The 72,089-nt window shown below is 41.3% G+C and overlaps 3 protein-coding genes and 3 pseudogenes across 6 annotated transcripts; 2 read left to right on the forward strand and 4 right to left on the reverse strand.

Moving 5' to 3' along the window:
- Positions 1-8,593: 8,593 nt before the first annotated feature.
- Positions 8,594-9,619, reverse strand: LOC311518232 (trace amine-associated receptor 7a pseudogene; annotated as a pseudogene). Its single transcript has one exon. The product of its transcript is annotated as a trace amine-associated receptor 7a pseudogene (transcript).
- Positions 9,620-28,478: 18,859 nt separating this feature from the next.
- LOC311518689 (trace amine-associated receptor 9-like) lies at positions 28,479-29,507 on the reverse strand (the record flags this gene model as incomplete). The annotated part of the gene is made up of 1 exon (XM_084624688.1): positions 28,479-29,507. One exon carries the CDS (start codon positions 29,505-29,507, stop codon positions 28,479-28,481), a length of 1,029 nt encoding a protein of 342 aa, XP_084480814.1.
- A 6,219-nt stretch (positions 29,508-35,726) lies between these two features.
- Positions 35,727-36,765, reverse strand: LOC311517690 (trace amine-associated receptor 7a-like; the record flags this gene model as incomplete). Its single annotated transcript, XM_084622747.1, has 1 exon — positions 35,727-36,765. The coding sequence occupies one exon, from the start codon at positions 36,763-36,765 to the stop codon at positions 35,737-35,739; it is 1,029 nt and encodes a 342-aa protein (XP_084478873.1). The 3' UTR covers positions 35,727-35,736.
- A 9,454-nt stretch (positions 36,766-46,219) lies between these two features.
- On the forward strand, positions 46,220-47,248 carry LOC311517692 (trace amine-associated receptor 9 pseudogene; annotated as a pseudogene). The gene has a single exon. The product of its transcript is annotated as a trace amine-associated receptor 9 pseudogene (transcript).
- Positions 47,249-60,271: 13,023 nt separating this feature from the next.
- Positions 60,272-61,300, forward strand: LOC311517691 (trace amine-associated receptor 9 pseudogene; annotated as a pseudogene). Its single transcript has one exon. The product of its transcript is annotated as a trace amine-associated receptor 9 pseudogene (transcript).
- An 8,721-nt stretch (positions 61,301-70,021) lies between these two features.
- On the reverse strand, positions 70,022-71,194 carry TAAR5 (trace amine associated receptor 5; the record flags this gene model as incomplete). Its single annotated transcript, XM_084624933.1, has 1 exon — positions 70,022-71,194. The coding sequence occupies one exon, from the start codon at positions 71,192-71,194 to the stop codon at positions 70,022-70,024; it is 1,173 nt and encodes a 390-aa protein (XP_084481059.1).
- Positions 71,195-72,089: the final 895 nt, after the last annotated feature.

Raw genomic sequence — 72,089 nt, forward strand, 5'->3', positions numbered from 1 at the left:
TGTTTTGCGTGTCTGGCATGTAAATTCCTTGCAATGCCGTCTACAGAAGTTCCATGAGAACACCTATTCTCACTTTCTGGTGACATTGTAAATAAGAAGCAGGCAGAAGTGTCTCCCACAAATGTAAACAAAATTGTTTGTCTTAACGATTGGCTCAACAAGAAATAGGACAGAGTGCACTTGTAGGCCATAAAGTTTTACATTGTTTTATTTTTTTTGCGCAGTTATGTAACAACAACAAAAATCTACATTTGTAAGTTACACTTTCATGACAAAGAGATAGCACAACAGTACTTGTATGAAGCAAATTGAAAAATACTATTTCTTTTGTTTATCACTTTTATAGTGCCAATATTTGTAATAAAAATAATAATATAAAGTGAGCACTGTACACTTTGTATTCTGTGTTGAAATAGAAGTCAATATATTTGAAAATGTAGAAAAACATCCAAAATATTTAATAAATTTCAATTACTATTCTATTGTTTAACAGTGCGACTACTCATGATTAATTTTTTAATCACGATTAATTTTTTTTAGTTAATCACGTGAGTTAGCTCTGATTAATCAACAGCCCTAATTTGTACCAATATCTTTCCAGGTACTGGAGTTAGACTGACTGGTCTATATTCCCTGGTCTTTGTTCCCCACTTTAAAGATAGGTACTATGTTTGCCCTTCTCCAGCTTTCTGGGACCTCACTCATCTTCCAGGGGTTCTCACAGATAATTGCGAGTGGTTCTGAGATTGCTTCAGCTACTTCCATAAGTACATAAGATGAACTTAACTTATTTAAATATTTATTAACCTGTTCGTTCCCTGCTTTGGCTTGTTTTCCTTCCCTCTTATTGAGTATCTGGTCACTATTATCCTTTTTAGTGAAGTCTGAAGCAAAATAGGCATTAATTACCTCAGTTTTCTGGGTGTCATCAGTTATTATCTCTCCTTCCCTGCTAAGTAGAAGATCAACACTTTCCTTCATCTTTCTCTCTCTCCTAATTTATTTAAAGACCCTGTCTCATACGTCCCTTGCTAGGTGTAACTCACTTTGTGCCATAGTCTTTCTGATTTTGTCCCTACATGCTTGTACTGTTCTTTCCTCTGTAGTAATTCATCCATATTTCCCCTTTCTGTCAGCTTTCTTTTTGAATTTCAGGTCATTAAAGAGTTCCTAATGGCACTAATAAAGGAAGAGAAGAGCCGATCCTCAGAAGCAGTAACCAAACCCCAGGAGAACAGGGGGAGAAGATCCAACTCCTTTCCCCTGCCAACGACAACTACCAATATTATAGATCTCAGCTGGAAGCAGGTAGAGGAGCCTGACTGCATGCCCTCCCAGCAGGCCCGGCTCTAGGATTTTTGCCACCCCAAGCAAAAAAAATGTTTGTGCCCCTCCCCCCACCTCTGGCTCCGCCCCAGCTCTGCCCCTTCCCAACCCCTTCCCCAAATCCCCGGCCCTGCCTCCTCCCCTGGGCATGCTGCATTTCCCCCACCCTAGCTCACCTCTGCTCCAGCTGTTCCCCTGAACACGCCACCGCTCCGCTTCTCCCCCCTCCCTCTCAGGCGAGGGAGAGGCAGCGTGCTCAGGGGAACAGGTGGAGCGGAGGTGAGCAAGGGTCGGGGGGGAGCACAGGAAGTAACGGGGGAGGGGGTAGAGGAACTGCTCCCCGCTCCAGCTCACCTCCGCTCCAACACCACCGCCTCCCCTGAGTGCGCCGCCGCTCGGCTTCTCCTCCCGCCCTCGCCGGGAAACAAGCCGGGGAGGGAGGGGGAAGAAGTGGAGCGGCGGCGAGCTGGGGGGAGGCGGAGAAGTGGAGCGGCGGCAGCACGCTCAGGGGAGCAGGCAGAGGCGGAGCGGAGGTGAGCTGGGATGGCGGGGGCACATTTCTAGGGGCAGCATGGCCAGCGCTGGAATGCCACCCCTAGAAATGTTCCGCTCAAGCACCTGCTTGTTTTGCTGGTACCGACAGCCGGCCCTGCCTCCCAGAGACCCTCCAGAACAGGAGGGGCCACAGCTTAAGAGAACTCAACTTCTACACACATACATTCTCTTTCCCACAGGGTGAGCAGAGGAACCAAGTCTCCAGTTTTGGGATCTTTCTGTACAGCTGGACTCTGTTCCCTCAGAAAGCACAGGAAAGCAGGCAGAGTACTCACCATTCCAGCCTTGCACTCTTCCTTTCTGTGGAGCTGCGACTCCAGAGTATGAGCCTGGGTACCATACAGGACCAGTCCTGGAGCCTGGTAGTCCTGTCTCTTCAAGATTTAATGACAGTTGTTTCCACCCACTGTCTTCTCTTCCCAGTCATCCTAGGCTTCTAGACAGTTCTGCAATTTTATTATTGTTTCATAGTGGGGATATCAAGAACCTTAAGCTCATCACTGCCTTTTTAATTTTTAGAATAGTTAAAGTGTTCATTCACAGTCTGAAATTAGTCTAATGTTTTTTGTATTAAAAAAAAGAAAAAGAAATAAAGAGAAAAACCCTTCCTAATATATGTTATACTTATGTAAATACAACAGAGTGACATAGATGTTACTTAACCCTGTGAGCTCTTCAGGGCAGAGACTGTTTTTTGTTAGGTGCTACCACAATACAATCATACTAAGAAGACGTTCAAAATCTTAGAAGAAAAAACCAAACTAAAAAACATTAGTTGAAGTTCTGATATCAAAACTCATTCCACATCACTCTTCCATCTCGCTGACTGTTTCAGATCCGGTGCCCTCTCTGCAATTAATTTAAACAATGTGGTAGCGTTTACTCATATTTATTAAAGCATGCCAGAGAGAAGTCATCCCAGAGGTGGAACAAAGTAGATTGGCAGGGCTTAGGTGAGGTCTTTATGCCAGGTATTTGGAATTTAGATGAGCAGGGATAGGTGATTTTTGATATTTTTTTCATAAAGAGTAATAAAAATGGCAGTCCCATGTATCTGTGCTATCATACAGTACATAAATCGTGTATGCATGCTGATTGTGGATTTAATATTTCATTTTGATTAGCAATTATTTTAATGCTGCTATTTGTATTTTCTTTTTCTTACATCTGAAATATTCAGGATAACCCAGTATTACCCACAACAGTGACATTAGCTTGCTCTCCTCTGCTAGCTGAAGATCTTGGGCTTGATTTTGATCTCACATAGGTTTTACACCAATATAACTCTACTAATTTCAGTACAGTCACTCCTGATTTATAGAGACTCATCTGAGATTAGAATCAACCCCTTCTCTCAAAGCAATATACCTACCAGTATTTTGTTTTGCATTTGTATTTATGATCAAAAATGTTGTTTTCAGAGAAGACACTTTCGGAGACAGTTTACTTTGATTCACAGCATATGGACAGCTCTGTCTACATTTCATGTCTTCTAATGGTATTCTGTGATTCCTCTGAAAGCAGAGGTTCCCAAACTGGTGTATGCAAGCTATCAGTGGTCTATGGAGATCTTCCTGGTGGGCACATGGTGCTGACTTCTCCTCCTTATCTTCAGCAGCTATTTTACATTACAAGCCAGATAAAAATTCATTAAATATTTCCCTAATATTATTATTCCTTTTAAGCAATTGTTGTTGTTGCCACAAGGATGTTACAGGATGAGAGGAGACAAAGTACAAAGTGCAAGCTGGTCTCCATATTGGAAGAGAAGATTGAAGGTCTGGAGCAACAGATAACGACCCTGCGTTGCATACGAGAAACTGAGGATTTTCTGGACAAAAGTCAGGATATGCTTCTACGGGCACAAAGCTCTAAAGATTTAGAGCAGGTTGCACAGTGGAGCCAAGAGGCCAGTGAAGAAGCTTGGCAACATGTGACCTCCAGAAGAAGAAGGCGGAATGTCCGGGTTCCAGCAACGCGGACACAAGTAACTAACCGCTTTCATGTTCTCTCCACAGGTACCTTTGTGGAGAGTGGACCAGATGATATGTCTGGGGGGAGAAAGCAGAAGGAGACTCTGCTGGTTGGAAGGCATGAGATGCACTGTCCTGAGATGGGGGGTTCCATGACCACCACTCCCAAGAGAAGGAGGTGGGTGGTGGTGGTCGGGGACTCTCTCCTCCAGGGGACTGAGTCATCTATCTGCCGCCCTGACCGGGAAAACCGAGAAGTCTGCTGCTTGCCAGGGGCTAAGATTCGCGATGTGACGGAGAGAATGCCGAGACTCATCAAGCCCTCGGATCGCTACCCCTTCCTGCTTCTCCTCGTGGGCACCAATGATACTGCCAAGAATGACCTTGAACGGATCACTGCGGACTACGTGGCTCTGGGAAGAAGGATAAAGGAGTTTGAGGCACAAGTGGTGTTCTCGTCCATCCTCCCCGTGGAAGGAAAAGGCCAGGGGCCATCGAATCGTGGAAGTCAACGAATGGCTACGCAGGTGGTGTCGGAGAGAAGGCTTTGGATTCTTTGACCATGGGATGGTGTTCCATGAAGGAGGAGTGCTGGGCAGAGATGGGCTCCATCTTACAAAGAGAGGGAAAAGCATCTTTGCAAGCAGGCTGGCTAACCTAGTGAGGAGGGCTTTAAACTAGGTTCACCAGGGGAAGGAGACCAAAGCCCTGAGGTAAGTGGGAAAGCGGGATACGGGGAGGAAGCACAGGCAGGAACGTCTGTGAGGGGAGGGCTCCTGCCTCATACTGAGAATGAGGGGCGATCAGCAGGTTATCTCAAGTGCTTATATACGAATGCACAAAGCCTTGGAAATAAGGAGGGAGAACTGGAGGTCCTGGTGATGTCAAGGAATTATGACGTGATTGGAATAACAGAGACTTGGTGGGATAACTCACATGACTGGAGTATTGTCATGGGGGTTATAAACTGTTCAGGAAGGACAGGCAGGGCAGAAAAGGTGGGGGAGTAGCACTGTATGTAAGGGAGCAGTATGACTGCTCAGAGCTCCGGTATGAAACTGCAGAAAAACCTGAGTGTCTCTGGATTAAGTTTAGAAGTGTGAGCAACAAGAGTGATGTAGTGGTGGGAGTCTGCTATAGACCACCGGACCAGGGGGATGAGGTGGATGAGGCTTTCTTCCGGCAACTCGCAGAAGCTACTAGATCGCACGCCCTGGTTCTCATGGGTGACTTTTATTTTCCTGATATCTGCTGGGAGAGCAATACAGCGGTGCATAGACAATCCAGGAAGTTTTTGGAAAGTGTAGGGGACAATTTCCTGGTGCAAGTGCTAGACGAGCCAACTGGGGGGGAGCTTTTCTTGACCTGCTGCTCACAAACAGGGAAAAATTAGTAGGGGAAGCAAAAGTGGATGGGAATCTGGGAGGCAGTGACCATGAGTTGGTTGAGTTCAGGATCCTGACACAGGGAAGAAAGGTAAGCAGCAGGATACGGACCCTGGACTTCAGGAAAGAAGTCTTGGACTCCCTCAGGGAGCTGATGGGTAGGATTCCCTGGGGGACTAACATGAAGGGGAAAAGAGTCCAGGAGAGCTGGCTGTATTTCAAGGAATCCCTGTTGAGGTTACAGGGACAAACCATCCCGATGAGTCGAAAGAATAGTAAATATGGCAGGCGACTAGCTTGGCTTAACGGTGAAATCCTAACGGATCTTAAACATAAAAAAGAAGCTCACAAGAAGTGGAAGTTTGGACATATGACCAGGGAAGAGTATAAAAATATTGCTCGGGCATGTAGGAATGAAATCAGGAGGGCCAAATCGCACCTGGAGCTGCAGCTAGCAAGAGATGTCAAGAGTAACAAGAAGGGTTTCTTCAGGTATGTTGGCAACAAGTAGAAAGCCAAGGAAAGTGTGGGCCCCTTACTGAATGAGGGAGGCAACCTAGTGACAGAGGATGTGGAAAAAGCTAATGTGCTCAATGCTTTTTTTGCCTCTGTCTTCACGAACAAGGACAGCTCCCAGACTGCTGCGCTGGGCATCACAACATGGGGAGTAGATGGCCAGCCCTCTGTGGAGAAAGAGGTGGTTAGGGACTATTTAGAAAAGCTGGACGTGCACAAGTCCATGGGGCCGGACGAGTTGCATCTGAGAGTGCTAAAGGAATTGGCGGCTGTGATTGCAGAGCCATTGGCCATTATCTTTGAAAACTCATGGTGAAAGGGGGAAGTCCCAGATGACTGGAAAAAGGTTAATGTAGTGCCAATCTTTAAAAAAGGGAAGAAGGAGGATCCTGGGAACTACAGGCCAGTCAGCCTCACCTCAGTCCCCGGAAAAATCATGGAGCAGGTCCTCAAGGAATCAATCCTGAAGCACTCTGAGGAGAGGAAAGTGATCAGGAACAGTCAGCATGGATTCACCAAGGGAAGGTCATGCCTGACTAATCTAATCACCTTCTATGATGAGATTACTGGTTCTGTGGATGAAGGGAAAGCAGTGGATATATTGTTTCTTGACTTTAGCAAAGCTTTTGACACGGTGTCCCACAGTATTCTTGTCAGCAAGTTAAAGAAGTATGAGCTGGATGAATGCACTATAAGTTGGGTAGAAAGTTGGCTAGATTGTCGGGCTCAACGGGTAGTGATCAATGGCTCCATCTCCAGTTGGCAGCCAATATCAAGTGGAGTGCCCCAAGGGTCGGTCCTGGGGCTGGTTTTCTTCAATATCTTTATTAATGATCTAGAGGATGGCATGGATTGCACCCTCAGCAAGTCTGCAGACACTAAATTGACACTAAATTGGGAGGAGTGGTAGATATGCTGGAGGGCAGGGATAGGATACAGAGGGGCCTAGACAAATTGGAGGATTGGGCCAAAAGAAATCTGATGAGGTTCAATAAGGATAAGTGCAGGGTCCTGCACTTAGGACGGAAGAACCCAATGCACAGCTACAGACTAGGGACCGAATGGCTAGGCAGCAGTTCTGCGGAAAAGGACCTAGGGGTGACAGTGGACGAGAAGCTGGATATGAGTCAGCAGTGTGCCCTTGTTGCCAAGAAGGCCAATGGCATTTTGGGATGTATAAGTAGGGGCATAGCGAGCAGATCGAGGGACGTGATCGTTCCCCTCTATTCGACATTGGTGAGGCCTCATCTGGAGTACTGTGTCCAGTTTTGGGCCCCACGCTACAAGAAGGATGTGGATAAATTGGAGAGAGTCCAGCGAAGGGCAACAAAAATGATTAGGGGTCTGGAACACATGACTTATGAGGAGAGGCTGAGGGAACTGGGATTGTTTAATCTGCAGAAGAGAAGAATGAGGGGGGATTTGATAGCTGCTTTCAACTACCTGAGAGGTGGTTCCAGAGAGGACGGTTCTAGACTATTCTCAGTGGTAGAAGAGGACAGGACAAGGAGTAATGGTCTCAAGTTGCAGTGGGGGAGGTTTAGGTTGGATATTAGGAAAAACTTTTTCACTAGGAGGTTGGTGAAACACTGGAATGCGTTACCTAGGGAGGTAGTAGAATCTCCTTCCTTAGAATTTTTTAAGGTCAAGCTTATCAAAGCCCTGGCTGGGATGATTTAATTGGGGATTGGTCCTGTTTTGAGCAGGGGGTTGGACTAGATGACCTCCTGAGGTCCCTTCCAACCCTGATATTCTATGATTCTATGATTCTATGAGAGGTAGTGGAAAAGGCTGCATGAAGAGGTGTGTCTTTCCCCGCGCCTGAAAAGAGAATGAGTGTTCCATACAGTGTACGGTGTTCTGAAAGTGAACTGGAAAGAGAGTAATGTGCTTTTGAACTGATCAGACCTTGCTGTGCAGGCTGGTCGTGTAAAGTTTCATTGAGCATTCTACAGTATAAAACTCTGTTGAGTGCTTGTTATTGAACACCTTCTTATTGAACACCTTCATTATAGAGCTTAAGTGGTACAGAGGGCCTTGGGTACTGGTGTGAATTTTATCCTCTAATATCAAACATTTGATTTACGCTTCTTTTATCTTCAGTTTTGAACAATAAAATTAGTGATAAATGCATGAAATCATCAACTGAACAGAAGATGTTTCCAAGGCAGTTTTTATTCCTGTGGCTCATCAGAATGATTAACAATAATTTATTATTATATGCATTTATTTATTTATTTGAATTAAAGTAGTGCCTAATGAAATCTCAGCCCCCAGTGTGCTAAGGCCTGTAAAAACATATAGTGGAAGACAGTCCCTGGCCTAAACAGTTTACAAGCTAAATACATGTATTGCAAAACCACTTAAACAAATTTATACCCCATAGTGTTTTTCATAAAATATTAATGTTTATATTACTAATATGGTAATTTATACCATATAGGTTTTAAAGGTATGGAAAAACATTTGTTTTGCAGTATTGTTATCCCTTCCTAACAAACAGAGATGAATTGCACTGAAAAACTAATTTTTGATCTTTCTTTTTTGCCTTTGTTTAATTGTGGAGGGCCTTTCTGTCTTCTCAGTTACACAATTACAACCAGTGGACATTGCTCTATTATTATTTCATAGCATAATTTAGTATTAACAGTATCTGTAAATAAATTGTCTTGATATCATGTGATAAACCAGTTTTTCACAATGATAAAAATTTTACAAAGTATAAAAGCAAGATGACAATATTTCATCCAGCAAAAGAAATACACAGCCAGATTTTATGAAAAGGACAAGGACTGTGAAATGTGAGTTGAGTAGCTTTGTGCAGGAGCGGATAGGTTTTCATTCTGGAAACAAATTCATTGTTGAACAGTCAAGCCGGAGCATTTTACAGCTCAGAATCACTTTCATTGCTTTTCGAAACCAAGGATAAAAGACAGAGTAAATCAAAGGATTAATGGCAGAGCTGGAATAAGTGAACCAAACCATGATGTCAAAGAGAAGGGGTGAAGTTATGAAGTTAAGGAAAGCATCAATTATTACAGTTATAAAAAAGGGTGACCAACATACCAAAAAAGCAATCACAGCTATACCCAGGGTTTTAGCAGCTTTCCTCTCTCTTCTGCTAACTCTGTCACTGTAGTTATCAGGTGACTGAGTGTTGTTGCTTCTCTCTATCATTCTAGCTTGTCGTTTAGCCACAGCAAAGATTTTGCTGTAAAGTGCTATCATTGTAAAAGAAGGTATGAAATAAAGGAGAGAGGTTACAACCACCCATGTTTTGTTGAAGACAAGTTGACAGCTTCCTACACAGGAGAAGGTATTTACTAATTCTTGTATCCCTTTGTCATTAGCCCCAGTGAAGACAACAGAAAAACTGTATACTAAGGAAAATGTCCAGGCAACAGCTATGCACGTGACTGAAACGGGCACTGTGAACTTGAGAGGGTAAATTAAAGGATCAGTAACAGCAACGTAGCGATCAACAGAGATGAAAAACAAGTGAAATATTGATGAATAACAAAAAGATGCATCTAAACAACTGTGGAATCTACAGAATGTTTCCCCAAAATACCAGCATGTTTCGACAGATCTTATACTGCTGAAGGGCAGCACCGTCAGACCCAAACAAAAATCAGCACATGCCAAGGAGACGAGCAAAACATTTGTAGGAGAGTGAAGCTGTTTGAAATAAGCAATTGTAATCATTACCATTAGGTTTCCACCCAGTGTAAGAACTGTCAGAAAACTAAGCACAACATACAAAGTTATGCGGATTCCAGAAGACCACAATGTTTTATAGCAAGATCCATTAATATTCTCAAAGCAATATTGTGCTTCTTCATTCTGAAAAAGCGCTGAAGTCATGTTGTGCTCTTAACTACTCTAAACTTTTTTGTGTTTGCGTTTGTATACTAACATTGATGGCATGAAACTTGTTGGTCAAGCTCTTCAGTTTTTAAATCTTTCTGAAAAAGAGAATTAAAGTTGTTATGAGTGAGAGTACAATCATTCCAATGTGTTGATGATTTCCATAAGTATACTATAACTGTGTACCTAAATAGAAAGTAAATAGAAAGAAATACTATAACTCTGTACCTAAATAGAAAGAAAGAACATAGCAAAATATTTGTAACTACAGCTTTCAATGGCATTTTGAAATAAATAAGTAGCAAAAATACTTTATAATTGAAAAGTTTCTCCTGTGCTATAATATAGAATTTATTTTTACCTATTCATATTTATTTAAATTTCCTCAATGCCTGATCTTTCTATTTAAGTCAATTGCAAAACTCCCATTGACCTTACACTAGTTGGAGGGACTCCTAATGCCTTACCTTTTGAGAAGCTTTTCTTCAGATATAACCCTGGATTAAAATGTGAATAGAAGGCAGGAAGAGACACCTGTTTTCAGTAGTGTTTCATCCTTGGAGTTGTTTTAGCAAAGTTAATGAGAAAGTACTGGCATGCTGTCCTCTCAAAAATGAGGGCTGGGGTGAGGGGAAAAACAGCAAACACAAGTGAAATTTATTGATTATCCCATAAAATGAAATCCCTCTGGTAAAGGGACATACTTAGAGTCTTGAAAAAAAACCCATCATTAAGGAATCTACTGTGATTTATCACAAGACAGTCCTCTAATTAAGCATATACTGTCATGCATATGTTTGAAGTAAGTCTCATTATAAGATCCTTCCTTTATTTTTTGAAAACAAATTTAACTGGCTCCCACAGCAACCAGGTGTTATCTCAGTATTTGTATTCCTGACAAAGCAATTTACAGTAATGACTAGGGAATCTGAGGTCATAGAGAATGGTACCTGTGTTAAAGAAAATCTATCCCACCTTCATTGATCTTGCAGTGGGGTATTTTTATTTCTCTCCCTCTCATATTTTTGGCCATTTTTCTACACTCTGGGCTAAACTCATTCTAGTGCTAAGAATGGAGGAACGATTGAAGCAGATTGTGTCTTCTGTAGTCCAGAGCAGCCCCCAATGCAAATTTGGGCAGCCCTAAATTGCAGTCTAGTTGCCACGGCTTCTATGGCTTTGGAATAGCCAGGGTGCGGAAGTTCCCTGAGTATACCTGGCCAGGCTGCCAATATATCCCCTCCTTCTTCTGGCCTAACCACAGAAGTTCCCCGCCCCATGGGTTTCTGCAAGTGTAAAGTTCGTGGAAGAAGCTCTGATCTTTCCTGGAGGCCACTTGCTAAGGGACTGTGCAAATGCTGGGCTGGTGAGGGCAAAGGAGCTGTGGACCACATATGATTTAGGTCCTATCTTCTTCAATGAGATTGAGTAAGTATAGAAGTATGGTCGAGATGGCGCTTCCATTCCAAACCTATATTCTCTATGGCTTATAGGTTCCTCAGAAATGCAGGTTGATTCTTTAGTGGTGTTCAGGCCCTTAGGCCTGGTCTACATTATGAACTTATGTCGGTAGAATTACATCACTCAGGGATACGAAAATCCACACCCCTGGGCTCCACCGCAGTTAAAGCAATTTCACCCCCACTGTGGCCAGCAGTAGGTCGATGGGAAATTTCTCCGATCAACGTAGCTACTGCCTCTCGGGGAGGTGGATTACCTACACAGGAGAACCCCTCTTGTCTGCGTAGGTAGCGTCTTTTCTGAAGCTTTTCTTTCACCCACCTGCCCCCCGCCAGCAGGGGAACATGCTGTTTTTACCCCCTCTTCCCTCTGCCAGGAGGGGGACGCACTGTTTTTATTCCACCCACACACACCCACACCCACACCTCTGCCCCCAGAGTGGGACAAAGTTGCAAACTCATGCCAGGGTTCAGTAAAGAGCTTAGCTGCTGCTGAATCCTGGCCTGGAATGTCAGCTGCTGGATCTGGAGCCCAAACTGCACTTTGTTCAGAGTTGCGAACATTTCAGAATTACGGACAGCCTCCATTCCTGAGGTGTCCGTAACTCTGAGGTTGTTCTGTACTAGCCAGTGATTCTGTATTTTGTAGTTGTGCATTTTGATTTTTCCTTCCTAAGTGAAGTACTTTCCACTTATCTTTACTAAATTTCATCTTGTTGAATTCAGACAAATTCTCCAATTTGTCAGTCATATTGTATTTTAATACTGTCCTCCCAAACTGCTTTAAATTCCTCCTAGGTTGGTGTCATCACCAAATTTTATAAAAATACCCTCCACTCCCTTTTCAAAGTCATGAATGAAAATGTTAATATTAATGAACCGCGGCCCAATCCTTGCAGGACCCCACTAGATATACCCTCCAAGTCTGACAGCAAAGCATTGATAACTACTCTTTGAGAAGGCCTTTCAACCAGTTGTTCACCTACTGTACAGTAATTTCATATAGACCACATTTCCCTAATTTCTTTAAGAAACTGTCAGGGACTTTGTCAGAAGTCTTACTAAAATCAAGAAATATCATGTACACTGCTTCCCCCTTATCCACTAGGCCAAAGAAGGAAATTAGATTGGTTTTGCATGGTTTGTTCTTGAGAAGTCCATTTTGCCTATTCCTTATCACCTTATTATCCTTTAGGAGCTTCCAAAATGATTGTTTACTAATTTGTACTAGGGCTGTCAAGCAATTTAAAAAGTTATTCTCAATTAATTGCGCAATTATTAGCACCATTAAACAATAATAGAATACCATTTATTTAAATGTGTGGATGTTTTCTACATTTTCAAATATATTTATTTCAATTACTACACAGAATACAAAGTTTACAGTGCTCAATTTATATTTATTTTTATTACAAATATTTCCATTGTAAAAATGATAAAAGAAATAGTATTTTTCAATTCCTCTCATACAAGTACTGTAGTGCAATCTCTTTATCATGAAAGTTGAACTTACAAATGTAGAATTATGTACAAAAATATAACTTCATTAAAAAATAAAACAATGTAAAACTTTAGAGCCTACAAGTCCACTCAGTGCTATGTCACCCAATCGGTCAGAGAAACAAGTTTGGTTACAATTTGCAGGAAATATTCCTGTCCACTTCTTGTTTACAATGTTACCTGAAAATGAGAACAGGTGTTCTCATGGCACTGTTGTAACCAGTATTGCAAGATATTTACATGCCAGATGTGCTAAATATTCATATGTCCCTTCATCTTCAATCACCATTCCATAGGATATGCGTCCATGCTGATGATGGGTTTTGCTCGGTAACGATCCAAAGCAGAGCAGACCTAAGCATGTTCATTTTCATCATCTGAGTCAGATGCCACCGGTAGAAAGCTGATGGTGGTTCGGGTTCTGTAGTTTCCACATCTGAGTGTTGCCCTTTTAAGACTTATGAAAGCATACTCATCACCTCATCTCTCTCTGATTTTGGAAGGCACTTCAGATTCTTAAACCTTGTGTCGGGTGCTGTAGCTATTTTTAGAAATCTCACATTGGTACCTTCTTTGTGTTTTGTCAAATCTTCTGTGAAAGTGTTCTTAAAACAAACATGTGCTGGGTCATCATCTGAGACTGTTATAGCATGAATATATGGCAGAATGCAAATAAAAAAGGGAAGAAGAAGGATCCGGAGAACTACAGGCCAGACAGCTTCACCTCAGGCCCTGGAAAAATCATGGAGCAGGCCCTCAAGGAATCAATTCTGAAGCACTCTGAGGAGAGGAAAGTGATCAGGAACAGTCAGCATGGATTCACAAAGGGCAAGTCATGCTTGACTAACCTAATTGCCTTCTATGATGAGATTACTGGCTGTGTGGATGAGGAGACAACAGTGGATGTGTTATTCCTTGACTTTAGCAAAGTTTTTGATATGGTCTTCCACAGTATTCTTGCCAGCAAGTTAAAGAAGTATGGACTGGATGAATGGACTATAAGGTGGATAGAAAGCTTGCTAGATCATCAGGCTCAAAGGGTAGTGATCAATGGCTCCATCTCCAGTTGGCAGCCAATATCAAGTGGAGTGTCCCAAGGGTCAGTCCTGGGGCTGGTTTTCTTCAATATCTTTATTAATGATCTGGAGGATGGCATGGATTGCACCCTCAGCAAGTCTGCAGATGACACTAAATTGGGAGGAGTGGTAGATATGCTGGAGGGTAGGGATAGGATACAGAGAGCCCTAGACAAATTAGAGGATTGGGCCAAAAGAAATCTGATGAGGTTCAACAAGGACAAGTGCAGAGTCCTGCACTTAGGACAGAAGAATCCCGTGCCCCGCTTCAGACTACGGACCAAATGGCTAGGCAGCAGTTCTGCAAAAAAAACCTATGCGTTACAGTGGACGAGAAGCTGGATATGAGTCAACAGTGTGTCCTTGTTGCCAAGAAGGCCAATGGCATTTTGGGATGTATAAGTAGGGGCATAGCGAGCAGATCAAGGGACATGATCGTTCCCCTCTATTCGGCACTGGTGAGGCCTCATCTGGAGTACTGTGTCCAGTTTTGGGCCCCACACTACAAGAAGGATGTGAAAAAATTGGAAAGAGTCCAGCGGAGGGCAACAAAAATGATTAGGAGGCTGGAGCACGTGACTTATGAGGAGAGGCTGAGGGAACTGGGATTATTTAGTCTGCAGAAGAGAAGAATGAGGGGGGATTTGATAGCTGCTTTCAACTACCTGAAAGGGGGTTCCAAAGAGGATGGATCTAGACTGTTCTCATTGGTAGAAGATGACAGAACAAGGAATAATGGTCTCAAGTTGCAGTGGGGGAGGTCTAGGTTGGATATTAGGAAAAACTTTTTCATTAGGTGGGTGGTGAAGCACAGGAATGCGTTACCTAGGGAGATGATGGAATCTCCTTCCTTAGAAGTTTTTAAAGTCAGGCTTGACAATGCCCTGGCTGGGATGATTTAGCTGGGGATTCGTCCTGCTTTGAGGAGGGGGTTGGACTAGATGACCTCCTGAGGTCCTTTCTAACCCTGATAGTCTATGATTCTATGAAAACAGAAGAGGAGATATACAATTCTCCCCTAAGGAGTTCAGTCACAAATCTAATTAACACATTATTTTTTAACGAGCGTCATCAGCATGGAAGCATGTCTTCTGGAATGGTGACCGAAGCATGAAGGGGCATACGAATGTTTAGCATATCTGGCATGTAAATACCTTGCAACACCAGCTACAAAAGTGCCATGCAAACACCTCTTCTCACTTTCAGGTGACGTAAGTAAGAACCAGGCAGAAGAATCTCCCATAAATGTAAACAAACTTCTTTGTCTAAGTGATTGGCTGAACAAGAAGTAGGACTGAGTGGATTTTTAGGCTCTAAAATTTTACATTGGTTTGTTTTTTAGTGCAATTATGTAACAAAAAAAATCTACATTTGTAAGTTACACTTTCACGATAAAGAGATTGCACTACAGTATTTGTATGTATGTTGAATTGAAAAATACTATTTCTTTTGTTCATCACTTTACACTGGAAAATATTTGTAATAAAAATAATAATATAAAGTGAGCACTGTACACTTTGTATTCTGTGTTGAAATAGAAGTCAATATATTTGAAAATGTAGAAAAACATCCAAAATATTTAATTAATTTTAATTGGTATTTTATTGTTTAACAGTGGGATTAATCAAGATTAACTTTTTAAGCACAATTAATTTTTTTGAGTTAATCACGTGAGTTTGCTGTGATTAATTGACAGCCCTAATTTGTTCTAATATCTTTCCAGGTATCAGACTTAGACTGACTGGTCCATAATTCCCTTGGTCCTCTTTGTTCCCCATTTTAAAGATAGATACTATGTTTGCCCTTCTCCAGTTTTCTGGGACCTCACTCATCTTCCAGGGGTTCTCACAGATAATTAATTGCGAGTGGTTCTGAGATTGCTTCAGCTACTTCCATAAGTACTTAAGATGAACTTGAATACATCAACTTGAATACATCAAGCCAGGGGAGGGAATAGCTCAGTGGTTTGAGCATTGGCTTGCTAAACCTAGGGTTGTGAGTTCAATCCTCGAGGTGGCTGTTTTGGGGGGAGGGATAGCTCAGTGGTTTGAGCATTGGCCTGCTAAACCCAGGGTTGTGGGTTCAATCCTTGAGGGGGCCATTTGGGTCAAAAATTGGGGAAAAGTCCTGCTTTGAGCAGGGGGTTGGACTAGATGACCTCCTGATGTCCCTTCCAACCCTGATATTCTATTATTCTATGATCTAATTTATCTAAATATTCTTTAACCTGTTCATTCCCTACTTTGGCTTGTATTCCTTCCCTCTTGTTGTTAATATTAATTGAGTTGAGTATGTGATCCCTATTAACCTTTTTAGTGAAGCAAAATAAGCATTAAATGCCTCAGTTTTCTGGAGGTCATCAGTTATTATCTCTCCTTCCCTGCTAAGTAGAAGACCAACACTTCTCTTTCTCTTTCTCCTAATGTATTTAAAGAACGCTTAATCTCTTTGGTTGCATTTTTCAAAGGAGCCTAAGGGAGTTAAATGTCCATCTCCCTTTGAAATTCAATTTTCTTATCCATTAAATGAGGATAATAATATCCATTCCATAGGGGTGTAGGAAGACTTAATTCAATAGTATAAGTAAAGAATTTGAACACGCATAGGCTGACAGCAATATATAAGTAAAAAAACTTAATATTTATATTATTGATTTGGTAAATAATGATATCATATAGGTTTTAAAGGGATGGAAAAACATTTCTGTTTCCAGTATTGTTCATACTTCATAACAAATAGAGATGAATTTCACTGAAAATCTAATTTCTGATCTTTCTTTTTTTGCCTTTGTTTAATTCTGGAGGGCCATTTTACCTTCTCAGTCACAAAATTACAACCAATGGACATTGCTCTATTATTGTTTTATAGCATAATATAGTATCAAATTAACAGTATCTGTTCCGTCAGAAAACACAAGAAAGCAGGTGGAGTATTCACAGTTCCAGCCTTGCACTCTTCCTTACTGTGGAGCTGTGACTACAGAGCATGAGCCTGGAAACCCTGCAGGACCAGTCCTGGAGCCTGGTAGTCCTGTCTTTTCAATATTTAATGACAGTTGTTTCCACCCACTGTCTTCTCTTCGTAGGCGTCCTAGGCTTCTAGGCAGTTCTACAATTTTATTAGTGTTTCCTAGTGAGGATACCAAGAACCATAATATTCTCATCACTGCCTTTTTAATTTTTAGAATAGTTCAAGTGTTCATTCACAGTCTGCAATTAGAGTCTAATGGCCGTTGTATAAAAAAAGAAAAAGGAAAAAAAAGAGAAATACCCTTCCAAATATATGTTATGCTTATGTAAATATGACAGAGTGACATAGATGTTACTTAACCGGAAAATAACAGAACGCCACTAGCCGTCACCTTCAGCCCCCAACTAAAACCCCTCCAACGCATTATTAAGGATCTACAACCTATCCTAAAGGATGACCCAACACTCTCACAAATCTTGGGAGACAGGCCAGTCCTTGCCTACAGACAGCCCCGCAACCTGAAGCAAATACTCACCAACAACCACATACCACACAACAGAACCACTAACCCAGGAACTTATCCTTGCAACAAAGCCCGTTGCCAATTGTGCCCACATATCTATTCAGGGGACACCATCACAGGGCTAATAACATCAGCCACACTATCAGAGGCTCGTTCACCTGCACATCCACCAATGTGATCTATGCCATCATGTGCCAGCAATGCCCCTCTGCCATATACATTGGTCAAACTGGACAGTCTCTACGTAAAAGAATAAATGGACACAAATCAGATGTCAAGAATTATAACATTCATAAACCAGTCGGAGAACACTTCAATGTCTCTGGTCACGCAATCACAGACATGAAGGTCGCTATCTTAAAACAAAAAAACTTCAAATCCAGACTCCAGCGAGAAACTGCTGAATTGGAATTCATTTGCAAATTGGATACTATTAATTTAGGCTTAAATAGAGACTGGGAGTGGCTAAGTCATTATGCAAGGTAGCCTGTTTCCTCTTGTTTTTTCCTACCCCCCCCCCCACAGATGTTCTGGTTTAACTTGGATTTAAACTTGGAGAGTGGTCAGTTTGGATGAGCTATTACCAGCAGGAGAGTGAGTTTGTGTGTGTATGGGGGTGGGGGGATGTGAGAAAACCTGGATTTGTGCAGGAAATAGCCCAACTTGATTGTCATGCACATTGTGTAAAGAGTTGTCACTTTGGATGGGCTATCACCAGCAGGAGAGTGAATTTGTGTGGGGGGGTGGAGGGTGAGAAAACCTAGATTTGTGCTGGAAATGGCCCACCTGATGATCACTTTAGATAAGCTATTACCAGCAGGACAGTGGGGTGGGAGGAGGTATTGTTTCATATTCTCTGTGTATATATAAAGCCTGCTGCAGTTTCCACGATATGCATCTGAGGAAGTGAGCTGTAGCTCACGAAAGCTTATGCTCTAATAAATTGGTTAGTCTCTAAGGTGCCACAAGGACTCCTTTTCTTTTTGCAAATACAGACTAACACGGCTGCTACTCTGAAGCCATTCTTCAGAGCAGAGACTGTTTTATGTGTTTGTGCCTAGCATCGTGAAGCCTTGATCCCTGCTTGGCGCCCTTAGGTTCTACCACAAGCCAATACTGTGTACGCTGTACAATACACAACACAATTTCAAGTACATAAAAGGTTGTTACAAGGAAGAGGAAGAAAAATTGTTCTTCTTAACCTCTGAGGATAGGACAAGAAGTAACAGGCTTAAATTGCAGCAAGGGTGGTTTAGGTTTAGGAAAAAATTCCTAATTGTCAGGGTGGTTAAGCACTGGAATAAATTGCCTAAGGAGGTTGTGGAGTCTCCATCATTGGGGATTTTTAAGAGCAGGTTGGACAAACTCCTATCAGGGATGGTCGAGATAATACTTAGTCCTGCAATGAGTGCAGCGGACTGGACTAGATGACCTCTCCAGGTCCCTTCCTGTTCTATGATTCTACGAATAATACTAAGAGAAAGTTGAAAAAGTTAGAAGAATAACCCAAACAAACGAAAAAAAACATTAGCTGAATTTCTGATATCAATACTCATTCCACATCATAGAATCATAGAATATCAGGGTTGGAAGGGACCTCAGGAGGTCATCTAGTCCAACCCCCTGCTCAAAGCAGGACGAATCCCCAACTAAATCATCCCAGCCAGGGCTTTGTCAAGTCTGACATTAAAAACTTCTAAGGAAGGAGATTCCATCATCTCCCTAGGTAACGCATTCCTGTGCTTCACCACCCTCCTAATGAAAAAGTTTTTCCTAATATCCAACCTAAACCTCCCCCACTGCAACTTGTGACCATTACTCCTCATTCTGTCATCTGCTACCAATGAGAACAGTCTAGATCCATCCTCTTTGGAACCCCCTTTCAGGTAGTTGAAAGCAGCTATCAAATCCCCCCTCATTCTTCTCTTCTGTAGACTAAACAATCCCAGTTCCCTCAGCCTCTCCTCATAAGTCATGTGCTCCAGCCTCCTAATCATTTTTGTTGCCCTCCGCTGGACTCTTTCCAATTTTTTCACATCCTTCTTGTAGTGTGGGGCCCAAAACTGGACACAGTACTCCAGATGAGGCCTCACCAGTGCCGAATAGAGGGGAACGATCATGTCCCTTGATCTGCTCGCTATGCCCCTACTTATACATCCCAAAATGCCATTGGCCTTCTTGGCAACAAGGACACACTGTTGACTCATATCCAGCTTCTCGTCCACTGTAACGCATAGGTTCTTTTTTGCAGAACTGCTGCCTAGCCATTTGGTCCATAGTCTGAAGCAGGGCACGGGATTCTTCTGTCCTAAGTGCAGGACTCTGCACTTGTCCTTGTTGAACCTCATCAGATTTCTTTTGGCCCAATCCTCTAGTTTGTCTAGGGCTCTCTGTATCCTATCCCTACCCCCCAGCATATCTACCACTCCTCCCAATTTAGTGTCAATTTAGTGTCTGCAGACTTGCTGAGGGTGCAATCCATGCCATCCTCTAGATCATTAATAAAGATATTGAAGAAAACCAGCCCCAGGACCGACCCTTGGGGCACTCCACTTGATATTGGCTGCCAACTGGAGATGGAGCCATTGATCACTACCCTTTGAGCCTGATGATCTAGCAAGCTTTCTATCCACCTTATAGTCCATTCATCCAGTCCATACTTCTTTAACTTGCTGGCAAGAATACTGTGGAAGACCATATCAAAAACTTTGCTAAAGTCAAGGAATAACACATCCACTGTTGTCTCCTCATCCACACAGCCAGTAATCTCATCATAGAAGACAATTAGGTTAGTCAAGCATGACTTGCCCTTTGTGAATCCATGCTGACTGTTCCTGATCACTTTCCTCTCCTCAGAGTGCTTCAGAATTGATTCCTTGAGGGCCTGCTCCATGATTTTTCCAGGGCCTGAGGTGAAGCTGTCTGGCCTGTAGTTCCCAGGATCCTCCTTCTTCCCTTTTTTAAAGATGGGCACTACATTAGCCTTTTTCGAGTCGTCCGGGACCTCCCCCGATCACCATGAGTTTTCCAAGATAATGGCCAATGGCTCTGCAATCTCATTTGCCAACTCCTTTAGCACTCCCAGATGCAGCGCATCTGGCCTCATGGACTTGTGCTTGTCCAGCTTTTCTAAATAGTCCCGAACCACTTCTTTCTCCACAGAGAGATGGTCACTTTCTCCCCATGCTGTGCTTCCCCGTGCAGTAGTCTGGGAGCTGAAGACAGAAGCAAAAAAAGCACTGAGTACATTAGCTTTTTCCATATCCTCTGTCACTAGGTTGCCTCCCTCATTCAGTAAGGGGCCCACACTTTCCTTGACTTTCTTCTTGTTGCTAACATACCTGAAGAAACCCTTCTTGTTACTCTTAACATCTCTTGCTAGCTGCAACTCCAGGTGTGATTTAGCCTTCCTGATTTCACTCCTGCATGCCCGAGAAATATTTTTATACTCTTCCCTGATCATTTGTCCAATCTTCCACTTCTTGTAAGCTTCTTTTTGTGTTTAAGATCAGTAAGGATTTCACTGTTAAGCCAAGCTGGTCGCCTGACATATTTACTATTCTTTCTACACATCGGGATGGTTTGTCCCTGTAACCTCAATAAGGATTCTTTAAACTACAGCCAACTCACTTTAAAATACAGAAAAAAAGAAAAGGAGTACTAGGGGCACCTTAGAGACTAACCAATTTATCTGAGCATAAGCTTTCCTGAGCTACAGCTCACTTCATCGGATGAATCTGATGAAGTGAGCTGTAGCTCACGAAAGCTTATGCTCAGATAAAGTGGTTAGTCTCTAAGGTGCCACTAGTACTCCTTTTCTTTTTGTGAATACAGACTAACACAACTGTTACTCTGAAACCTTTAAAATACAGATCTCTCTTCCATCTCGTTGATTGTTTCAGACCCAGTGCCCAGTCTTCAATTAATTTAAACAATGTGATAGCGTTTAGTGATATTTATTAAAGCATGCCAGAGACGAATTATCTCAGAGGTGGAACAAAGTAGATTGGCAGGGCTTAGGTGAGGTCTTTACGCCAGGTATTTGGAATTCAGTTGAGCAGGAATAGGTGATTTTTGATATTTTTTTTCATAAAAAGTAATAAAAATGGCAGTCCCATGTTTCTGTGCTATCATATGCTACATAAATTCTGTATGCATGCTGATTGTGAATTTAATATTTCATTTTGATAAGCTATTATTTTAATGTTGCTATTTGTATTGTTTTCTTTTTCTTACAGTTGAAATATTCAGGATAACCCAGTATTATCCACTAGATGGCATAACAGTGACATTATAATGCTCTCCTCTGCTAGCTGAAGATCTTGGACTTGATTTTGATCTAACATTGGTTTTACACCAATATAACTGTACTGATTTCAGTACAGTCCCTCCTGATTTATAGAGAGACTCAGCTGAGATCAGAATCAACCCTTTTTCTCAAAGCAATATATCTATCAGTATTTTGGGGGGGATTTGTCCTTTTCGGAGAAGACTCTTTGTCTGGAAGCTGGGGGACAGTTTACTTTGATTCACAGCACATGGACAACTCTATCTACATTTTAGGTCTTCTGATGGTAGTGTGTGATGCCTATGAAGCAGAGGTTCCCAAACTGTGGTATGCAAGCTATCAGTGGCCCAAGGAGATCTTCCCAGAGGGCACATGGTGCTGACTTTTCCTCCTTATCTTCAGCAGCTATTTTACATTACAAGACTGATAAAAATATATTAAATATTTACCTAATATTATTATTCCTTGTAAGCAATTATTGTTGTTGCCACAGGGATGTTACAGGATGGGAGGAGAGGTAGATCACAAAACAACCCAGTTGCCCCAAGAGAGGGGAAAAAGAAATACTTCTGAGCAGTATTATCTCTCAGACTGTCTCATCTATTTATTTTTAGAGCTTCCATCCCTGTAGCATTAGGGTGCTGAGTTGAGGGTTAAATAACTGTCTGATTATGAACCATCTTCTCTGCTCCTCTTGAGGCAAAATCATGTTTCATGTGCCCATATTAGGCAGAGGAAAAACAAGGGGGGGCTGATTTTCAGAGGTACTGGTCCCCAAAATTCTTTTTGAAGTCAGTGGAAGGTGTGGGTACTCAGTATCTCTGAAATTCAGACCTCTGGCCATTTTGTATTCCTCCTTATTGTGGGAAAGGCTGCATGAAGAGGTGTGTCTTTCCCAGCGCCCAGAACAAGGATGAGTGTTCCATACAGTGTACGGTGTTCTGAAAGTGAACTGGAAAGACAGTAATGTGCTTTTGAACTGATCAGACCTTGTTGTGGAGGCTGGTCGTGTAAAGTTTCATTTAGCATTCTGCAGTATAAAACTCTGTCGAGTGCTTGTTAGAGGTCTCAGGATTGATCAGTTGCAGCCCTCTTCTCCAAGGATGGCCGCCATTGGCCCATGAGTACTGCAGTATCATACAAGGATGTAAAAAGAAAAGGAGTACTTGTGGCACCTTAGAGACTAACCAATTTATTTGAGCATAAGCTTTCGTGAGCTACAGCTCACTTCATAGGATGCATACTGTGGAAAATACAGAAGATGTTTGTTTTCATACACACAAATCATGAAAAAATGGGTGTTTATCATTACAAAAGGTTTTCTCTCCCCTCACCCTACTCTCCTGCTGGTAATAGCTTATGTAAAGTGATCACTCTCCTTACAATAATCTAGGTGGGCCATTTCCAGCACAAATCCAGGTTTTCTCCCCCCCACACACCCCCTCCCCAAACAAACCCACTCTCCTGTTGGTAATAGCTTATCTAAAGTGATCACTCTCCTTACAATGTGTATGATAATCAAGGTGGGCCATTTCCAGCACAAATCCAGGGTTTAACAAGAACGTCTGAGGAAGCGGGGGGGTGGGGGGGTGGGCGGTGGGGAGGGGTTTAGGAAAACAAGGGGAAATAGGTTACCTTTCATAATGACTTAGCCACTCCCAGTCTCTATTCAAGCCTGCGTGGTCCAGTCCACACAAGAGATACACTTCCTGGACACTACAGTGCTAATAAACGATGGTTACATAAACACCACCCTATACCGGAAACCTACTGACCGCTTGTCAAGGTTCCTCCCCCACTCTGAACTCTAGGGTGCAGATGTGGGGACCTGCATGAAAAACCTCCTAAGCTTATCTTTACCAGCTTAGGTCAAAACTTCCCCAAGGTACAAAATATTACCCCCGTTATCCTTGGAATGGCCGCTACCACCACCAAACTAATACTGGTTACTGGGGAAGAGCTGTTTGGACGCGTCCTTCCCCCCAAAATACTTCCCAAAACCTTGCACCCCACTTCCTGGACAAGGTTTGGTAAAAAGCCTCACCAATTTGCCTAGGTGACGACAGACCCAGACCCTTGGATCTTAAGAACAATGAACAATCCTCCCAACACTTGCACCCCCCCTTTCCTGGGAAATGTTGGATAAAAAGCCTCACCAATTTGCATAGGTGACCACAAACCCAAACCCTTGGATCTGAGAACAATGAAAAAGCATTCAGTGTTTTACAAGAAGACTTTTAATAAAAAATAGAAGTAAATAGAAATAAAGAAATCCCCCCTGTAAAATCAGGATGGTATATATCTTACAGGGTAATTAGATTCAAAAACATAGAGAACCCCTCTAGGCAAAACCTTAAGTTACAAAAAAGATACACAGACAGAAATAGTTATTCTATTCAGCACAATTCTTTTCTCAGCCATTTAAAGAAATCATAATCTAACACATACCTAGCTAGATTACTTACTAAAAGTTCTAAGACTCCATTCCTGTTCTGTCCCCGGCCAAGACGACTACAGACAGACACACAAACCCCTTGTTTCTCTCCCTCCTCCCAGCTTTTGAAAGTATCTTGTCTCCTCATTGGTCATTTTGGTCAGGTGCCAGCGAGGTTACCTTTAGCTTCTTAACCCTTTACAGGTGAGAGGAGCTTTCCCCTGGCCAGGAGGGATTTCAAAGGGGTTTACCCTTCCCTTTATATTTATGACACCGCTATTCCTACCTACATGCCTCCAGCTTTCACCCTGACCACACCACACGATCCATTGTCCACAGCCAAGCTCTAAGATACAACCGCATTTGCTCCAACCCCTCAGACAGAGACAAATACCTACAAGATCTCTATCAAGCATTCTTAAAACTACAATACCCACCTGCAGAAGTGAAGAAACAGATTGATAGAGCCAGAAGAGTTCCCAGAAGTCACCTACTACAGGACAGGCCTAACAAAGAAAATAACAGAACGCCACTAGCCGTCACCTTCAGCCCCCAATAAAACCCCTCCAACGCATTATCAAGGATCTACAACCTATCCTGAAGGATGACCCAATACTCTCACAAATCTTGGGAGACAGGCCAGTCCTTGCCTACAGACAGCCCCCCAACCTGAAGCGAATACTCACCAGCAACCACATACCACACAACAGAACCACTAACCCAGGACTAACCTTGCAACCACTAACCCACTATCCTTGCAACAAAGCCCGTTGCCAGCTGTGCCCACATATCTATTCAGGGGACACCATCAGAGGGCCTAATAACATCAGCCACACTATCAGAGGCTCATTCACCTGCACATCTACCAATGTGATATTTGCCATCATGTGCCAGCAATGCCCCTCTGCCATGTACATTGGTCAAACTGGACAGTCTCTATGTAAAAGTATAAATGGACACAAATCAGATGTCAAGAATTATAACATTCATAAAAAGAAAAGGAGTACTTGTGGTACCTTAAAGACTAACCAATTTATTTGAGCATAAGCTTTTGTGATCTACAGCTCACTTCATCGGATGCATACGGCATCCGATGAAGTGAGCTGTAGCTCATGAAAGCTTATGCTCAAATAAATTGGTTAGTCTCTAAGGTGCCACAAGTACTCCTTTTCTTTTTGCGAATACAGACTAACACGGCTGTTACTCTGAAACATTCATAAACCAGTCAGAGAACACTTCAATCTCTCTGGTCACGCGATTACAGACATGAAAGTTGCGATATTACAACAGAAAAACTTCAAATCCAGACTCCAGCAAGAGACTGCTGAATTGGAATTCATTTGCAAATTGGATACAATTAACTTAGGCTTGAATAGAGACTGGGAGTGGCTAAGTCATTATGCAAGGCAACCTATTTCTCCTTGTTTTCCTACCCCCTCCCCCCCCCCCAGACGTTCTTATTAAACCCTGGATTTGTGCAGGAAATGGCCCACCTTGATTATCATACACATTGTAAGGAGAGTGATCACTTTAGATAAGCTATTACCTTCAGGAGAGTGGGTTTGTTTGGGAGGGGTGGGGGGGGGGGGGGAAGAAAACCTGGATTTGTGCTGGAAATGGCCCACCTTGATTATCATACACATTGTAAGGAGAGTGATCACTTTACATAAGCTATTACCAGCAGGAGAGTGGGGTGGGGGGAGAGAAAACCTTTTGTACTGATAAACACCCATTTTTTCATGATTTGTGTGTATAAAAACAAACATCTTCTGTATTTTCCATAGTATGCATCCGATGAAGTGAGCTGTAGCTCACGAAAGCTTATGCTCAGATAAATTGGTTAGTCTCTAAGGTGCCACAAGTACTCCTTTTCTTTTTGCGAATACAGACTAACACGGCTGTTACTCTGAAACCTATACAAGGATGTGTAGTCCATCCCCTTCCACCTCCCTTCATTCTATGGTTTCCTGCCAGCCAGGAAGGCTGGCAGCCCTTTTTGTAGTAAAAATGGCTCACAGCTGTCTGCACACATTCTTAATGAGCACCTTATTTATAGAGCTTAAGTGGTACAGAGGGCTTTGTGTACTGGGGTGAATTTTATCCTCTAATATCAAACATTTGATTTACGGTTCTTTTATCTTCAGTTTTGAACAATAAAACTAATGATAAATGCATGAAATATAAACTGTATAGCAGATGTTTCCAAAGCAGTTTTTATTCGTGTGGCTCATCAGAATGAATTACAATAATTTATTATTATATGCATTTATTTATTTATTTTAATTAAAGTAGTGCCTAATGAAATCTCAGCCCTAAAGTGCTAAGCTCTGTACAAACATATGGTGGAAGTCAGTCCCTGGCCCAAACAGTTTACAAGCTAAATACATGTATTGCAAAACCACTTAAACAAATTTACACTCCACAGTGTTTTTCATATTATTTAGAGTGGGACTTAATCTTCAACGGGAGCAGAGTTAGGCCAGTGCTGGGTGCTTTCGAAAATCCCACACTACATTCTTAAGTCTGTGCTCAAGTATCCTTCAAGCTCCCTACCTTGCCCATGCTCTAGTTTGTCTCATCCATCTGTTATATCTTATCTTTTAAAACACAAGTTCTTTGGGTGCGCAGGGACTGTCACTTACTGTTTGACTGTTTAGTGCCTAGCACAATGCAGCCCCACTCTCTGTCTGAGACTTCTGTTTTTTCTTAATCATGCTACCAAATCACTATGACTTTATATTTCACATTTCACTTTATTTTACCTGAAAAAAAGAAAAACTACACACAGTTTTAGAATGACGAAAAGTAGAAAGGTGCCCCCAGGGTAACTGGCAGACAAAGATTTAGATGTTGTGCAAACACAGCATCAAGACAGATTTTCAGTCTGAAATAAATTCAGTTTTGAACAACCACCAGTTATTTAAATTTTAAGACTTATTTGCACTGCATCTTAAGCAAAGATAAAAGCTGCCATAAATCACACAGTTGACAGAGAATTTATAATTAACAGAATTGCCAGCCCACAAGCATCAGCTGGACTGTCAGATCAAGAAAAAACATCTATTATGTTAAAAAAAACATCTGTTATGTTAAGAAAAGCTCCCTCTGGGTACTAACAGAGTTTTACCTTTCTCTCCTTTTGCTATTACCCGTTGTGTTTTTTGTGATGATGACTGGGTTTTGCTTGTTATATATCTGTTAAATCAAGTCTGTTGTTCAGCTAGCACAAACATTTTGAAATAAAGGGAATAGCCAGTGGATCCTGCCACTGCGGCTGCATGGATATTTCTCTGAGCTCTGGGCTTCTCCAGTATTTATGTCTCAGAATGGACCATACTTTTCAAACACTGGATCTTGCAAGATTTACCAGGGGAGTAATAGAAAAGTGTTCTGTGAGTTACAGGGGCAGGAACCAGTGAAGAGGCTACAGGTGGCTGCTTCCAAAAGGGGCAGGATGAAGTGGGCTACCTGCCTATCCCAGTCAAAAGGCTCTGCCATGAGAAGAGGGAGTGGACAGCTACTCTATTTCCAACAGAGGCATTATTTTATATATTTGATTAATATTAAGATAAAACATTATTTATTCAAATGAATACTAAAAGTCAGTCGTCATCCTATTCCTATGTGTCGCCAAATATGTTTTCTCGCAGAGGCTGTAAGCCACTGATGAAGTTGGTTAAAGCTTTGAGTCAGTTGGACATTTATAAAATCATGTCTCATGCTCTCATTAACGATTTCAATATAAGCAGGAGGCTCAGTTTTTCTGCTGTGAAGATGCTAATTTATCTCTGCTGACTCCATCTCACTGCTGTGTGGCTTGTTTACTCCACTCTGGGACTAAAGGAATGGCTCTTTAGGCAGAGGGATGTATGGCTTGGGACAGAGAATTCCTACAGGGAGAGACCTGAGAACTGCCAAGCCTGGGGAGAATGTTTGGACCGAAATTTATTATTTTTTTTTGGTAATAAACTCAACCCTCAGGAGGATGGAGAGTTTGATCCTATGCAGACTAAAGCAGGCAGGGAAGAACTGCCATGCAAATTGAATTTTTACAAAAAGTTATTTTTGGAATTTGTAAATTAAACTTTTAGAAGTTTATCCCAGTTTGTTCATGTGATAGTTAACTTGCCTGCCAGAGTAAAGTCAATGGCATGCTCCTTCTTCACTTAAAATTTAGTAAACCAGATAATAAGCATTTACTGTTATTATACAGGAATATTGAAAACTAACAAATCTTTCTCATTCACAACTGGCCTGTCCAGAGCTTCTGTAGTAAGTGTTTGTAATCCATCTCCCTTACTGCCAGTGGGAAATATCTTAGGGCTTGTCCACATGGGAAATTTACTGGAATTGATATTGCAGAATAGGTAGTTTTAAATTCACACCTTACTATAAACCAAAATAAGTTTCAAATATAGACAAGCCCTTAGAAAGTTGCTGTGACACAGTTAAGCCAGATTTTCACAATGATAAAAAGTTATACAAAGTATAAAATCAAGATGACAATATTTTATACAGAAAATGAGATACACAGCCAGATTTTATGAAAAGGGGAATGACTGTGAAATGTGAGATGAGTAGCTCTACCCAGGATCGGACAGGTTTTCAGTTTGAAAATAAATTCATTGTTGAACAATCAAGCCGGAGCATTTTACAGCTCACAATCACTTTCATTGCTTTTCGAAACCAAGGATAAAAGACAGAGTAAATCAATGGGTTAACGGCAGAGTTGGAATAAGTGAACCAAAGCAGAATATCAAAGACAAGGGGTGGTGTTATGAAGTTAAAAAAAGCATCAATTATTACAATTATAGAATAAGGTGTCCAGAATACCACGAAAGCAATCACAGCAATACCAATGGTTTTAGCAGCTTTCCTCTCTCTTCTGCTAACTCTGTCACTGCAAGTTTCAGACGACTGGGTGTTGTTGCTCATCATCTCAATCATTCTAGCTTGTCGTTTAGCCACAGCAAAGATCTTGCTGTAAAGTGCTATTGTTGTAAAAAAAGGTATTAGATAAAGGAGAGAGGTTACAACCACCCACGTTTTGTTGAAAAGAAGTTGACAGCTCCCGACACAGGAGAGAACGTTTACTAATTCTTGTACCCCTTTCTCATTAGCCCCAGTGAAGACAACCGAAAAACTGAATACTAATGAAAATATCCAGGCAACAGCTATGCACATGCCTGAAACTGGCACTGTGAACTTGAAAGGGTAAATTAAAGGATCAGTAACAGCAACGTAGCGATCAACAGAGATGAAACACAAGTGAAATATTGATGAAAAACAAAAAGATACTTCTAAAGAACTATGGAATCTACAGAATGTTTCCCCAAAATACCAGCATGTTTCCACAGACCTTATACTGCTGAAGGGCAGCACCGTCAGACCCAAACAAAAATCAGCACATGCCAAGGAGGCGAGCAAAATATTTGTAGGAGAGTGAAGCTGTTTGAAATAAGCAATTGTAATCATTACCATTAGGTTACCACCTAGTGTAAGAATTGTCAGAAAACTAAGCACAGCATACAAAGTTATGCGGATTCCAGAAGACCATGATGTTTTATAGCAGGATCCATTAATACTCTCAAAGCAATATTGTATTTCTTCATTCTGAAGAAGCGCTGAAGTCATGTTGTGCTTTTGTTGTTAACTCCTCTGAAATTTTTAGTGTTTGCGTTTGTATACCAATGGTGATGCTGTGGCACTGGTTGGTCAAGCTCTTCACTTTTTAAATCTTTCTGAAAAAGAGAATTAAAGTCAACATGAGTGAGAGTACAGTAATTCCAAAGTGTTGCATTATGTCCATCAGTAGACTAAAAATGTGTACGTAACTAGGAAGTAAATAATAGAACATAGCAAAATATCTGTTGTAACTACAGGTTTCAGAGTAACAGCCGTGTTAGTCTGTATTCGCAAAAAGAAAAGGAGTACTTGTGGCACCTTAGAGACTAACCAATTTATTTGAGCATGAGCTTTCGTGAGCTAGCTCACGAAAGCTCATGCTCAAATAAATTGGTTAGTCTCTAAGGTGCCACAAGTACTCCTTTTCTTGTTGTAACTACAGCTTTCAATGGCATTTTGAAATAGGTAAACAAGTAGCAAAAATACTTTATAATTGAAAAGTTTCTCCTGTGCTATAATATAGAATTTATTTTTACCTATTCATATTTATTTAAATTTCCTTGATGCCTGATCTTTCTGTTTAAGTCAATTGAAAAACTCCCATTGACCTCACTGTAGTTGAATGGGTTTCAGAGTAACAGCCCTGTTAGTCAGTATCCTTCTTGTAGTTGAATGGACTGCTAATGCCTTACCTTTTGAGAAGCTTTTCTTCAGATAGAACCCTGGATTAAAATGTGAATAGAAGGCAGGAAGAGACGCATGTTTTCAGTAGTGCTTTATCCTCAGAGTTCTCTTAGCAAAGCTAATGAGAAAATGCTGGCATCCTGTCCTCTCAAAAATGAGGGTTGGGGTTAGGGGGAAAACAGAAAGCACAAGGGAAATTTTGTGATCATCCCATCAAATGAAATCCCTCTGGTAAAGGGTGTAAACACTGATAGATGTGTAGAGTCTGGAAAAAAACCATCATTAAGGAATCTACTTTGATTTATCACAAGACAGTCCTTTAACTAAGTATATACTGTGATGAAACTAAGTCCTATTATAAGATCCTTTCTTTATTTTTTGAAGGCAAATTTAACTGTCTCCCACAGTAACCAGGTGTTATCTCAGTACTATTACTGTAAATTGCTTTGTCAGGAATACTGACTAAGGAAACTGAGGTCATAGACAATGGTATGTGTGTTAAAGAAAATCTATCCCCCCTTTATTAATCTTGCAGTGGGATATTTTTATTTCTCTCTCTCTCTCTCTCTCTCTCTTTCTTTCTCTTATATTTTGGACATTTTCCCATACTCTGTGCCAAACTCGTTCCAGTGCTAAGAATGGAGTAAGGGTTGAGGCAGCTTATGTCATCCCAATGTGTCTGCTGTGGTCCAGTCCAGCCCCCAGTGCAAATTGGGGGGGCCTAAATTGTACTCTAGTTACCACGGCTTCTATGGGCTTCTGGCTTTGGAATAGCCAGGGTGCAGAACTTAATTACACCTGGCCAGGCTGCCAGAATCCCTCCTCCCTCCTCTGGCCTATCCCCAGCCTGCCCCAGAAGTTCCCCTGCCCCATTGGTTTTGGAAGTGTAATGTCCGTGGAACAAGCTTTGATCTGCCCTGGAGGCCACATGCTAAGGGATTGTGCAGCTGCTGGGCTGGTGATGGCAAAGGAGCTGTGGGTCACATATGATTTAGGTCCTGTCTTCCTCAATGAATTTGAGTAGGTGTAGAAGTATGGTCGAGATGGAGCTTCCTTTCCAAACCTATATTCTCCATGGCTTATAGGTTCCTCAGAAATGCAGATTGATCCTTTAGTGGTGTTCAGGCCCTTAGGCCTGGTCTATATTATGAACTTATGTTGGTGTAACTACATCGCTCAGGGGTATGAAAAATTCACACCCCTGGGCTCCACTGCAGTTAAAGTGATCTCACCCCCAGTGTGGCCAGCAGTAGGACTATGGGAAAATTCTCCCATCAACCTAGCTACCGTCTCTCGGGGAACTGGATTACCTACACCAACAGGAGAACCCCTCCTATCTGCAAAGGTAGAATCTTCTCTGAAGCCTTTCTTTCAACCCTTTGCATCTCCCCCCCCCCCACCAGCAGGAGGACATGCTGTTTTTACCTCCCTCCTCCAGCCAGGAGGGGGATGCACTGTTTTAACTGCACTCCACCCCGCTGGGAGGCAGACAAGCTGTTTTCACACACAGCCACTTATTCTGCATTTGTTAGTTGTGCATTTGATTTTTCCTTCTTAAGTGAAGTACTTTGCACTTGTCTTTATTGAATTTCATCTTGTTGAATTCAGATGTTACTTAACCTGTGAGCTCTTTAGGACAGAGACTGTTTTTTGTTATGTGTTTGTGCCTAGCACTGTGGAGTCCTTGATCCCTGCTTGGAGCCCTTAGGTGCTACCACAATACCATCATACTAAGAAGAAGTTCAAAAACTTAGAAGAAGAAAAACCCAAACAAACGAAAAAATATTAGCTGAAGTTCTGATATCAATACTCATTCCACATCACTCCTCCAGCTCAATGACTGTTTCAGACCCTGTGCGCTCTCTCTTCAATTAATTTAAACAATTTGATAGTGTTTAGTCATAGTTATTAAAGCATGCCAGAGAGGAGTCATCCCAGAGGTGGAACAAAGTAGATTGGCAGGGCTTAGGTGAGGTCTTTATGCCAGCTATTTGGAATTCTGTTGAGTAGGGATAGGTGTTTTTTGATATTTTTTTACATAAAAATAATACAAATGGCCCTCCCATTTATGCGTGCTATCATCCACTACATAAATTGTGTATGCATGCTGACTGTGGGTTTAATATTTCATTTTGATTAGCAATTATTTTAATGCTGCTATATGTATTGTTTTCTTTTTCTTACAGTTGAAATATTCAGGATAACCCAATAGATGGCACAACAGTGATGTTATCCTGCTCTCCTCCGTTAGCTGAAAATCTTGGGCTTGATTTTGATCTCACATTGGTATTACACCAATATAACTCTACTGATTTCAGTACAGTCACTCCTGATTGACAGAGGCTCAGCTGAGATCAGAATCAACCTACCAGTATTTTGTTTTGCATTTGTATTTGTGATCAAAAATGTCCTTTTCAGAGAAGACACTTTGTCTTGAACCTGGGTGACAGTTTACTATGATTCACAGCATATGGACAACTCTGTCTACATTTCATGACTTCTGATGGTAGTGTGTGATGCCTATGAAAGCAGGGATTCCCAAACTGTGGTTTGCTGGCTATCAGTGGTCCATGCAGATCTTCCCGGTGGGCACATGGTGCTGGCTTCTCCTCCTTATCTTCAGCAGCTATTTTACATTACAAGATAGATAAAAATATATTAAATATTTACCTAGGATTATTATTGCTTGTAAGCAATTGTTGCTGTTGCCACAAGGATGTTACAGGATGGGAAGAGAGGGAGATCACAAAACAGACCAAATTGCCCCAAGAGAGGGGAAAAAGAAATGCTTCTGTGAAATTTTATCTGTCAGACTGTCTCATTTATTTATTTCTAGAGCTTCCATCCTTGTAACATTAGGGTGCTCAGTTTAGGGTTATGTAACCATCATATTCTGAACCATCTTCTCTACTCCTCTTGAGGCAAAATCATGTTTCATGTGCCCATATTAGGCAGAGGAAAACTAAGGGGAATGAGAGGAAAAACAAGGAGGGGGGACTGATTTTTCAGAGGTACTGGTCCCCAAAATTCTTTTTGAAGTCAATGGAATGTATGGGTACTCAGCAACTCTGAAATTCAGACCCCCGGCTGTTCTGTATTCCTCCTTATTTTGGGAAAGGCTTCACAAAGAGATGTGTCTTTCCCCGCGCCTGAAAAGAGAATGAGTGTTCCATACAGTGTACGGTGTTCTGAAAGTGAACTGGAAAGAGAGTAATGTGCTTTTGAACTGATCAGACCTTGTTGTGCAGGCTGGTCATGTAAAGTTTCACTGAACATTCTGCAGTATAAATCTCTGTTGAGTGCCTGTTACAGGTCTTAGGATTGATCAGTCGCAGCCCCCTTCTCCAAGGAGGGCTGCCATTGGCCCATGAGCACTGCAGTATCATACAAAGGCGTGTGGCCCATCTCCTTGCACCTCCCCCCATTCCAGAGTCTCCTGCCAGAGGTAAGGTAGTACATATGGTTCACAGCCATCTGCACACATTCTTATTGAACACTTTCGTTATAGAGCTTAAATGGTATAGAGAGCCTTGTGTATTTTATCCTCTAATATCAAACATTTGATTTACGCTTCTTTTATCTTCAGTTCTGAACAATAAAACTAATGATAAATGCATGAAATGATAAACTGTATAGCAGATGTTTCCAAGGCAGTTTTTATTAGTGTGGCTCATCTGAATGAATAACAATATTTTATTATTTTATGCATTTATTTATTTGTTTGTTTGTTTTAAAGTAGTGCCTAATGAAAACTCAGCCCTCAGTGTGCTAGGGTCTGTATAAACATATGGTGGAAGATGGTCCCTGGCCTACACAGTTTACAAGCTACAGTAATTACATGTATTGCAAAACCACTTAAACAAATTTACACTCCATAGTGTTTTGCCTACTATTTGGAGTGGGACTTAATATTCAGCAGGGGCAGAATTAGGCCAGTGCTGGGTGCTTTCAAAAATTCCACACTACATTATTAAGTCTGTGCACAGGTATCCTTCATCCTCTGCACCTTGCCCATCCTTTTGTTTGTTGAATTAAAAAAAAATTATTTTTGGAATTTGTAAATTAAACTGTTAGATTTTATTAACAAAATCCAGTTAGTTCATGTGATACACAGATAACTTGCCTACTACAGTAACGTCAATGGCATGCTCCTACTTCACTTACAATTTATCAAATGAGATAATAAGCACTTTACTGTTAGTATACGACAATATTGCAAATTAACAAATCTTTCTCATTCACAACAGGCCTGTCCAGGGCTTCTGTAGCCAGTGTTTGAAATCCAGATCCCTTGCTGCCAGTGGGAAATATCTTAGGGCTTGGCTACATGGGAAATTAACTGGAATTGATAAAGCAGAGTAACTAGCTATTGCGCTTTAAATTCACACCTTACTTTAAACCAAAATAACTTTCAAGTATAGAATGTTGCTGTGACACAGAAGACTGTTGTGACTGGATTTTCTCCTATAATGGAAAGGACAGTTTTCTCTCAAAACAGCAGGGGTAAAATCTTGGTCCTGTTGACCTCAAGGGGAGTTTTATCCTTGACTTCATTGGTATCTGGATTTCACCTTAGTTTATTGTGTTCTTTTAGTTTCTTTTATTACTTTCTTTTTATTACTTTATTACTCCCTTGTGTGAGGAACCCTTGTGCACATGAAAGAGTCTTATTTCAACTCAATACTTCCCAGAGAGAAAGGTTGGTCTTGCGGTTAAGGCATAGAGCTGGACATTTCCTATGTGAAAATGGTCAAGTCAGTTCCGGCTTATTCTTGCTCCCATTAAAAGTCAAGGGAGTTTTGCCACCAATTTAAAAAGTAGCAGGATTGGATCCTTGATATCTTTGGTTGGGGTTTTCAAAGGAGACTAATGGAGTTAAACTTCCATCTCCCTCTGAAATTCAATGTTCTTATTCATGAAATGAGGATAATAATATCTATTACATATGCGTGTTGGGGGACTTAATTCATTAGTAAAGAATTTGAACACCCATAGGCTGACAGTAATATATAAGTATAAAATGTTAGTATTTATACTATTTATTTGGTAAAAAAAAGATGTCATATAGGTTTTAAAGGGATGGGAAATCATTTCTGTTTTTCAGTATTGTTAGTACTTCCTAACGAACAGAGATGAATTTCACTGAAAAACTAATTTTTGATCTTTCTTTTTTTGCCTTTGTTTAATTCTGGAGGGCCATTTGATGAAGTGAGCTGTAGCTCACGAAAGCCTATGCTCAAATAAATTTGTTAGTCTCTGAGGTGCCACAAGTCCTCCTTTTCTTTTATCTTCTCAGTTTCACAATTCCAACCAATGGACATTGCTCTATTATTGTTTCATACCATAATCTAGTATTAAATTAACAGTATCTGTAAATAAATTGTCTTGATATCATGTGATAAATCAGTTTTTCACAATGAGAAAAGTTATACAAAGTATAAAATCAAGATGACAATATTTTATTCAGAAAAAGAAATACACAGCCAGATTTTATGAAGAGGGGAATGCCTGTGAAATGTGAAGTGAGTAGCTGTATGCAGAATCGGACAGGTTTTCAGTCTGGAAATAAATTCATTCTGGAACAATCAAGCCGGAGCATTTTACAGCTCACAATCACTTTCATTGCTTTTCGAAACCAAGGATAAAAGACAGAGTAAATCAAAGGATTAATGGCAGAGTTGGAATAAGTGAACCAAACCACAATGTCAAAGAGAAGGGGTGGTGTTATGAAGTTAAAAAAAGCATCAGTTATTACAGTTATAGAATAAGGTAACCAAAATACCACAAAAGCAATCACAGCAATACCAATGGTTTTAGCAGCTTTCCTCTCTCTTCTGCTAACTCTGTCACTGTAAGTTTCAGATGACTGGGTGTTGTTGCTCATCATCTCTATCATTCTAGCTTGTCGTTTAGCCACAGCAAAGATCTTGCTGTAAAGTACTATTGTTGTAAAAAAGGGTATTAGATAAAGGAGAGAGGTTACAACCACCCATGTTTTGTTAAAGAGAATCTGACAGCTCCCTACACAGGAGAGGGCATTTATTAACTCTTGTATCCCTTTGTCATTAGCCCCAGTGAAGACAACCGAAAAACTGAATACTAATGAAAATATCCAGGCAACAGCTATGAATATGCCTGAAACTGTCACTGTGAACTTGAGAGGGTAAATTAAAGGATCAGTAACAGCAACGTAGCGATCAACAGAGATGAAACATAAGTGAAATATTGATGAATAACAAAAAGTTACTTCTAAAGAACTATGGAATCTACAGAATGTTTCCCCAAAATACCAGCATGTTTCCACAGATCTTATACTGCTGAAGGGCAGCACCGTCAGACCCAAACAAAAATCAGCACATGCCAAGGAGGCGAGCAAAATATTTGTAGGAGAGTGAAGCTGTTTGAAATAAGCAATTGTAATCATTACCATTAGGTTACCACCTAGTGTAAGAATTGTCAGAAAACTAAGCACAACATACAAAGTTATGCTGATTCCAGAAGACCATGATGTTTTATAGCAGGATCCATTAATATTCTCAAAGCAATATTGTGTTTCTTCATTTTGAAGAAGCACTGAAGTCATGTTGTGCTTTTGTTGTTAACTCCTCTGAAATTTTTAGTGTTTGCGTTTGTATACCAATGGTGATGCTGTGGCACTGGTTGGTCAAGCTCTTCACTTTTTAAATCTTTCTGAAAAAGAGAATTAAAGTCAACATGAGTGAGAGTACAGTAATTCCAAAGTGTTGCATTATGTCCATCAGTAGACTAAAAATGTGTACGTAACTAGGAAGTAAATAATAGAACATATCAAAATATCTGTTGTAACTACAGCTTTCAATGGCATTTTGAAATATGTAACAAGTAGCAAAAATATTTTATAATTGAAAATATTCTCCTCTGCTATGAAATAGAATTTATTTTTACCTATTCATATTTATTCATTTAAATTTCCTCGATGCCTGATTTTTCTGTTTAAGTCAATTGCAAAACTCCCATTGACTTCATTGTAGTTGGATCGATTCTTAATTGCTTACCTTTTGAGAAGCTTTTCTTCAAATATAGCCATAGATTCAAATGTGAATAGAAGGCAGGAAGAGATGCTTGTGTTCAGTAGTGCTTTATCCTCTTAGTTGTCTTAGCAAAGTTAATGACACAGTACATGCACTCTGTCCTCTCAAAACTAAGGGGTGTGGTGAGGGGAAAAACAGAAAACACAAGGGAAATTTATTTATCATCCCAGAAAGTGAAATCCCTCTGGTAAAGGGTGTAAACACTGACAGATGTGTAGAATCTGAAAAAACATCATTAAGCAATCTATTTTGATTTATCACAAGACAGTCCTTCAACTAAGTATATACTGTCATGCATATGTTTGACCTAAGTCTCATGATAAAATCTTTCCTTTATTTTTTCAATGCAAATTTAACTGTCTCCCACAGCAACCAGGTGTTATCTCAGTATTATTACTAAATTGCTTTTTCAGGAATATTGATGGAGCAAACTGAGGTCATAGGTAATGGTATGTGTGTTAACGAAAATCAATCCCACCTTTATTAATCTTGCTGTGGGGTATTTCTCTCTCTCTCTCTCTCTCTCTCTCTCTCTCTCTCATTTTGGCCATTTTTCTACTACTCTCGAGGCCAAACTCATTCCACTGCTAAGATTGGAGCAAGGACTGAAGCAGCTTGTATCATCCCGATGTGTCTGTTGTGCTCCAGTGCAGCTCCCAGTGCAGACTAGGACAGCCCTAAATTGCACTCTAGCTTGTATGGCTTCTATGGTCCTCTGACTGTTGAATAATCAGGGTGCAGAACTACCCTAACTACACTGGCCAAAGTGCCAATATACCCCCTCACTCCTCTGGCCTACCCCCGACCTGCCCCAGATGTTCCCCTGCCCCATGGTTTTCTGCATGTGAAAAGTTGATGGAGCAAGCTCTGAACGTGGCAGGGTTCGTCTGCCCTGGAGGTCACTTGCTGGGGAACTGTGTGTCTGTCATGCTGGTGAGGGCAAAGTAGCTGTGGGTCACATATGATTTAGGTCCTTTCTTCCTCAATGAGTTTGAGTAGGTGTAGAAGTATGGTCGAGATGGCGCTTCCATTCCAAAGCTATATTTTCCATGGCTTATAGGTTCCTCAGAAATGCAGGTCGATCCTTTAGTGGTGTTCAGGCCCTTAGGCCTGGTCTATATTATGAATTTATGTTGGTATAACTACATCGCTCAGGGGTATGAAAAACCACACCTCTGAGCGCCACAGTTACTGCGATCTCTCCCCCAGTGTGGACAGCAGTAGGTCAATGGGAGAATTCTTTCATTAACCTAGCTATTGCCTCTCCAGGAGGTGGATTATCTACGCTGATGGCATAGGTAGCATCTTCTCTGATGTGCTACAGGGCGCCACGTGGCAGTTTATATGTAGACAAGCCCTTATAAACCTTATTCAAGTGGCATAAGTTAAAGCAGCTGAGGGAGCAGGATTGGAACAGGCTCAGAAAGCCACAATCATCTCCCTGAGAACATGTAATGATTTGGGGAATTGTCTGTACTGTCACCAAGGCAACTGTAACCCGTATCCCACCTCTGTGGTTCCTCAAGGGCATCCAATCTAGGCTCCCAGTGCCTCAGCCACCACCTCGCCTGGGAAGAGACCTGCTCTCTTCCTCCTGATCAGGGTGTTTCCAGGCTTCACGTTTCCCTGCTTACACTATGATATCCCCAGCAAGCCAGGCTGCCTAAATAGGCCAGCATCTGGGCTTTGCTCTCTCTCTGAAGGCTCTGAACAGCTGTAAATGCCAGCTGTTACAAGTTACCACACACGAATTTATAAACAAGCACTTTATTCTTAAGGTGGAAGTATTACCAAGAAAACATATTAAAAACAGTGAAAGTTTACCAGAGATAATGCATGCTAAAAAGCTTCCTAGAGGACACTCCAACTCCATCCTTCGGATCAGTCCTTCAAAACCCACAACTAGGGTTTTCCATGTGCCTACTAGTTCATAACGGTCTCAGATTCAGAATCAGAACAACCATGAATAATTCAGTCTTTCCTTTATATAGTTTTGGTCTTTGATCTTGACCTTATGTGATCAGCAGTCAATGGCTTACTCCTCAGGGCATAGCTTCAAAAGGCTGGGTTGTTGAATAACCAGAGGTGGGGAATTTGCATACACCTCTCCTGTATATCCCAGGAAGTTCACTTCACACATATTGTCCCCAAAGTCCATTTTTGTCATGCACATTGTCCAACATAGTCTTTTGATCATCACATCTCCCAACTAGAGAGGTTACATATGACCCTGGCCCAAAATTATACATAAACTGTTAATTTAATACAATGGATCCCAAAGATACTTAAACTTAATTCAGTAAGGTTTGTCAATGATTTTGCAGGAAATTGTATCTCTAACATGTAAAATTTATGAATTCTGTGTGAGATGATGAGATCTCTGAATGTATCCTTACTACGCTGCAAACTGCATTTTGAAGGTGAGAATTGGTTTGTCAGGGGAGAGATTGCCTGATAACAAAGTTACTTGGTAGGACCCTAAGGTCATCTGTTAAGACTGACCAGGGAGTCACACGTCTGAGGGACTGGAAGGTTATAAAAGGGCAGAAGCTGCTCTGTTTGGGATTTGTTGGCCATTTTCACAAGCTCAGGATGAGGGAAACTACTTCAAGAGCCTGTGAAAGGGTTGTGTGTGTGGGGATGAACTCTGAATACTGGTCCCCTAAGGACTTCCAAAGGAAGGGTGAGCTAGAGTGAGGGGCAGTATTTAGGATGTTTGTTGTGTTCTATATGATCTGTAATCTGTATTTTCTGTGCTTAAATAAAGAGAAATAATGTATTCGAATTCTGTGAAAGGTGTTTTTGTGTTATATGCTATACCTACCATGTGGCCCTTTAAGGAGGTAACCCATAAGGCCAACACTTTTGAGTGGAGTTCTGAGAGAGGGTTTGTTTTAAGCTACAGAGGAACCTGAGGAGTCAGCACAAAGCCCGGGTGCTTGGCAGCTGGGCCATGTGGTCACAGTTCTCAGGGGGGATGCTAAACAGACAGCTGCCATGGCTTCCCAAGAGTCTGCACCCCAAGAGCGTGCCTAGAGACCCCAAGACAGGGGCAGTGACTAGACCCTGTTCAGACTCTGAGGGGCTTAAAATACCTGGAGGCCAGTGGCTGGGTCACCTCACAGCTGGCTGAGCCACCAGCAGGTGAAGCCCAATCAGATCTGTGCCTGGGCCCTCTTCTGTTCCTGTGCCCATGCTCCTCATTGTTATTATTCATATGCATATGTATTTATAAGTTTGGGGCCTATGCTTCAGTGTTCCAGGTAGGGATAGGTTTGTTTGAAATGACTGAGACAAAACTCACTATTTCGGAAAGTCATTCCAAACTGTTACAAGTCCAAGCGAAAGGCTTATGTGCTGAGAATAAACATTGTTAAAGAAAAAAATGGTCTTGAGTTAGGATCTGTACCTACTCATGTCACCACTTCATAAGTTTCCTTTACATTAGTAAACTATATAAGAATGGCCATACTGGGTCAGACCCACGGTCCATCTAGCCCAGTATCCTGTCTTCTGACAGTAGCTAATGCCAGATGCTTCAGAGGGAATGAGCGGAACAGGGCACTTATTGAGTGATCCATCCTCTGTTCTCTAGTCCCAGCTTCTGGCAGTCAAATGCTCAAGGACACCCAGAGTATTGGGTTGCATCCCTGACCATCTTGGCTAATAGCCATTGATGGACCTATCCTCCATGAACTTATTTAGTTCTTTTTTTAACATAGTTATACTTTTGGCCTTTACAACATTCTCTGAGAAGAAGTTCCACAGGTTGACTATGTGTTGTGTGAAGAAGTATTTCCTTTTGTTTGTTTTAAACCAGCTGCCTATTAATTTTTAAGGTAACCCCTGGTTCTTGTGTTATATGAAGGAATAAATAACATGCTCCTATTCACTTTTTCCACACTAGTTATGATTTTAAGGACTTCTCTCATATCCCCCCTTAGTTGTCTGCTTTCTAAACTGGATGGTCCCACTCTTTTCAATCATTCCTCATATGGAAGCTGTTCCATATACCTAATCATTTTTGTTGCCCTTCTCTGTACATTTTCCAATTCTAATGTATCTTTTTTGAGATAGGGTGACTAGAACTGCACACATTATTCAAGATGCAGTGTACCATGGATTAATATAGTGCCATTATGATATTTTCTATTATTATCTATCCCTTTCCTAGCATTCTGTTAGATTTTTTGACTGCTGCTGCACATTGAGCAGATGTTCTCAGATAACTATCCAGGATGACTCCAAGATCTCTTTCTTGGCTGGTAACAGCTAATATAGACCCATCATTTTATATGTACTGTTGGGATTGTTTTCCAATGTGCATTACTTTGCATTTATCAACACTGAATTTAATCTGCCATTTTCTTGCTCAGTTACCCAGTGCTGTGAGATTCCTTTGTATGTCTTCACAGTAAGCTTTGGACTTAACTATCTTGAGTAATTTTGTATTATCTGCAAACTTTGCCACCTCACTGGTTAACTTTTTTTTCCAGATAATTTATGTATATGGTGAACACCACTGATTCCAGTACAGATCTTTGGGGGACCCCATTACTTACCTCTGTCCATTGTGAAAACTGAACATTTATTCTTACCTTTTGTTTCCTGTCTTTTAACCATTTACTGATACAAGAGAGGACCTTCCCTTTTATCCCATGAATGCTTATTTTGCTTAAGAGCCTTTAGTGTGGGACCTTGTCAAAGGCTTTCTGAACATCCAAGTACACTATATTCAATGGATCAACTCGTCCACATGTTTGCTGATCCCCCTCAAAGAATTCTAATACATTGGTGAGGCATGATTTTCCTTTACAAAAGCCATGTTGACTCTTCCCCAGAAAATTGTGGTCATCTATGTGTCTGATAATTCTGTTCTTTATTATAGTTTCAACCAATTTGCCTGGTACTGAAGTTAGGCTTACAGGCCTTTAATTGCCAGGATTGCCTCTGGAGCCTTTTTAAAAAATTGGTGTCACGTTAGCTATCCTCCAGTTATCTGGTACAGACCCTGATTTAAATGATAGGTTACATGCTACAGTTAGTAGCTTTGCAATTTCATATTTGTGTTCCTTCAGAATTCTTGGGTGAATACCGTCTGGTTCTGGCAACTTATTACGGTTTAATTTATCAATTTGTTCCAAAACCTCCTCTATTGACACCTCAAGCTGGGAGAATTCCTCAAATTTGTCACCTAAAAAGAATGGCTCCGGTGTGGGAATCTCCCTCACATCCTCCACAGTGAAAACTGATGCAAAGAATTCATGTAGCTTCTCCGCAATGGCCTTGTCTTCCCAGAGTGCTCCTTTAGCACCTTTATCGTCCAGTGGCCCCACTGATTGTTTGGAATGCTTCCTGCTTCTGATGTACTTAAGAAAAATTGTGGTTAGTTTTGTGTCTTTTGCTAGTTGCTCTTCAAATTCTTTTTGGCCTGATTAATTATAATTTTATACCTGACTTGCTAGAGTTTACACTCCTTTCTCTTTTCCTCAGTACAACAGTACTGAAATACATATTGTTTGCCCACTCTGACAAAAACCATGAGCGAATTGTTACAAAACAGATAAAAAGTGGGACTAGTAATTGGAATGCCAAAAACTTATCAGAGGCAGTTAAGCAAGCATTGTCACTCACATAGGAACTAGTATATTTTAGTCACATTTCATACATAATCTTAGTTTGTGAAGTCTGTTAATTTGGACAGGAAATGTGATCTCATATATGTATTTCTGACAACAGGGAGAAACAAAAACAATGAAAGTATTTTCTTCTGAGCAGGTGAAATAACCCTCTGTCCAGAAGGCTAGCATATAAGGCCCATGTACTATTTAAAGGCCACTTTATACCCTATTTTGAGAACAGAAGCGGTTCATAGGCCTTTTGCTGTCCTATACACATTTTGCTCAGATTGGGAGAAAGGCTTAAAGTATAGTGTTTGGCACAAATGGTGCCTATATGGTAAATAACTTTTATTGATAATGTGCACAAAACCCTACTTATCTATCTTTGACTACTCCAGCTTTTATTCTATTTGGCATGCCTGTGGTCTGAGTTTGCAGAGAACTTAGCATTTTATAGCACTTTATTTGTTCAGACCAGAGCTCTCATTGAAGACAACCACTGTTGTGTTTTATTAGCACTACTGCAAATCAGATTTGAGTCTCTCAAGTTGGGCACCCAGAAAAGAGAGACCACACAGTTAAAGTTGTGAAAAGTTCGGTGTTCTCGGTGTTAAAGTTGTGAAAAGTTCTATGACTCAGAGTTCCAATGTTATATTGGGCACTTACACTAAACTTTTGAACATGGTAGAGGCAGGAATAGAATTTTCTTCTCTAGTCAGGTACCTTCCTTTCCACTTCTCCTCTTTGCTGTCTAGGCACCAGCATGGGGACCATTGAGAATATACGAAAGAAAGTTTCCCTGCTCTCAGTTCCTATGTCTTGTACCACAGCTGCCTCTAGCTGCTGTGAGGAACAATTTCTGGGGAACTGCTTCTGAGCCCTTGCAGTACTAAGCTGGAGCATGCTCGATCATTCTTTGGGAATGTCACAAATAAAGTCTGGTCAGCAAATAGCCCAGTGCAGATGGAATCTTCAGAAGTTAACTGCCAAACTAACAAGTCTCTACTGAATATGCGTGAACTGGGATTTTCAAAGGCTTGTAATATGGCCAAATATGGGTGGATTTTCATGGAGATGGCAAAAGGCAATCCCCCAACCCACTGTCAGATTTTAAGTTCCTGCTCAAATCATGAAGGTGCTAGAATTTCTCAATTAAACAGTTGAATTTTTTTTTAACATGGACAAAACATATTTTCCCCTAATTTACTTCTGAAAAACAGCAGAACCATTTTTGCTGAAATTTTCCAATCAAATCAATCAATCGATCAATTTAAGCCGGAAGCATGGAAAATTTCAGTCCCAACTGTTATTTTAGCAAAATTATAAGCAACTATAAAGGGGTCTTATAATGGGAAGCATCAGGCAATGTTAACTACAGATGTCACTACCTGCACCACCTATAATAAAGTAAATTACACTTAGAATATACCCAGATTTTGCATCCTGATCTCATCCAAACTGACTGCTATTACCAGCAGGAGAGTGAGTTTGTGCGTGTATGGGGGTGGGGGGGATGTGAGAAAACTTGGATTTGTGCAGGAAATGGCCCAACTTGATTATCATGCACAGTGTGTAAAGAGTTGTCACTTTGGATGGGCTATCACCAGCAGGAGAGTGAATTTGTGTGGGGGGGTGGAGGGTGAGAAAACCTGGATTTGTGCTGGAAATGGCCCAACCTGATGATCACTTTAGATAAGCTATTACCAGCAGGACAGTGGGGTGGGAGGAGGTATTGTTTCATATTCTCTGTGTATATATAAAGTCTGCTGCAGTTTCCACGGTATGCATCCGATGAAGTGAGCTGTAGCTCACGAAAGCTCATGCTCAAAGAAATTGGTTAGTCTCTAAGGTGCCACAAGTACTCCTTTTCTTTTTGCGAATACAGACTAACACGGCTGTTACTCTGAAACCAGTATTTTGAATATAGTGCCTTCCAGAACAAGCTCTCTTCCAGAACAAGTCTTTCATGTTTGTGTGGCTGGAGCAAGAGAAACTTGATTATTGGAAAGCTAAAGAAACTCCTTGCTCTGGTAACAGTGAAAATAAAGTTGTAAAGATTCAGATAGATCAGATGCCACCTAATCACTCACATATCTGGAGAGACAGAAGTAACAGGGTTTGGTTGAGAAGTTCCAAAAATTACTGGTAATGACACATATGAGAATCTAAGGGCCTGATTCTCCACATTGTCACACCAATTTTATGCAATGGCATTACACGGCTGACTGGCATAAAACTGGTGTAAGGGAGTGGAGGATATAGCCCTAAATGTTGTTACTAAAAAAGGCCATGAGAGTTTACTGGGCTTGTAGATAGTAGGAATGTTAAACTCAGTGGGGCTACTTACGTAAGAAAAGCTTCATATGTATGTAAGTGTTTGCAGGATGAGGGCTGAAGACTGGCATGAGACGGAGGGCTTGTCTATACTTAAAACACTACAGAGGCATAGCTCTTAGGTGTAAACACTACCTACATCGATGGAAGGGGTGCTCGCATCAGGGTAGGACAGGTGGTAGATAGGCCAGTGGAAGAATTCTTCTGTCACCCTAGTGCTAAGGCTAGTGCTAACCATAGGGATTTAGGTCCGATTAACTATGCTGCTCAGGGGTGTGGATTTTTTTAAACTTCTGAGCAACCTACTTATGCTGACCTAATTTTCCAGTGTAGACCAGTCCTGCGTTAAATATGGGTGGAAATGAAATTTCCTGTTTTCTGCCAGATATTCTAGAGATACTGGAAAGTGTGACAGTAAATCTTTGTTTTGCCGCACAAACAATTTAACAACATTTTTTACACCTCATTTTCAATTTAGGGTTCCCATCCTCCATCACAGTGGCTTCATTATTTGGAAAGATCAGTGAGTTTGATGCAGATTTATTGTTTTTGCTTTGGGAGAAGAGTGAACAGGCTTTGTCATTAACTCTGACACAAGAGCTCAGGGGAGAAAACACTAATATAAATTGCAAGCCTTTTCTAGTGTTCTCTTCATACCTCAGTTCAAATCAATTTATGAAAGGGAGTTTCTCAGAATATGAGGCATTGGCAGGCAGAAATCAAGTAAGAATGACTCCTACTATTAAATCCAAACACAATAACCACAATCATTTCTTTTTTCTTATTTTAAGTTACTAGGGAAAATCTGCTGCTACTGAGATCTTACATTTTTACAATTTTTTTAACTTTCTGAATTCATCTTAATTTCTGTGTTCAAAATAAGTTTGTGGAGTTATTCTATTAACATCCCTATTCATTTTTTTCAGGAGAAGTTGGAAACAGGAGCATATTCTCCCTTTCCCGGATCATAAACGTCAGTTCAGTAATTCAAAAATAAGACTTGGAGGAAATAATGAACTCAACTTTTTTTGATAATGAAGATTTGCAATACTGCTTTGAAAACATGAATGAATCTTGCTATAAAACGCCATTGTCTTCTGGACTCCGAGTAACCTTGTATATTGCGCTTGGTTTGCTGACAATTCTCACTGTGGGTAGAAATCTACTGGTAATTATTTCAATTGCTTATATCAAGCAACTTCACTCTCCTACACATTTTTTGATTGCCTCCTTGGCATGTGTTGACTTTGGTATGGGTCTGACTGTGCTGCCCTTTAGCACTGTAAGATCTGTTGAAACATGCTGGTATTTTGGGGAAATATTCTGTAGATTTCACTGTGGTTTAGATGTATCTTTGTGCCTAGCATCAATATTTCACTTGTGTTTCATCTCTGTTGATCGATATGTTGCTGTTAACAACCCTTTAATTTATCCCATCAAGTTCACAGTGCCTGTTTCAGGCGCATTCATAGCTGTTGCCTGGACATTTTCATTAGTATACAGTGTTTATACTGTCTTCACTGGGTATAACGACAAAGAGATGCAAGAATTAGTAAATGGCCTCTCCTGTGCAGGGAGTTGTCAGATTATCTTAAATAAAACGTGTATTGTTGTATCCTCTCTCCTTTATTTCATACCTTTCTCTGTAATGATAGTGCTTTACAGCAGGATCTTTGCTGTGGCTAAACGACAAGCTAGAATGATAGAGATTATGAACAACAAAACCCAGTCGTCTGATAATTTCAATGACAGAGTTGGCAGAAGAGAGAGGAAAGCTGCAAAAACCCTGGGTATAGCTGTGATCGCTTTTTTGGTATTCTGGTCACCTTATTTTGTAACTGTAATAATTGATGCTTTCCTCAACTTCATAACTCCATCCCTTATCTTTGACATTGTGGCTTGGTTTGCTTATTCCAACTCTGCCATTAATCCTTTGATTTACTCTGTCTTTTATCCTTGGTTTCGAAAAGCAATGAAAGTGATTGTGAGCTGTAAAATCCTCCACCTTGATTGCTCAACAATGAGTTTGTTTTCTGAATGAAAATGTATCTTGTCCTGCTAAGTTCTGATTCCAGGTCACGGTCTTCCTCTGTCTGTTTTGTTGTTTTTCCTTTAAAATAATCTCCCAGGCTTTTATAGCTATATACTTTGAATCCTAATGAAAATCATGTTGAGTTATTTTTAGTAAAGTCCATTTATTTTTAAAAAAATGTTCTGATTTAAAGTGTAAGTGCATATCTTTTTTTTAATGAGACTGAATAAAAACGAAAATGTTTGCTTAATTGACTCTTCTCTGTATTATATAGCATTATTTTTGTTAAATATAACATTGTTATATAGAATTTCTGACAAAATTAGAATACATTGCACTATAAACAGATATATTTAGCTCTGATTGGATAATTTTATTTTGTATTTTTCTGTATCACTGGTTGACTTAGAAACTCTCTAGACCCTAGAATAGGCCACTGTGAACTATAGGAAACATACAGAGCCCATGAAAAACCTACCTAGCAAAGATGGGGACAGGAATGGGGGCTGAGGGAAACAGGCATCTTATGGAACTTGCAAATCAGATGCAGATAGGACAGCACAGTTGTTGCAGGGAAAATTCAAGTCATAATGGCAACTTCAATATGACCATAATTCCAACCCACACTGCTTTCCCCAAAGCTACTGGATCAAAAATAATGTAGATAGACATACAGTACATGCACAGAAATGAAGGTCTAATTAGATTCCATCTAGGGCTAATACCAAAAGTCCTATTGATTTAATGGTAGTCAGACCATTTCCTTATTCAGCAATAGTGATTAAAATATCAAAGTATTATGATGCTGTATGCCCTCCATGACGTTCTGAGCAACTGAATGGGGTATACAGGTCATTTAACGCTTTTGAGACAACTCATATAGACCAACTCTGTACCAGTCCCGGGTCACCTTTAAAATACCTGAATGACAGGTGATTACTGAGAAGTAGGTGATCTCAAGGAAGCAGGCTGGCATTTATAAAGAAGCCCATTCTGATCATTCTCTTTTTAGAACACAAAGCTCCATTCTGTGAGCAGGGTGGACTAGAGGTCCTCTCCATGCCAGCCGCTTTTTCTCTCACAGAACCAGAAGAATACAACAGGGGAGGGCATGTAGTGATTATGGCAGAAATAACTGCTCCTAATCTGGGAGAAGGCATGCTGAGAAACAAAAGGTCTATATAAGCCCCCGCCTCTTTCCACAATCAAGGAGAGAACCACAAGGAAGAAGGCCTGCTAATGGGCAAATTGTTGAGGCTGATTAAAATGTTGTCTTATAATTCCCTTTTTAAGAATAAGCTGCAGTGAACTCCATGTAAGTTACCTTTTCCCCTGTGTGGCTTTAAGTAGCTCTAGTGCTGTTGGTATGAGAGTGATAGCCTGAAATTTTATGGTCCCTCCTCAAAGAACTCTGAACTTTTCCTGCAGTTTTTTGTATTTGTAATAGCAGCAAAAGGATTTTAATAACATATGTTAAACCAATCCTCTCTCCAACCAAATGACTGGGTATCTTGATTTTTGGAGGAAATAGTTTCCTGCACTTCGAGTATCATGCTGAATTACAGTAGTCTGTTCTAATACGATGGAAGTTCCCAGACAACAGTGGAGAAACGATGAATGGTGAATAAAGGAAGTGATATTGAATGTTACTCTGCATGCAAGTGCTGAGTATCACAGAGACTGGGAACAGCACTCTGGAATTCCCAGGTTTCATATGATTCCTGATAAATGCCCCAAACATCCAGCAATGTGTTCTAGGCTCCTCTCAGCCTACTTGTGAAGTTTTAAACCCTCCTTAGGCACACTTCCCTCTCTTTTCTATCTCTGTCTCTGATAAACTCCTGGTATGCTGACAATTCACAACACTATCAGCAGACTCCCAACGAGCTCCCTTCCTCTCTTGGATTCTCCTGTTTCCTGCTTCCCTGGCTTCTAGCAGTTCCAGGCTGTTCATGAGCTCCTGAAACATGCTCCTTGCCTTCTGCAACTCTTCTGCATTCTTCATGGCCCCTTTACAAACAAGCCTTTGAATGTCTTTCTGCTTTTCTTTACCATGACACTTCCTTCTGTGTCTCACCCCTTCAGGACCTTCACTGATTTCACAAACAAAATGAGGTGAGAAACAGTCACTCAAGGCCTAATAGTTGCTTCCTCTGCAAAGGGTGAGGTCTAGTTCTTCTATCTGAATATTTAAAGGGCATTATTAGGCTGGTGTTATAGCTGGTCCTATTCTTTCTGAATGTGTTCACTCATTCAATGGCAGAAGATGAGGGGGTAATGGTATACTCACTGTTCTAAGGGGTGAGAATCTTTCTTTCTATGGTCTTCTAGGCCCAGGATTTAGATAAGGTTCCAAAGGGTGTGGAAGGAAACAGGTTCTGTGTTCTATATATCTCCAGTTTAGCTTTCTGCAACATTTTATATCCCCCTTGGGATATGGAAGATTTAGGTTTGATTTCCTTCTTCTGCCTGCCATAGAAATGGATTTGCACTTGGGTCTCCCACATTGCAGGAGAGTGGTCTAGCCACTGCACTGTAGAATATTCTGGTACAGGTCTCTCAGTCTATCCTGCTGAAACTATTCCACTATGTCTAAAATAGTTATTGGAGCAGGGACTTGGGTCTCCCACATTCTAGGTGAATGCCTTTACCACCAGGCTGTAGAGTCACTCTTTTGCTCTTTGGCCCAAATACTATTCATTGTCATTAGGACTGACTATGAATGACAATGAATAGTCATTGGGCCAGGGGATGAAAGTGAAAATGACTCTACAGCCTGCTTGGCTCACACATCCTGGAGAACTGGGAAGTCTCCTGGGTTTCCCATTTCTTTCTTTTATTAAGGGGGAGGGGTGGGAAAAGTCCCCTCCCTTCTTCCACCTACTTCATGTGCATTTTCACAGACAGCCTGTAGCTGCTGTGAGTGACAACAGCCTTCTATTTCCATCCTCCCCTTTGCTAACTGAGGTAGTGGAATAGGTTCTTGCTCAGACCCATGGGCGGCGGCTACCATAGGCTGGGGGAGGCTGTGCCTCCTCAAACAGCTAGGCCTGGCCCCACCCATGCTCTGCCATCAGGCTCCCTTCTTTTGCTTCCCAGTCTGCTTGCAGCTCCAGTCCCCCAATGCGGTTGCCCTGGCTCAGGCTGGGGCCGTGCTGCCTGCCCTCCCAGTGCTCCGGGGCTGGCGGGGGCTACTTCCAGTGCTCTGGAGCTGGGGCCATGTGCCAGCCCTCACAGTGCTAGGAGGGCTGGGTAAGCGCTGCACACCATCCCTGTGCTCTGGGGCTGGGGGGGGGGGGGCGGCTAGCCTGAGACGGCAGTAGAGATGCTCTGGGCTCTGCTGGAGGAGGGGGCAGAAGGGTCGGGGCCTCAGGCAAAAGGGGCTGGACTGGAAGCTAGCCTCCCACAGCCAGCAGTTCACACTTTGCCCGTGCTCAAACCTGTTACATCATTTCCCCAGAAAAACATCAGATGGAATATCCTCTATCATCCCCGCCACCACCAGCATCCCTGCACCCACCTGCTTCTTGAACAGGACCTTAGCTAAAGGCAGAGCAAATGGTTTTATCCTTGAACTTTTACCCACTTAAGTCTTTCCCCCAGCACCTAGTGTGGTTTCACTACATGCGGTGAGACGAGGATGTGGGCTGTGCCTGTGTCCCTCTGTGCCTGGAATTTATTCCCATTAACTTCCACTGTCTGCCCCCTTGGGGATCCATTGTTTCTGTTCCCATTTGGGTACAGCAGGAGTAATGTACCAGGGTTTTAGGAGTTAACTCCTAAGCACATACACTGTGTGCCCCAGATGAGGTGGTTGGGCAAGTCCCTCCCTCCAGAGGCTGAGTCACACAGTTAACTCCTTAAGTTTGAGATACAGGCTGTCACTCTAGGACCAGACTTATCCCTAATGGATGAAATGGGCAATTCCAGATGATATGATCCAGTTTATTACAGACATGACACTGCTTTTCCCCACTGTCTCCGGTGTTCCTCAGAGCTGGCTTCCCTCCCAGCTCTGTTCAATATACAACTCCAAAAAATCAGCCTCGTTTAGAGGGAAATAAACCTGGTTCAGAGGGAATTCAAAGAAGCTAGGAATTGTAGAAAACTGATAAGGGAAACAAAGGGACACAAGGAGAACTGGGAATTAACTGGGATTTAACTGGGAATTGGTCCTGCTTTGAGCAGGGGGTTGGACTAGATGACCTTCTGGGGTCCCTTCCAACCCTGATATTCTATGATTCTATGATTCTAACTCTATGACTAGCAGAGTTAAGGACAATAAGGAGGAGGTTTTTAAAAGTATATTAGGAACCAAAACTATCCTAACAATGTTATTGGTCCATTTCTAGGTGAAAATGGTAGAATTATCAATAGTGATGTAGAAAGGAGAGAAATGTTCAATAAATATTTCTGTTCTGTATCTTGGGGAAAAAAACACAACAGATGATGTAGTCATATTAGATGGTAACACTCTTTCCATTCTACTAGTATCCCGGGAGGATATTAAACAGCAGCTGCTGAAGTTAAACATTTTTAAAACAGCAAGTCCAGATAACTTGCATCCAAAGGTTTTAAAAGAGCCAACTAATGAGCTCATTAGATCATTAATGTTGAACTTCAATAAGTTTTGGAACACTGGGGAACTTCTAGAAGATTGGACGAAAGCTAGTGATTTGCCAGTATTTATAAAAGATAAATGGGTTGACTCAGGTAATTATAAACCCACCAGTCTGACATCTATCCCAGGCAAGATAAAAGAGTGGCTGAAATGGAACTCAATTAATAAAGAAATAAAGGAGGGTAATATAATTAATGACCATCAATATGGGTTTATGGAAAATAGATCCTCTCAAACTACCTTGATATCTTTACCAACCAAATACATAATCTCATCAAAAAATAAAGGTAATAGATCTAATATACTTAGACTTCTGCAAGGCATTTGACTTGATGCTACACAACATTAAAATTGATTAAAATTAGAAATATATAAAATTAACATGGCACATATTAAATGGATTAAAAACTGGCTAACTGATAGGTCTCAAAATGTAATTGTAAACAGGGAATTGTCATCAAGTGGGTGTTTCTAGTGAGGACAGTTCTTAGTCCTACATTATTTAACATTTTTATCAATGACCTAGAAGAAAATATAAAATCACCACTGATAAAGTTTGCACATGACACAAATATTTGGGAAGTGGTAAATAAAGAAGAAGACAGGTCAGTGATACAGATATATCTGGATCGCTTGGTAAGCTGGGTTCAAGAAAACAATATGCATTTTAATATGACTAAATATAAATATACATTTAAGAACAAAGAATATAGGCCATCCTTACATGATGGAGGACTCTATCCTGGGAAATAGTGTCTGAAAAAGATTTGGGGTCATGGTGGATAACCAGATGAACATGAGCTCCCAGTGTGACTCTGTAGCCAAAAGGGTGAATGAAATCCTTGGATGCATCAACAAGGGAGTCTAGTGTAGGAATAGAGAGGTTATTGTACTTCTGTATTTGGCACAAGTGCAACTGCTGCTGGAATTCTTTTCTGGTGTCCAAAATTCAGTAAAGATGTTGTGGAATTGGAGAGGGTTGAGAGAAGAGCCACAAGAAAAATCAAAGGTTTAGAAAACATGCCTTATAACCGTGACCATCAATCAGGCATACACGTACCCCTGGAGGTATGCAGAGATCTTCCAGGGGATACATCAACTCATCTAGATATTTGCGTAGTTTTACAACAGGCTACATAAAAAGCACTAGCGAGGTCAGTACAAACTAAAATTTCATACAGACAATGACTTGTTTATACTGTTCTATATACTATACATTGAAATGTAAGTACCATATTTATATTCCAGTTGATCTATTTTATAATTATATGGTAAAAATGAGAAAGTCAGCAATTTTTCAGTAATAGTGTTCTGTGATATTTTTATATCTGATTTTGTAAGCAAGGAGTTTTTAAGTGAGGTGAAACTTGCGGGTACACAAGACATATCAGACTCCTAAAAGGGATACAGTAGTCAGGAAAGGTTGAGAGCCACTGCCTTATAGTGGTAATTTAAATAATTCAATCTATTTAGCTTACCAAACAGAAGGTTAAGGGGTGACTTGATCAGAGGTTATTAGTACCTGCATGGAAAACAATATTTGATAATAGCCTCTTCAATCTAGCAGAGAAAGGTATAAAACGATCCAAAGGCTGGACATTGAAAAATCTACAAATTCAGACTGGAAACAAGGTGTAAATTTTCAACAATTAGAATAATTAAATATTGGAACAATTCACCAAGGATCACGGTGGATTCTCCATTACTGGCAATTTTTAAATCAAGATTAGATTTTTTTCTACAAGATCTGCTCTAGGAATTATTTGGGGGAAGTTCTATGGACTGTGTTATAGAGGAGGTTAGACAAGATGATCACAATGGTCCCTTCTCATCTGGGAATCTATGCATCTTTGCCTCATTTGCAGAGATAATCCCTCAGCTGAGTTGGGGGTGGGGTGGAGGAAGCTTGCTGTGAATGGGGTGGGGACAGAGGGATAGGAGGGGGATCGAGGGGAGTTACTGAGGCTCTTTACTGAGGGGGGTGCTGGCACAGGTTCTGGTTGCGCAATGCAGACCAGTAAGGGGTTTTGTCACCACTTGCACTACAACCCTGGCTGCCTTGCAATGCTTTGCTTCTGTAGCGCCTGGCTTGGGACACTCACAGCCAGCTCACAATCATGCAATCACCACCTGAGTGTCAGTGTGCTAGACAGCCCTGGTTCAGCAACTCTGACTTCAGCAGCCGGTCTACAGCCTCACAGCCCCACTATGGCTTCCACAATCCTTCATGGCAACCAGCAGGGTGGCTCCAACACATTCCCAGTCCTCAATTTCCCCAAAACTCTGTGCCCTGAAGTGTGCAGCCCTCTCCTGGACAGCTCAGAGAAATCATAAGGTTCACACACACATAGAATCATAGAATCATAGAATCATAGAATATCAGGGTTGGAAGGGACCCCAGAAGGTCATCTAGTCCAACCCCCTGCTCAAAGCAGGACCAATTCCCAGTTAAATAATCCCAGCCAGGGCTTTGTCAAGCCTGACCTTAAAAACCTCTAAGGAAGGAGATTCTACCACCTCCCTAGGTAACACATTCCAGTGTTTCACCACCCTCTTAGTGAAAAAGTTTTTCCTAATATCCAATCTAAACTTCCCCCACTGCAACTTGAGACCATTACTCCTCGTTCTGTCATCTGCTACCATTGAGAACAGTCTAGAGCCATCCTCTTTGGAACCCCCTTTCAGGTAGTTGAAAGCAGCTATCAAATCCCCCCTCATTCTTCTCTTCTGCAGGCTAAACAATCCCAGCTCCCTCAGCCTCTCCTCATAAGTCATGTGTTCCAGTCCCCTAATCATTTTTGTTGCCCTTCGCTGGACTCTCTCCAATTTATCCACATCCTTCTTGTAGTGTGGGGCCCAAAACTGGACACAGTACTCCAGATGAGGCCTCACCAATGTCGAATAGAGGGGAACGATCACGTCCCTCGATCTGCTCGCTATGCCCCTACTTATACATCCCAAAATGCCATTGGCCTTCTTGGCAACAAGGGCACACTGCTGACTCATATCCAGCTTCTCGTCCACTGTCACCCCTAGGTCCTTTTCTGCAGAACTGCTGCCTAGCCATTCGGTCCCTAGTCTGTAGCTGTGCATTGGGTTCTTCCGTCCTAAGTGCAGGACCCTGCACTTATCCTTATTGAACCTCATCAGATTCCTTTTGGCCCAATCTTCCAATTGGTCTAGGTCCTTCTGTATCCTATCCCTCCCCTCCAGCGTATCTACCACTCCTCCCAGTTTAGTATCATCCGCAAATTTGCTGAGAGTGCAATCCACACCATCCTCCAGATCATTTATGAAGATATTGAATAAAACCGGCCCCAGGACCGACCCTTGGGGCACTCCACTTGATACCGGCTGCCAACTAGACATGGAGCCATTGATCACTACCCGTTGAGCCCGACAATCTAGCCAGCTTTCTACCCACCTTATAATGCTTTCATCCAGCCCATACTTCCTTAACTTGGTGACAAGAATACTATGGGAGACCGTGTCAAAAGCTTTGCTAAAGTCAAGAAACAATACATCCACTGCTTTCCGTTCATCCACAGAACCAGTAATCTCATCATAAAAGGCGATTAGATTAGTCAGGCATGACCTTCCCTTGGTGAATCCATGCTGGCTGTTCCTGATCACTTTCCTCTCATGCAAGTGCTTCAGGATTGATTCTTTGAGGACCTGCTCCATGATTTTTCCAGGGACTGAGGTGAGGCTGACTGGCCTGTAGTTCCCAGGATCTTCCTTCTTCCCTTTTTTAAAGATTGGCACTACATTAGCCTTTTTCCAGTCATCCGGGACTTCCCCGGTTCGCCACGAGTTTTCAAAGATAATGGAAACTTATAAAGATAACTTAACTTAGATAACTTAATAATAAAGATAACTTAACACATCACAGCATGTTAAGTTAACTGGGGTAAGTACACCCTTGCTTGCGAACACAGCACTGAGTTGATTTATAGTAAAAACAAAACAAACCTATTAACAATAGGACATAGGTTACGTGATGCCAGGTAAAGGAAATAAAAGTGGAGATGGTTACAAGCAAATAAAAATGAAGACACAAATCTTAAGTCCAAAACTTAATCTAGCAAGGTACAGGCTTTGTTCAAGATGTTTTCTCACACCAATCTTCCTTCTTCCCAGCCACGGCTGGCTTTCCCTCACTTAGAACCTTCCACAGAAGTACCAGGTACTGTCTTCCCTTGTTTTCCTGTGTAAGATTTTTGCCTAAGCAGATTTTTCAGCTATATTCACTTTGCAGAGACTTCAACCCCCACCTTTTTTGAAGGACCCTCAACTTGCAAGAGTTCTGTTCCCTTGGATCTGTCTAGTAATGGATGCCAAGGATGGCTTCTGTCTTTGCTTATATTTTCCAAAGTTCAATGACCTTGTTTCAAGAGGCAGGGTGATCTCATGCTGTTTTTCCCTTTCTGTGGGCTTCCCATCCACCTGTACATAAATGGGACTTCCGCTGTTTTGATTCCGCCATGCTTAATTTACATAGGAGACAGGTAAATAGCAGTGACATTCCCTCCTGTCTGAGAGAGACCTGTGTCTCCTTTTGTTTGGGCACACGCTGTAAAGCCTAATTTCAATGAGTATCTGTAATTCCTTCTAGAGTGTTAATACATATATTTCATCATGATATTAATCACCTGTGTGTCATAGCCTTTCATAAAACTTCTCACTCGATAAACTTTTAGAATACCCTAATATGGTACACAATCAGTTGATTCAATTGCTTCTCACTTGAGGTTCAACCCACTGTCTTTATAGCCCAGATAATATTTCACTTTCTTGCTCAAAGCTGTTTCCTCCCACATTTGTTAGCTTGTCAGCTCTGTTAACCTAAATGAAGATCCATTTACATATGTCTCTGCCTGCTCATCAGGCTGGTTAGAAAACAAATGCACATTCCTTTGCCTAGGACGGACCAGTTTATCAACTCCCCCTGACGTGCCTGGCTTAAACTCATTTTAGTCGTCATTCCAGCTTATATCCAAAACTCTAAATGTATACTGCATACATACATCACTCAAGAATATTAATGATCAGTGAGTTATTAGTTTTCCAATGACATATTACAGGTCACCTTTTAGAAAAATATCATGACACTAGTGTGTGAGGTGTAGTGAGTATGTCAGGCCTGACAAAAGGTGCTGACAGAGTAGTGAACCACAAATGGGCCTCTGTGGCACTGGTGCCCTGTGCTTCCCTGCCCCACAGTGGCTGGTGACCTGTGCACAATGTTCCCTTACTGCCCACCCAGGTGCTGGTGCCCTGTCCCACACCTCACCCTGGATAGCCCACGTGCTTCAAGTCCTGCCCCTCTCCTGGATGTTCTCCACCTGCTCCCCTGCGGCCAATTTAATCTCTTGTGCTGCTGTGGCTGCTTCAGACCCTCCTCTGGGTCCTGCTTTTGCCTCTCCCTCTGCCTCATGGGCTGCGGGTGAAGCTTCCCCTTGGGGAGGCTAGCCCCCTGCCTGCCTCTTACAGCCGAGAGGCCACACCCCCACTCGCTGCTCTCAGCCCCCCGATAGCCATGGCCAGGGCAGGGCAGCGGGGGCTGAGAGCTTGGCGCCTCCCACATGGCCCTGGCTAGGGTGGGGGGTGGGAGGGGTTGAGAGCTCGGCCTTGGTTGGGGTCAAGCTCCCGGCTCTGGCTACAGCTCTGAGCCCATAGCCCCTCCCCCAGTCCACCCCTTCCACCTGAGGCTCCTCCCATGGCCCCACCCCATTCTGCCCCTTCCCTTCCAACCCCACCCCTGTTCCGCCCCTTCTCCCATGGCCCTGCCCCCGTTCCACCCACTGCCCCATCCCTGTTCCACCCCTTTCCCTGTGGCCATGCCCCTGTTCCACCCCCTTCTCCCCCTCCCCAAGGCCCTGCCCCCTCTATGGCCTGAGACTGGAAAAGCTCTGGGGCTGTGGTAGGGGTAGATTTTTCTAGGGACCCCAAATCCACCACTGCCCCACCCCAGCAGCACGAGGTTTGGGGAGGCTTAGCCTCCCCCAGCTTCCATTATGCACCACCTATACTCTTTCCCTCAGCCCTCCACCGCCCATGCACATGCGCAAGGGGAGAAACATAGATGGGTCCCACTCTCACCTCTGTGAGATAATGTGTGGGCTGAAAATATCAGGAGGGTGGAAACATAGATCCACTCCCCCAATATTTCCATTGCAGGGGCTTTAGCTCCCCTCACTCCCACCACTCCTGAAAAGTTACCTGAGTTACCACCTCCATAAAAGTCATCCATACAGGCAAGCTTATCCTTTTGGACTCCCCTCCCTGCAAAACAAACAAACAAACAAACAAAATCCCCTTTTCCCTGTGTCTCTCTGCAGTCAGTACAAATCTGAGGAGTAAAGCTGCTTTCAGTTGTTTATAGTCCCCACAGCCTGTCCCAAACATTGGGCTGTAAGCATCTATGGCTTTACCTCCCAAAGAAGGACAACAGAAAATGGAGTCAATCTGCAGAGGGAACCCATTTTAAATCACAAGCCTTCTCAAAAGCAGTGAAATAGACATCAATATATCATCCTCCTTAAACTGGGGAAACAATTAACCATCTATAATCACTGTGGAATTGATACTGTGTTCTGTCCCCATTTACTGAATCACCAGGTCCCTGGTTCTTCAGTCGCTTTCTCTCACTCTCACTCTGATTATCATACTCCCTGTCAGTGAACAGTTTCTCATTCAGGAACAGCTTCCTCTTCTCCAGCTGTAGCTTCCTTCATTCCAGGTCCTACTAATTTGGGAAACGTGGTCTGGATGGGACAGAATTACTCCCCCAGTTGTTGCATACACTCCAAACATCTTCCTCCATGTCATTGTCCTCAGACTTTCCCAGTCCTGCTAGTTTATTCTGGCCTCTGTTTTTCCTCAAACTCTCCTGGCAGACTGCATCCTTCCCACAAGTTCACGCAGTTCTGAACTGTGATTCCTTTTCCTGTAAAAAGACGTGGTCTGGTAGGGACTCAAAGAAGATTTCAGTTCAAGTTCCTCATCTGCCACACAGATTTTCCGGGTAACCACTTAATCCCTGTGTTTCAGTTCCTTGTTGGTAATGGGGGGATCGTCATTCTTCCCTACTTCACTGGGTTGTGGTAATAAATATGCGGAAACAAATGAAATCACCTGAGCATCATCTGATAATGAGTGTAGCACTTTTCTTTCCGAATGAAAATGCATTCCTTAAAAATATATAGGCATGGAACAGTTAAAGGAACTTGGTTACATGGGAAAGTAAAAAAGAAAAAAAAATCCTTGGTCTGTGTGACCTGGGTCACTCTTGGGCTCAGGACAAACCACTACCAACAGCTTGGTCAGGTGTAACAAAACAAAGTGGGTTTATTTGGCTGTCACTTACCCCACTGTAAGAAGCACAGCACTGGCAGCAAACACTAACCTTCAGGGAGGCTGTGGCAGGTAGCAGTCTCTCTAGAAATCCCTGTCCAAGCCCCTCTCACAGAGGTCAGCCCCAACTGACTTACATTCTCCAATTTCAGACCCTCCTTCCACAGCAGCCTGTTAACCTTTTCCTCACCAGGGGGGATTTGCATACCTCATCACAGTCTGTTAACATATTTTGTAGAAATAAATGTACAAAGACTCATAAGAATCAGCATCTGCAGAGTCAAAAGAGACAGGATCTGGCTAAGAAGTTCCATACCTCGCTTTTGATGTTACTTATGAAAATCTCAGGCCCTGATCCTCACTCCCTCATAACAATTTGACACCATGGAATTACATGGCATAAAGCTGACATAAAAGAATGGAAACTGTGGCCCTACATTTTGTTACTGAAAAAAGTTGTATGATTTTCAGGTCTTATTTTGCAGCAGAACTTAATAATGATTTTTATAGCTTATTGTCATCTCCGTTTTCCCACACTTTACCACAGGGACTTTATTTAGGAAAATCAGTGAGTATGCCTCAGACTTTATTTTTTCTTTGGGAGAGGAGAGAACAGGCTTTGTCTTTAACCTGAACGTCAGAACCCAGGGGAGGACACATTACTATAAATTGAAGCCTGTTCCAACATTCTCTTCACACCTCAGTTAACACTGATTTGTGAAAAGGAATTTGTCAGATGAGTGAGGCATTGGAAGATTCAAAACAAGTAAGAACGAACCCTTAACTCCAGATACAATAAATTAAAATAATTTCTTTTTCCAGTTATTTCACTTATTTTAAATCACCAGGGAAAAGTGGCTGCTACAGAAATCTTCCATTGTTATAATATTTAAAGTTGTGAATGAATCTTAATGTCTGTGTTCAAGATCATATTGTGGAGTTATTATATTAAAACCCATATTTACTTTTTTTTCCAGGAGAAGTTGGAAATAGGCGCATGTATTTCCTTTACTAGATCATAACCATCAGTTCAGGAATTCAATTTGTTGGAAATAATGAACTCAACTTTTTTTGATAACGAAGATTTGCAATACTGCTTTGAGAACATGAATGAATCTTGCTATAAAACACCATTGTCTTCTGGACTCCGAGTATCTTTGTATATTGTGCTTGGTTTGCTGGTGATTTTTACAGTAGGTGGAAATCTAATGGTAGTTGTTTCCATTGTTTATTTTAAGCAGCTTCACTCACCTACACATTTTTTGATTGCCTCCTTGGCATGTGCTGACTTTGGTTTGGGTCTGACTGTGTTACCCTTTAGCACTGTAAGATCTGTTGAAACATGCTGGTATTTTGGGGAAATATTCTGTAGATTTCACTATTGTTTAGATGTATCTTTGTGCCAAGCATCAATATTTCACTTGTGTTTCATCTCTGTTGATCGATATGTTGCTGTCAACAACCCTTTAATTTATCCCATCAAGTTCACAGTGCCAGTTTCAGGAATGTTCATAGCTGCTGCCTGGATATTTTCATTAGTATTCAATTTTTCTGTTGTCTTCGCTGGGTCTAACGACAAAGGGATGCAAGAATTAGTAAATGGCCTCTCCTGTGCAGGGAGTTGTCAGATTATCTTAAATAAAATGTGGGTGGTTGTATCCTCTCTCCTTTATTTCATACCTTTCTTGGCAATGATAGCACTTTACAGCAGGATCTTTGCTGTGGCTAAACAACAAGTTAGAATGATAGAGATGATGAGCAACAATACCCAGCCATCTAATAATTACAGTGATAGAGTTGGCAGAAGAGAGAGGAAAGCTGCTAAAACCCTGGGTATACCTGTGATTGCTTTCTTGGTATTCTGGTCACCTTATTTGATAATTGTAACAATTGATGCTTTCCTCAACTTCATAATTCCACCCCTTATCTTTGACATTGCAGTTTGGTTTGCTTATTCTAACTCTGCCATTAATCCTTTGATTTACTCTGTCTTTTATCCTTGGTTTCGAAAAGCAATGAAAGTGATTGTGAGCTGTAAAATCTTCCACCTTGATTGCTCAACAATGAGTTTGTTTTCTGAATGAAAATGTATCTTGTACAGCTAAGTTCTGATTCCAGGTCACGGTCTTCCTCTGTCTATTTTGTTGTTTTTCCTTTAAAATAATCTCCTAGGCTTTTATAGCTGTATACTTTGAATCCTAATGAAAATCATGTTGAGTTATTTTTAATAAAGTCCATTTTTTTCAAATGTTCTGATTTAAAGTGTAAGTGCATATCTTTTTTTTAATGAGGCTGAATAAAAAAGTAGATTTTTGCTTAATTGACTCTTCTCTATTATATAGCATTATTTTTGTAAAATATAACATTGTTATATAGAATTTCTGACAAAATTAGAATACATTGCACTATAAACATTGGATATATTTAGCTCTGATTGGATAATTTTATTTTGTATTTTTCTATATCACTGGTTGACTTAGAAACTCTCTAGGCTCTAGAATAGGCCGCTGGAGCTGCCATGGCTGCCCCGTTCTCTCCAAGAGCCATTGCCTTAAAAAAACCAGACACTGTCACTGACATGTCCACCAACATCTTGCAGACATTCTGTCTGTGTCCTGCAATAAGCTGCAAGCAGGAATAGCTCTTCAACTGGTGCAGGATCCATGGCTTGTCTCTGGCTGGAATGGATGAAACAGGGAATGCACAGAAAGGAAGAACCTTGTCTGGATGTGTTGGTGGGCTGAGAACACATCTGTACAGAGCCATGGGACAGACAGACAAGTTCTCCCACATACACTGCATACCAGCTCCAGCTGACAAGGTGCTAAGAACCCTAGGATGCACTCCCAGAGATCCCAATGTCAGACACATGTCTGTGCCGTGCCAGTGTGGATGTGGCTATATGGGCATGAGGTGTGCATCCACTGCAGTTTAGATGTTAACAAGCATGCTTGGCAAACACTCATTTGCAGGTGCAGGTGCCTGGACATGGATACAAAATGCAGTGTAGACATATGCCAAGTGTTCATTAAAGGGAGGCTTAACTTGAGCCATTCTTTTTCCTTCCTGCTTGTTTTTCCAAACTGCTGCTTTCCTTCCTGCTTGTTTTACCCTGTATTAAACTAAACCAATATATTAATACACTAAGCATCCCAATAGCCAAAAGTAATATAAATTATTCATAAATTATTACACAGTACTTCTATATCTAGCCCAGTTGTTTCCATGGAAATTTACAAACACTGGAATTTTTCTTTTTTCAGAATCTCTTTTGAAACTCTGGGTTATTTAGAACAGTAGGTGTTTTTATGGGTATTAGATGATTCAGAAGATTGGTAATAGGATCATGTCTATTTAGGATTTTTCTAATGTGTTGGCCATCATGGTATCTGGGAACCAAATGCACAAGCTATGCATTGTTTCAAATTATGCAAAGTCTCCTCAATTGTAAAATGAGATTGTACAAAAAGACAGTCCAGTAATTAAGACGCTCTAGTGGGGCTCGAGAAGATTGGGTTCAGTTCTTCCTCTGTACACAGACTTCATTTCTGCAGGTTTCGTTTCCCTGTCAGTAAATATAGGGATAACGTTACTTCCCTGTCTCTTTGAAACTTGGCAATAAATGTGCCTGTCCCAGGGGTCTCCAGAGTTGTGAGGCATCTCACCTCTATCAGTCCTTAGCATGAGGGAGTCTTCTCTGTATCTGCTGTGGGCTCACTCCCTGACTCCAGCAGCCTCTGGCAATAGAAGCACTACCTTCCAGGCTTTTGCAGGCCTCACTCTCTCTACACAGGCTAGCAACCCCATCCTTTGGGCATCTCTCTGGGGTGTCCAGCCTCTGGTTCACTAAATGCTCACAGAGCTCTCAGATTCTCTACTTCCCAAGGGATAGTACACACCACAGCTTACTAGTCCACTTAGAATGCCCCTCTGCTTAAAACACAGCACTTCAATTTGTTCATAGAGAAAGCAAGTATAAGTTTATTTAACAAGGAACAGAGAGTCATATGACAACAAGCAGAAATGTTGAAAAAAAAGGGTTACATATAAAACAAAATCATAGGCTTTTTATGGCCTAAACTGAGCAAACAAATTACCCTTCAGTCTAAAGAAGTTCTTCCCAGCATTTTCAGACAAGCCTAGCTGAGATCTTTTTCATGAAGCAAACCCAATGCCAGTTTAATTCCTTGGGGAAGGATCCCAGGGTGTCATTTTTTCACCCCCAGAACAGACCTTTGATCTTCACCTGAAAACAGGGTTCCTCCCCCCTCCACTGCTGTTTACCTCTTCTCGTTAATTTTCTTTTGACTTCCGTGCAAACTCTTTATTAACATTTGATTTAGTATGCTGTTACACAACATGGTCCTTTATCCCAGGATGTTCCCTCTCCAGAGGTTTATCTTGGAGTTCCTCTGTCTTTGTAAATCCTCAGATCTCTGCCTGATCCAGACAGTAAATATAGCCTGTCACCGAGTATGTCCATTGTTTTTATGCTTAGTGAATTAGCCTGGAGGCATGCATACACAATGGTCTGCTAGAGAGATAAGTGTTTATTACCCCCTTCCTGCCTAGAATCTGCTTATCACCTTCTGTTGACCTGCCATAACTTACCTGCTTTAAGAACATAGTTTTCAGGATATCTACATAACTTTACACATTACCTGCACATATATTTAACAATGATTAAGATGACCAGCGTGACAGATGCTTTCAGTAGAGACCTTACACGACTCCTTTTGATGAACCCAGGGCGTCCCTAAACTCTATCTACCTCTGTGTGCCCTGTCAGTTGGCATCAAGAGGTTTCTGGGTCAGCCTAACCAAGTGCAAAAACAATGAGGAGTCCTTGTGGCACCTTAGAGACTAACAAATTTATTTGGGCCTAAGCTTTCATGGGCTATAACCCACTTCATCAGATGCATGGAGTGAAAATACAGTAGGCAGGTATAAATATACAGCACATGAAAAGATGGGAGTTGCCTTACCAAGTTGGGGGTCAGTGCTAATGAGGCCAATTCAATGAAGGTGGATGTGGCCTATTCCCAACAGTTGACAAGAAAGAGTGAATATCAACAGAGGGGAAATTACTTTTTGTAGTGCTAATGAGGCCAATTCAATCAGCGTGGATGTGGCCCTTTCCCAACAGTTGACAAGATGGTGTGAGTATCAACAGGGGGAAAATTACTTTTTGTAGTCACCCAGCCACTTCCATTTATTCAGGCCTAATTTGATGGTGTCCAGTTTGCAAATTAATTCCAGTTCTGCAGTTTCTCGTTGAAGTCTTTTTTTGAAGTTTTTTTGTTGAAGACTGGCCACTTTTAAGTCTTAAGTCTGTTATTGAGTGTCCAGGGCGATTGAAGTGCTCTCTTACTGGTTTTTGAAGGTTACAATTCTTGATGTCTTATTTGTGTCCATTTACTCTTTTGCGTAGAGACTGTCCGGTTGACCAATGTACATGGCAGAGGGGCATTGCTGGCACATGATGGCATATATCATATTGGTAGATATGCAGGTGAATGAGCCCCTGATGGTGTGGCTGATGTGGTTAGGTCCTATGATAGTGTCCCTTGAATAAATATGTGGACAGAGTTGGCAACCGGGTTTGTTGCAGGGATTGGTTCCTGGGTTAGTGTTTTTGTTGTGTGGTGTGTAGGTGCTGGTGAGTATTTGCTTCAGGTTGCGGGGCTGTCTGTAAGTGAGGACTGGCCTGTCTCCCAAGGTCTGTGAGAGTGAGGGATCGTCCTTCAGGATAAGTTATAGATCCTTGATGATGCGCTGGAGAGGTTTTAGTTGGGGGCTGTAGGTGATGGCTAGTGGCATTCTGTTACTTTCTTTGTTGGGCCTGTCCTAGTAGGTGACTTCTGGGTACCCTTCTGGCTCTGTCAATCTGTTTCTTCACTTCCCCAGTGGGAATTGTAGTTGTAAGAATGCTTGATCGAGATCTTGTAGGTGTTTGTCTCTGTCTGAGGGATTGGAGCAAATGCTGTCATAAATATAAAGGGAAGGGTAAACCCCTTTGAAATCCCTCCTGGCCAGGGAAAAGCTCCTCTCACCTGTAAAGGGTTAAGAAGCCAAAGGTAACCTCGCTGGCACCTGACCAAAATGACCAATGAGGAGACAAGATACTTTCAAAAGCTGGGAGGAGGGAGAGAAACAAAGGGTCTGTGTGTCTGTCTATAGTCTGTCTTTGTCGGGGATAGACCAGGAATGGAGTCTTAGAACTTTTAGTAAGTAATCTAGCTAGGTACGTGTTAGATTATGATTTCTTTAAATGTCTGAGAAAAGAACTGTGCTGAATAGAATAACTATTTCTGTCTGTGTATCTTTTTTGTAACTTAAGGTTTTGCCTAGAGGGGTTCTCTATGTTTTGAATCTAATTACCCTGTAAGGTATCTACCATCCTGATTTTACAGGGGGGATTTCTTTATTTCTATTTACTTCTATTTTTATTAAAAGTCTTCTTGTAAGAAAACTGAATGCTTTTTTCATTGTTCTCAGATCCAAGGGTTTGGGTCTGTGGTCACCTATGCAAATTGGTGAGGCTTTTTATCCAACATTTCCCAGGAAAGGGGGGGTGCAAGTGTTGGGAGGATTGTTCATTGTTCTTAAGATCCAAGGGTCTGGGTCTGTAGTCACCTAGGCAAATTGGTGAGGCTTTTTACCAAACCTTGTCCAGGAAGTGGGGTGCAAGGTTTTGGGAAGTATTTTGGGGGGAAAGACGAGTCCAAACAGCTCTTCCCCAGTAACCAGTATTAGTTTGGTGGTGGTAGCGGCCAATACAAGGACGACGGGTGGAATATTTTGTACCTTGGGGAAGTTTTGACCTAAGCTGGTAAAGATAAGCTTAGGAGATTTTTCATGCAGGTCCCCACATCTGTACCCTAGAGTTCAGAGTGGGGGAGGAACCTTGACAAATGCAGTTGTATCTTAGGGCTTGGCGGTAGACAATGGATCGTGTGATGGGTGCCACAAGGACTCATTGTTTTTGTGGATACAGACTAACAGTCTACCCCTCTGAAACCTGTAGCCAAATGCAATCACCCAAGCATTAGCTGATAACAAGCATAGTGCTTTTCTTTCCAAAAAAAGATGCATTCTTTGAAGAACATTGGGGTAGAACAGCAAAAAGAGCTTGATTCCAAGGAAAAGTGAAAAGCAAACAAACAAAAATTCTTGGCCTGTGTGATCTGGGTCACTCCTGCTACCAAGACCTTAGTCAGGTGTAACAGAGGAGGTTTATTTGGCTGTCACAGCCTTACCCCACAGCAGCAAGCAAGGCATAGTAGCAAACACTAATCTCTCATCAGCCTCCTTCAGGGAGGCTCTGGCAGGAGGCAGTCTCTCAAGCAGTTCCTGGCTCCAACCAGGCCTGTCTCAGACATAGGTGCTTGAACTAGGGGTGCTGGGGGTGCAGTCGCACCCACTGGCTTGAGGTGGTTTCCATCATATCCAGGATCTGCAGGTTGGTTCAATGGCTCTCAGCACCCCCACTATACAAATTGTTCCAGCACCCCTGGTCTCAGAGGTCAGCCCTCCAACTGAGCTGTGCTCTCCTCTCCCAACTCCTCCCCGCAAGCCCAACACCTGGAGGGCAGGTACAGTGGAGTAGGGCTGTATTAACGCTTTCCTGACCAGAGTGGAGCCCTATCACGGTGTGTTAATATATTTTGTGGAAATATATGTGTAAAGACTCATAAGAATGAGAATCTGAAAAGTAAAAATAAAATAAAATAAAATAAAATAAAAATGACAGAAGACCAAGAAGTGTCGAGCCTTTCTTTTGCTGTTACTATTGAATATCTCAGGTTCTGATCCTTACTCCACAGCAGTTTTATGCCATAGAGTTACATGGCAGAAAACTGGTGCAAATGACCGTGGCCCTAAATTTTGTTACGGAAAAAAGTCGTACAATATTCAGGTCTGACATGATAGTAAATCGTTGTTTTGCAGCACATATAACTTAATAATGATTTTACACCTTGTTGTCATCTTAGTGTCCCCATCCTTCACCATGGGGACTTTTTTACTTAGAAAGATCAGTGGCCTGCTTCAGACTTTGGGCTTGTCTACACTAGAAACTTGCATAGGCACAACTGCACCAATGATATAAACGGATTTTTTGTTCATAATTTTTCCCAGATCTATTTCAGTTTGATTCAGTTCTATGCTTCATTGTGGCCCACTGTATACCACTCCGATCACTCGGACCAATGCATTCTTTTGTTTATTTGAAGTTTTGCCTGCTTGCTAAGTTTGATGCTCACATTATAGGCAATCTCCAGGTGTGTGATGGGGGTAATGTTTTTACTTTCTACTGATGGATGGAGTGGACAGGAGGATGAGGATAGAATGTTTGGTTTCTGCTCAAGGCAACAGAAAGACTCAATGTAGCATGGCAGCTTGCCTAATGTACTTGGGTTTGATATACTATCAGTACTTCTTCTGATGGGGAATCCAGAGAAGTTGATGTCACCTCCCAGATGACCCCATCATGTGATTTTTCTCTCTCTCCCGTTACTGGGGTAAAAGTGTAAGATTTATTCAATCCCCTCTCAAACCAGTTAACTGTGATTTTGATGGTTGGAGGAAATAATTCCTGCACTTTTAAGTTTTTCTTTTTTTCCTGGAATTAGAGTGGCTTGTTCTAATACTACAGCAGTTTCCAAAATAAAACTGAGGGAGCAACAGATGGTGAATGAATGAAATGAGGTTGAATGTCACTCTTGATAGAAGTAGTGAGTATCATAGATGCACTGATTGAGAAAAACACTTACACACATTCTTAAGTACATCTCTATTCAGGACAGCCCATAAACATGTGCTTTAGGGCTCTCTTGAATATGGCTGTTTTCCTGAATTGGGGACAGAGATTGAGGACTTCTTAGATTAATGAAAAAGGCATGCATTGTGAAATATTCAAATGCCGGGAATGTACTTACTGCTAGAGCCCAATGAAATACCTCATTTGTACCTGAATTGGAAAGTTCATTAAACATAGTATATTCTTGTCATGGAAAAAGTTTCCTAATATGAAACTCTGTTGGGGGTAAAACATTATGTTATTTGGCTTTGTTTTGTTAAATATGCTGATTATAGTATTCAAGCAACTAAAGTCATTCAGTTCATACAAGCCCTCATTTGTTAAGTCAATGAAAAGCTTCCTATTGACTTCAGTGGGTTTTGGATCAGGCTCACACAGATTATTTTACTGTTAGCTATACGCAATCTGTTCTTTAACAGTAACTATACAATCATACAGCACACTTCGTACTTTATCTTGTTTGTGACGCAAAAACGTGTACAATCTGACTATGACATGAAGTGATTTTTAAAAAAGCACTCTGCTACAGACCAGTTTTCATATGTAACAATTCGTTTATATACAAATAAATAAACAATAGAAAAAAAGTAGAAAAAATACTTAAGTAATTATTGAGTTGCTCATTTATTTTATAAAGAGATTTTACTATATTTGGAAGTTTTTAAAAAAGGACATTTTCTGGAAAGCACATTCATAGGAGACTAGAGATGTGGCAAGATAATTCCCATAGGTCTGGTTAGAAAAGTGTATTGCAGAATTTGCAGCAGACCAGATCTTTCAACTTTTTCTGACCCTTTTATTAACATTTACACTGTAAAAGCATATAATCAGAGCCAGAAAGAAACTGAGAGTATAGACCACATTCAGCAAGATACTTAAGCATACACCTAACTTTAAGCATGTAAACAGTCTCATTGACTTCTTTGGGATTAATCATGTGCTTAAAATTGGGAATGTGCTCAAGTACCTTGCTAAATCAGGGCCTAAAATTTTGCTTAAGAAAATGACAATTATGTGTGATTACAAGGTAAGCTGTACACTATCATGTTTTTTTTAACATATTGCTGATTTTATATCACATACCACACAGAAAAATAATGATTAACTTGGTGATGAGAGAAGAGGAAACAATTTATCTTTGCTTTTAATCAAACAACATTTTTCTGTTTTCACGAACATGGGAGAAGGAGGGATGCAAAAACCATTCTATTTCAGAACCAGACTGGTATCCTTACAGTAGAGTGGTTATGTTATTCTGCACAAACTGATAATATTAGTGCTTTAAAAGTTTACTAACACCATAAAACAAACAAAAGGCATTGACAATTTATATGCAGATATGATTGTTCTGGAAGGTAAGTGACAAGTATGTCTAGTATGTGAAACCCAAGTTAGAGTCTGCCTGATCTAGCTGCTTTGAGAAAGATGGACATTGAGTTGAATAATGCCAGCTCACTGAATGTTCCAAAAACCATTATGAGAACTGCTTTGATATCATCATAGATATCATAGAATATCAGGGTTGGAAGGGACCTCAGGAGATCATCTAGTCCAACCCCCTGCTCAAAGCAGGACCAATCCCCAATTTTTGCCCCAGATCCCTAAATGGCCCCTTCAAGGATTGAACTCACAACCCTGGGTTTAGCAGGCCAATGCTCAAACCACTGAGCTATGATGATTTGTAGTTCAGTATTTTTCAGTTGTCTTTCAGGATTTCAGTTCAGCTTTTCAAAACTGCCTAAATAAAATTGACAGGATTTGGGCCTCCCGACTCTGTTGCTTGCTTTGAAAACCTCATCTTTCCACTGGGCAGAAATAATCTGTCAATATCATTTCCCAGAGTTTTTATTTCTTATCATGTTCTCAGTATTGCTTCTCATTACTTACCACTTTAATAAATAGCGAAAAGGAAAGGGTCTCCTCCTTGGGGCCATGTTTATGGTTGTGAGCTATTTTCACAGACAGTGTTATCTAAAAGCTCTGGTCATTCCTCGTACAAGTCTACTGTAGATATCCCGGAACCAATGATGTTGCGAGTTAAAATTAGTTTCACTGCCTTCCTGAACCAACGGTAGGAAAACACGTAAATCAAGGGATTGCAGGCTGAATTAAAGTAAGCAAACCAGATTAGGACATCAAAAAGAACTGGTGGAGTAATGAAATTTAGAAGACAGTCTACCATGGTGTCTATAGTAAAGGGCAGCCAGCACAGGAGGTAGATTCCTACAGCTATACCAAGAGTTTTAGCTGCCTTTCTTTCCCTCTTTGATGCTCCTAAGTGTAGCCCAAATCCAGCACTCTTGTTCATGCTGCTTATCCGTCTAGCTTGTCTGTTTGCCACAATAAATATTTTCACATACAAAGCTATCATTATGAGGCAGGGGAAGAAGAATAGAGGGAAGTTGAACCAGCCCCAGAGTTTGTTGAACAGTAGCTGACATCTACCAATACAGGGCATTTCTTGTAAGAAATGGCCCAACCCTTCCTCAATTGGATTGGTATAGAGCAAGACAAAAGTATAAATCATGGGGACCCCCCACCCAATCGCTATATATACACAAGCCACTCTTACGGTAAACTTAGTGGGGTAGAGCAAAGGATCACAGACAGCATAGTGACGATCAATGGAAATAAAACACAGATGAAATATAGAGGTCAAACAAAAGACAGTGTCCAGAAAGGTATGCAGCCTACAAAAGTCATCTCCAAAATACCAGCAGCTCTCCACAGATCGGATAGTGCTGAAGGGCAGCACCGTTAACCCCAGGAGGAGATCTGCGAGGGCCAGGGAGAGTAGTAAGAAGTTGGTGGGAGTATGTAGAGTTTTGAATTGGGAGACTGCAATCATCACCATCAGGTTCCCCAGTACTGTGAGCAGCATGCCCATGGCACAGACCATGTAGATGGCCAGCTGGACGCCAAAGGAGTGAAGCGTTCTGGAGCAGGAACCATTCACTTCATAGCACAATGTAGTGGACACCATTTCATTAGCACTGGGCTTCTGGACAGAGCTTATTTCTTCCTTATCAGCTGTCCACACCTTCTCCAGCTCTTCCACACTTCCAATAAATGACTCGGCTTTTAATGGGGATCCAGACACTTTATCTTCTATGTGAAAAAAAATAAAAAATAAGGTAGGAGGGAAAGAAAACCACATGTTCATGAATACATTGGAGAGTGTCTATCTTTCAAATGAAAAAGGCCAGTTTCTTGATGAATTTGCCTATAACTTTTTAAGGCATAGTTTTTCATATATATTTTTCCTTTACTCTCTCAGTCAGAAATATTTATTTATGCAACCACTTGGAATAAATGAAGGAAATATAGCAAAGGGAGAAAGGGAGATTGAGTTAACATTCTGTCATAGAAGTATATTGAGTACAAGTCTCTGGAAGCTGGGGTGTGTGAACGGGTCTTTATAGCTGATCCTATATAATAATGAATTAGTTCTTGTGAATTTCCACCGGCAGTGATGTTTTCCTTTAATTAGTTTTTGAGAGGTTTTCAATCAGTAATGAAAATAATTATTTTTTTATTGTGAGACTGACTAGAAACTGTGTTTGCTTCTTATGGAAAAATGATCTTTTCTTACAAAAAAATCCATGTCATATTGCAGATAGAAAATCCAAAAGGGCAAATTGCTCATTTTTGTATACTTCCAGTTACACAGATGAATGCAGAAAACATTATAAGACTGAATATTCCACATTCAACTAATCAGTTGTAATGACTAACAGACTTCCTAAAACTCTATCGCTACTTTTCTCCCATGTCATTACTATGTAACTCCTTATTCAATAGGAACATTAACCATAATATATATAGATATACACATGAGAATTTTCAATGAGTATTTTTAATGAATCAGATAATTAACCAATATGATTTTAAACACACATTAGTTATGTTCCTTGAAAGTTTAGACAGATGTACTTAAATATATATTTTCCTTTATTTTATTTCAGTTTTTAATAATCACTAGGGTTGCAGCCAGAATTAGTGAAGGAAGTTAATTTCTGAACAAACACACACACAATGATGCTGGATTTCTC

Source organism: Lepidochelys olivacea (genome assembly GCF_965140295.1).
Source record: "Lepidochelys olivacea isolate rLepOli2 genome assembly, chromosome: 3".
Taxonomy (NCBI): domain Eukaryota; kingdom Metazoa; phylum Chordata; order Testudines; family Cheloniidae; genus Lepidochelys; species Lepidochelys olivacea.